This window comes from Helianthus annuus, chromosome 8, assembly GCF_002127325.2.
Source record: "Helianthus annuus cultivar XRQ/B chromosome 8, HanXRQr2.0-SUNRISE, whole genome shotgun sequence".
Taxonomy (NCBI): Eukaryota; Viridiplantae; Streptophyta; class Magnoliopsida; order Asterales; family Asteraceae; genus Helianthus; species Helianthus annuus.
Genome location: NC_035440.2, coordinates 71,704,855 through 71,776,943, shown reverse-complemented (window position 1 = coordinate 71,776,943; position 72,089 = coordinate 71,704,855). Strand labels below are relative to the sequence as shown.

At 37.9% G+C, this 72,089-nt stretch overlaps 3 protein-coding genes and 2 long non-coding RNA genes across 6 annotated transcripts; 3 read left to right on the top strand and 2 right to left on the bottom strand.

The window, feature by feature from the left end:
• Positions 1-29,573: 29,573 nt before the first annotated feature.
• On the top strand, positions 29,574-33,351 carry LOC110873034. 2 transcript variants are annotated; one of them, XM_035976795.1, is made up of 7 exons: positions 29,574-29,904; positions 29,976-30,017; positions 30,199-30,318; positions 31,067-31,299; positions 32,056-32,092; positions 32,922-32,979; positions 33,094-33,351. In XM_035976795.1, exons 1-7 carry the CDS (start codon positions 29,755-29,757, stop codon positions 33,171-33,173), a joined length of 720 nt encoding a protein of 239 aa, XP_035832688.1. In that variant the 5' UTR covers positions 29,574-29,754; the 3' UTR covers positions 33,174-33,351. The 2 variants fall into 2 exon arrangements, with proteins under 2 accessions (XP_035832688.1, XP_021977642.1); XM_022121950.2 differs by having other exon boundaries at positions 29,641-29,904; positions 30,202-30,318; positions 33,094-33,346.
• A 1,372-nt stretch (positions 33,352-34,723) lies between these two features.
• Positions 34,724-42,981, top strand: LOC110873033. Its single transcript, XM_022121948.1, has 4 exons — positions 34,724-34,990; positions 40,795-40,990; positions 41,640-41,726; positions 42,674-42,981. Exons 1-4 carry the CDS (start codon positions 34,773-34,775, stop codon positions 42,806-42,808), a joined length of 636 nt encoding a protein of 211 aa, XP_021977640.1. The 5' UTR covers positions 34,724-34,772; the 3' UTR covers positions 42,809-42,981.
• LOC118481335 lies at positions 35,236-37,619 on the bottom strand. Its single transcript, XR_004865541.1, has 2 exons — positions 35,862-37,619; positions 35,236-35,790 (listed from the first exon to the last, which is right to left on the bottom strand). It is a non-coding gene; the product is annotated as an uncharacterized LOC118481335 (long non-coding RNA).
• Positions 40,049-40,767, bottom strand: LOC118481334. The gene is made up of 2 exons (XR_004865540.1): positions 40,675-40,767; positions 40,049-40,603 (listed from the first exon to the last, which is right to left on the bottom strand). It is a non-coding gene; the product is annotated as an uncharacterized LOC118481334 (long non-coding RNA).
• A 16,156-nt stretch (positions 42,982-59,137) lies between the features above and the next one.
• Positions 59,138-66,173, top strand: LOC110873032 (amino acid transporter AVT6A). The gene is made up of 5 exons (XM_022121947.2): positions 59,138-59,739; positions 60,536-60,688; positions 61,551-61,754; positions 62,190-62,655; positions 65,779-66,173. The coding sequence occupies exons 1-5, from the start codon at positions 59,322-59,324 to the stop codon at positions 65,912-65,914; spliced, it is 1,377 nt and encodes a 458-aa protein (XP_021977639.1). The 5' UTR covers positions 59,138-59,321; the 3' UTR covers positions 65,915-66,173.
• Positions 66,174-72,089: the final 5,916 nt, after the last annotated feature.

Sequence of the window (72,089 nt, the reverse complement as noted above, 5' to 3'; positions counted from 1 at the left end):
AAATGTAACTTACAAAATATTCCGGGAAATACTCTTATAAATATATTTTTGGTAAACGTTATTTTGGATATGAAAGAGGTGAGAATATGATTTTGAACGTATTACCAAGTTATATCATATTTTTTGGGATGAGAGAAAATGTATTAGTATTTGGGAAAGTAAAAGTATTTTTTTCTCGGATTTATTAAGAAATATAGTATTTTTGGGAAAAATATATATTTTCTTGGACTGTATTGTTTTGAATAAAAATAAAGTTTATTTATATATTTCTAAGTGGGACTTAAAGATATATATCCTTTTGGATTAACACACCGGAATACGACGCCACTACATGGCTAGATAAACAAATACAAGAATACGGATAACCATGTATGAAATACCCCATCCTTGGGAAGGAAATACGAATATGAATACTTGAGAAGTATTAATACAGAAATATTGTATAAACAATTATTCCAAAAACTAAATATAATTATTATAACTTGGAATAATATCGGAAACGTAGCTCAAAAACATAAATACTAAGACAAGGCACGACCCGTTTGTCTAATAGCCGTTAGACCATTGTAGGTAGTCGTGTTTGCTAAGGAGATTTGGGTTACATGTACCGAAGACGCAATACTGTGAGTTCATGTCCCCCCCTTTTCTTTTTAACTGTTTTCAGTTTTATAACTTGGGGGGTGAAATACATGTTACAATTATACAGACATTTCTATACATGGTATGGTTAGCTTAAGGAGGGCATACTACTTAGATCATGTGAGTGGGTAGGCGGAAACTTAAGGCCATTAATCCTCGTCGTAGGACCGAGGGACATGAGTGATAGATCTATTTGGGTGTAGCGAGCCCCACTCCTGAGTCCGCTGAATGGACCATGTGGTGACTATGTCTTACAGCCGAGGCCCGGTACAAATTTGCTAGGTTTGAGTCTTCCTGCATCACTTCACACATATCAATGGCCTTGCAAACCATTGGTGATCACTTTTGTTGATTTTTCAAACTACATGTATTTCAGGGAACTAAAAGGATCTGGCAGGTGTATGCATGTGTCTACAAGCTGCGTGTTAAATAAAGGATGCCATTCGTGGTCGTAGAGTTTAAAAGATGTATCCTATTCCTGGACGGGATACATGTTTCTAAGCTCAGGGTTATTTAAAGTCTTTTGTTGAGTCCATGGGAACTCATTTGAACGTGTTATGGTTTGTAACTAATTGGCGTCTATATTTTCAAGACAAAGGTATTTTGGTATTTTCTAAACTTTATTAATGAATGAAAATCATTTGATTTTAACATATAGCATTGTTATGATTGATTGCTATGGTATTAAGAAGTCACACCAAATAACCATGCTTCCGCAAAAGTCAGGGTGTGACATTTTTGCCCTAATCTACCCATTACAGGAACATATAAGCATGGTTTAAGCATGAGGAAGCTTTAAGGGAGTCTTGAAAGCCTAAATCACTTTTTAATCACCTTGTTTAGCTTGTGAAAAAATTGTAAGCGTTCTTTAACCATATTTAAGCTTCTTATTATGTGTAGATTTAATAAGTACAAGTTGATTATCGTGAAGCTTAAGAAAAATATAATCAAAAACCCTAATCTCAAACTTAATAATCTACTAATCATAACTTATTATGTGATTATTTGTGTAGACTAGTGTAGTTAGTTGGTATAATCTTGATGATTATGTTGATTTTGTAAAGATTAGTGGTTTAAAGTCTAGATTTCTGATGATCGTGTGATTTATATCATGTAGTAATTTAGATTAGTGCTAATCTTGCCATGTGACACTTAAAAATATGATTTAACCATATGTATGCTTAAATCACACAAGATCATCAACTTCAAAGATTCTGAGCATTATATATGTGAACTTTGATTAGTGATTCTTGAAAAGTTAAACTTAGAATGATCATGAATCAAGGCTTTTAAAACACTAATGAACTTGATTTTTAACATAAAACAAGTTATGTAATTTTATTTATAAAAAGTGTGGTATAAAAAGTCTGGGGAATTTTTACATAAAGACTTGGGAATTTTTAAAAGTGAATAACAAGTATAGTCAAGTTTATGTAAATAATTAACTAAAAACATGTTTAACTTTAAAGTATGGAAAGTTTAACCAAAGTAATGCCAATAAGGAGCTTTGAAGGAATAAGTGTGATTTATGTGGTAAATTAATCTTTGGTGATATTTGGTAATTGTGGTGATTTTGGAAAATTGTTTTGATGATTTAAACACGTTTTGAAAAGGTGGGAAACGCCATAGTTTAGGGGAAACTATGGCGAAATTTTTGTAAAATCATAATCATGATTAATTAGGGGTTAAAGTGTGATTAAAATGGCTAATCACACTTAAGGATTTTAATCATGGTTAAACAAACTTTTTGGGAAAAGTTTAAGCATTAAACATTCAAGTAAGTTTCTAAATTATTTATAATGGTTTTTATATGTCAAAAATGAAACTTATAAATATATATATTTTTAGGGAAATATATATATATATTTAGAAAACCCTTCAATGTGTATATATATTATGTGTTAAGTGTATGTATTTAGACATGTAGGGTAATCTAAATGATACACAAAGGATACCAAGAAAATACTTGAAAGATACCAAGTACAAATTCACATAAAAACATATACACAATATCCTCAATCTACCAATGAATGCTAAATTTAAATGGATTAAACGGACGAGCGGACAATACGGATGACGGAACCAAATGACAAGTATATATATTCCTAATAAATAAAGTATATTTCCGTCGATAAATAAGGCACATAACAATCGGTCGAAAAAGGAATACATAACAACCGATGACGACAAAATGGGCGTATTGTCACCGCGAGAAAGTACTACGACATTTGGGCGACTCTTCGATGCGGAAATATACCTAAAGTGACTACGATGACACGTCTAAAAATAAGATATTTTTAGACGCTTAACGAATACAAATATATTACCGATAACAAAATCCGAAAAGTTGAAAAATCTATAAAAATTACTAAGTATTTTATAAGGACATGAACACATGTAAAAGTCCTATACTTAGTAAAATTTTATAAAAATGCAAGATTATTAAATAGACTCACAAAACTTATTATGGGCTAGGCCCAAATTACTTGAATACGTGGGCTAGGGCCTAATAACAAAATGCATGGGCAAGGCCCAATAACAAAATGCATGGGCAAGGCCCAATAACATTAAGACATGGGCTCGGCCTAATGACATAAAACATGGGTTAGGCCCAATGACATAAAGGACATGGGCTCGACCCAATGACATAAAACATGGGTTAGGCCTAATAACATTAAGACATGGGCTCGGCCCAATGACATAAAACATGGGTTAGGCCCAATAACATTAAGACATGGGCTCGGCTCAATGACATAAAACATGGGTTAGGCCCAATAACATAAAAGACACGGGATCGCCCAATGACATAAAGTGTGGGCTAGGCCTAAAGGCATGGGCTAGGCCCAAAGGCATGGGCTCGGCCCAATGACATGGGCTCAGCCTAGAGATGGGCATAAAAACCGGTTCCTACCCGATTCCAGTGGACCCGACCCGTACCCGGTTCCAGTTCCTACCCGGCTAATAGTAGAACCGGTTCCGGGTTCAAAAAACCCGTAGGTTCCGACCCGGTTCCACATTTTATAAATAAAATCGGTTCGTACCCGATTCCTACCCGTACCCGGTGCATACCCGGAACCCGGTTCCTACCCGGAATCGGTTCCGGGTATTACAAAAAACCCGACAACTATTTAAGATATGGATTTTAATTGGACCGATGGTTTATATGAGCAGGCCACATGGGCCAACAACTACAACTCCTAATGGAATATGATTGGGCCGTTCAAAGACTGACAATCCTAATTATTTCACATGCAATTGTTGACAATGTCCGACAAAGTAATTCAACACTCTCTATTCTCATTGGGCCGATTAATATAGTGATTCTGAACATGCACATGTATTGTTTAAAAGGGTCGAAGACTCAAATTACTCTAATTGGACCTCCAATGTTAGTGGATCTGATTAATTGTATTTCATTTATGATCACATGCAACCGTTTTTGATTCAAACGAAATGATTAATATTCAAACGAAATGAATATCTTTCAAACGGAATGATTGAAGTGTACCCGGGTTGTACCCGGAACCGGTTCCATCAGGACCCGTACCCGGTTCCATTGTACCCGAAACCGGTTACGCCGGTTCTAAATATATTGACGTGTACCCGGGTTGTACCCGGAACCGGTTCCACAGAGAACCCGGTTCCACTCACTTGTATCCATACCCGGTTCTGGGTTGGAAACGGTTCCGGGTTTTATGAATACCCGATTATACCTATCTCTAGCTCAGCCCAATGACACGCGTGCGAAGCACGAGGACATGTGAAGGGCGAAGCCCGTTCACACATAATTCAATACATATAAAATGTATGTATACACTTATGAAATCAATCTATATATAAATCAAACGAACAAACTACCAACACTCAAAAATACAAAGTTGTTCCAAAATGACAAGTGAAAACATAATAAGAATTCAAGATGAACAACTTGTACGAGGTCCTATAAGACCCAGTGTCTAATAAAGTTAGTACACATGTAGGTTACTCACGCGTACAGATGCTCACTTTACGGTATGACAATACACGGAACGCAAACTTGTGAGTTCATGTCCCTCATTTCAATGATTTCAATGTTTTGTTTTTAAAACAATCGAGAGGAAATACATGTAATAACAAATGGTATGTTAGCTATGGGTTTAGATGATAACATGATCAATGTACGTAAGTAGGATGATGACATTAGTAACCATTAATCACTTAGTGACTAAGGTGCAAAAGGTATAGATCTATCGAGCTTGAGGCACGCTCAACTCCAGGTTGGTATACCCTTAGGAGTTCTTTTGTGATCCCTATGATGTCAAAGCTGTCTCGGGTTGGTTACTTACTTAGGGCACATATGTCAGGGTGCAAGCTACACACTGATAGATCCTTAAAATCCATGAACGCTAATTACATACCATGATTTCATTACACGATAGCACTTATGAGATTTCATATGATAACAATAACTGCATGAACTCGCTCAACTTTTGTTGACTTTTAAAACTACATGTATTTCAGGAAACAAGATATGAGCCGGTGATAGACCACGGGAAACGGGAATGACATGACAACGAATGCCTTTTATGACAGTAACAATCTTTTGTTCGAAGTGTAATGAAACGCAATAACTATATTTTGGATAACAATGTAAACTTTTATTACAAATCTGTCACACCCTGGCTTTGCGGAAGCGTGGTTAATTTGGTGTGACTTCTTAATACCATAGCTTAATCATAACAAGCTATATGAATTAAAAATATGCAAGATCATCCATTAAAATAAAATAGTAAAACATTGTCTTAACGGGTAAACACCCGACAACCATAAACTCGTCTAAACATTACAACCACAAACTTAAAATAAACACAGTTCGGAGACTGTGACTTGTCCAGGAAAGAGTCACAAGTCTCGAACCCTGGATGACCTCGGGCCTAATGCAGCGGAAAACAAGCCATACCGCGCCAGATCGTTAGTTTCCTGAAATACATGTAAGTTGAAAAATCAACAATAATGTTGAGCGAGTTCATGCGAAAATGAGTAAATAAACCTTTATCTTTATCAAAAATGTAACACCCCGAAAATATTAATGTTAAAATTTAAATAAAATACTAGTAGTAAGTTAAGATAAAAAGGGCTAGGAAATAACCTAGTTAGTAGAAATCTTAACAAAATTATGACAAAGTATAATTGAAAACCCTTGTTTTATAACCCATGTATACTTGAGGGACCAAATGTGTCAACTCTGAAACTTAATTTACTAATAGTAAATTAACACACCAAACACACACCTAAGTGTGTGTTTGATCGATCCAAGCCAGGCAACAAGAAGGGGGTTTCCCTCAAACCCTAAAATTCACAAAAACTCATCAATTGAAGGTGCAAATCAAGTCCGAATTGAAATCTGAATATAGGGTTGTGATCATCTTGACTAAGAGATTGTAAGGTATGCAAAATTTCATGATTTGGTTCTACCTTAGATTTTGGATAAAATCATAAGATTGAAATCTGGTCATGCATGATGTTTGTTTTACTTGAAATGGTGTATAAGGATGAACCCTAATAAATTCTTGTTGAAATTTGGTTTAATTCTTGTAAAATTCATGATCACCATTAGAGGTGATATGTGGGTTTTGTAGAAAAGTATGAAACAATAGGATTTTGATGTTACCTAGAGTAATTCAAGTTTTATGAACAAGAATTCAGAAATTATTGATGTAAAATTTAGCAAAATTGCTTAATTTGATGTTTGCCATGGCTAAATCATGAATGTTAAACTTAGTTACAAATTGTAAGAAATTATGCACACAAGATGCTTGATAAAATGCCTAAAAGACATAAATTGACACAAGTATGGTGTTGGTAAAGTAACAAGCTTAATCATGAGCCGAATGGTTCTAATGACAATTGGCTTGTATGTTTTAGGCAACGTTAGTGAGGTGTCGGGAAGTCAAGCCGGTGCGGACGCTCGTCAAAAGGGAAAGCTCTAAGGTATGTAGTTGACGCTACTATAATGATGACGTCTTGGGTTTCTTACTTATGGGTGATAGATTGAACAATGTCGAATCGTGTTGGTTGGTTGGTTGTCTAAAATGATGGACTTCATGATGACAACCCAGATGAGTAGATAAAAGATGGGTACAAACCGGGTAACGGGAGTACTCCATCCGTAGACCATAAGTCCGGGTATGGGAAATGGGAGAAATGCTACAATCACGCAAACCGGTAATGGGAGCGTGTGTGTTGAAGCAAGGGATCCAAAATGGGTCGTACTTGTTGCGAGGAAATACCCCGCGCTGCACTTCAAGGGCTGAGAAGTGCAGGAATCGTCTTAAACGGGTCAAAACAGCAAAAGGAAGGGAATTGCAGAGTCTACCGTAAATTACGGTATTACCGTAATTTACGGTGGAGGGCAAAACTTTTATGGTGGTTTCCTCCTGGTTTACGGTGGAACCATAAACTCCCAGCGCCCACCGTAAATTACGGTGACCACCGTAATTTACGGTGGAGCCCTGTCAAAATTGTTTTGTTTTGCGTAAATAGTGTACATCGAATTCATTTTACGCCACACCTATTTATATGAAAATTTAAGGATCCTAACATTATCATTTTGTTAAAATTTCAGATTTCAAGTAAGTCAATCAAGCGGGTGGTGATCAATGCAAGACTTATGAACCGAACACTCTCAAGAAGATAATCTTCACTTTTGTTTAAAAGTTCTTTTGTGAAAACTTTGTAATGAATGAATTACACAATTGTCCTTCAAGTTTAGTGTTTGTTCTTAAACGCTTTTGGATGAAATGTTTTGAATGAATTATAAAATTTTCTTATTTAGTTGGCTTAAATATGAGGTATCTTAAGTAGAGTGTTACAAGTTGGTATTCAGAGCTAAGGTTAAAAAGGATTGTGTTCGGTTCAAAGCTTGATCAACATCCGGTAAGAATTCATTTAAAGTAAATTAGAATTGTAAAGATTAAAAAGGGGAATGATTTGTTGTGTACGGGAGGAGTATAGTGATATACTCGAACCCGGGAAGTACACTTAGTATAAATGATAAGGCAAAGTTATATACTTGGCCGAGTAATGAGTACGAAGTCTCATGTAAAGGCATGAGAGTGATTGAACAAGATTATGTATTGAATCATTTTAACATTTCAGTAAGAAGATGTCGGGAGGTGCTAGTGACAATGTTCTATCCCTCACTACCGACGAGTTGAAAGAGAAGATTGCCGAGGAAGTCGGTAGGGCTATCGAAGTTAGTCTACCAAGATTTGTGGAAAGAATGCAGAACACCTTACTTTCGACTATGGAAGAAAGAATTGGTGAACTAAGAGAAGACCTTACCAGTGATAGGGGCAAGGCTAAGGAAAAGAAAGGTTGTTCTTACAACAAGTTTATGGCGTGCAAGCCCCCGGTTTTCAATGGAGAGGTAGATCCAATTGCTTGTCAAAGGTGGATAAGCGATATTGAAGGTGTTTTCGAACGTACACATTGTGATGAAAGTGACTTCGTAGCGTATGGAACTGGCCAACTTAGAGGCCAAGCTAAGGATTGGTGGGACAACTTCAGAAACGAAAGGGGTGTTGAAATAATAAGGGCGATGACTTGGGAAGCTTTCAAAGTACCATTCCTTAAACATCACAGCCCCAAGGCGGTGATAAATAAGCTAAAGGAAGAATTCATGCAATTAAGGCAAAAGGGTGAAACCGTTGATAAGATTACGGGAATGTTCATGGATAAGCTCAAGTTTTGTGATGACTTGGTCAAAACTGAAGAACAGAAAATTTATATTATCACACCATGCTTAGGGCTGAATATAGGGAGTTCATGACTCCCTCACATTATGAAAGCCTTACCGATATAATCAATGCGGCGCGAGAACGCGAGATTGAACTGAAAAGGCAAGTTGAAAGAGGTGAAAGGAGGGCCTTGGATGAAAACCCGAGTCCCACAAAGAAGCCGAAGGTAGCTGAATCTTCGAAGAAAGGAAGTGCAAAAGGAGGATCTCCGAGTTGCAAAACATGTGGACGCACTCATAAAGGTGAATGCTATTTCAAGAACAAACCTTGCGTGGCATGTGGCAAGATAGGGCATGGGGTTGCAAATTGCCCCGACAAAGTAACGGTGTGCTATAAATGTTACCAACCGGGTCATAAAAAGTCAGAATGTCCGGAATTGGTGGGAAAGAAGGGGAGTACCGACTCTAGGGATGAGACCCCAAAGGCTAAGGCAAGGTCGTTCCAAATCACTGCTGCGGAAGCAAAAATGGAACCCGACGTGGTTACAGGTATATTTACTATAAATTCGATTCCCGCACGTGTTTTATTTGATACAGGTGCGAATAAGTCTTTTGTTTCACATAGATTTATTCAAAACCCCATGTTTACATTAACAAAATTACCTATGCCAATGGAAGTAGAAGTAGGTAATAACAAATGTTTTCTTGTTTGTGATGTATGTCGGGAATGCAAATTGAATATCGATGACGAGGAATACCCCATTGATTTAATACCCATGTCCATGGGTGAATTTCAAGTGGTCGTCGGAATGGATTGGCTATCCCGCTACCATGCTAAGGTGATATGCTTACGTAAGGAGATACACCTAACGTCTCCGAGCGGAAGGCGTGTCATCATTTATGGGGAGAAGGCTTGTAATCCCGTGATATGCTCAATTGTAGAAGCCCGCAAGTGTATACTACACGGGTGTAAGGCATATCTAACTTATGTGCGGGACGTCGAAAAAGAAATGCCCAAAATTGAAGACGTGCCTGTGGTGCGTGATTTTAAAGATGTCTTCCCCGAGGATCTCCCGGGAATACCACCAGAGCGAGAAATAGAGTTCGGGATTGAACTAACCCCGGGTGCTAAACCGGTTGCTAAGGCTCCGTATAGGTTGGCACCTTCAGAACTGCAAGAGCTAATGTCTCAGTTGCAAGATTTACTAGAGAAAGGATTCATCCGGCCTAGCGTGTCTCCTTGGGGGGCTCCCGTGCTATTTGTAAAGAAGAAAGACGGGAGCATGCGAATGTGTATTGATTACCGGGAGTTAAACAAACTCACGGTAAAGAATCGATACCCACTCCCGAGAATTGACGATTTATTCGATCAATTACAAGGCGCTAGCTGGTTTTCAAAAATCGATTTGAGATCGGGTTACCACCAATTGAGGGTGAAGGAGAGTGATGTACCGAAAACGGCGTTCCGGACACGATACGGACACTTCGAGTTTCTCGTAATGTCGTTCGGATTAACGAATGCGCCCGCGGCCTTCATGGATCTCATGAACCGGGTATGCAAGCCGATGCTCGATAGATCGGTGATTGTTTTCATAGACGACATCCTCGTTTATTCAAGAAACGAGGCGGAGCACGCTGACCATTTACGGGAAGTATTGGAAGTATTAAGGCGGGAAAGATTGTATGCTAAATTCTCAAAATGCGCCTTCTGGTTACGAGAGGTGCAATTCCTAGGGCACGTCATAAGTGCCAAAGGAATATTGGTGGATCCGTCGAAGGTGGAAGCGGTGTCAAAATGGAACCCTCCAAAGAATCCATCCGAGATTAGGAGTTTCTTGGGGTTGGCAGGTTACTATCGGAGATTCATTCAGGATTTCTCCAAGATTTCAACGCCGTTGACCAAATTGACCCGCAAGAATGAGAAGTTCGTCTGGGGAAGCGACCAAGAAAAGGCATTTCAGACATTAAAGGAAAAATTAACCTGTGCACCGGTGTTGACTTTACCGGATGGTACGGAGGATATGGTAGTTTACTCGGATGCATCGCACCTAGGCCTTGGGTGCGTACTAATGCAAAGGGGAAGGGTGATCGCCTACGCCTCTAGGCAATTAAAGCCGCATGAGACAAAGTACCCAACTCATGACCTCGAGTTGGCAGCCGTGGTCTTTGCCTTGAAAATCTGGAGGCATTACTTGTATGGTGTGAAAAGTACCATCTTCACTGACCATAAAAGTTTGAAGTACTTTTTCGACCAAAAAGAGCTAAATATGAGGCAAAGGCGCTGGTTAGAAGTGGTGAAAGACTACGACTGCGAGATCCACTACCACCCCGGGAAGGCTAATGTGGTGGCGGATGCTCTTAGCCGAAAGGACGAATGCGTTCCGATACGAATACGATCTATGCAGTTGATAGTAACTTCGGGCTTGCTCGACCGAATCCGAGGAGCCCAAATCGAAGCATTAAAGGAAGAGAATTGGAAGAAGGAACGCATAAAAGGGATGGTAAAAGACCTTACGGAAGGAAGCAATGGGATGCAATGCCGAAATGATCGGATTTGGGTCCCAAACACATGTGGTGTTAAGAGTCTTTTGCTTGACGAGGCACATAAGTCTCGCTATTCGATCCATCCCGGGGCAACTAAGATGTATAGGGACTTGAAGCAAAACTATTGGTGGCCGGGGATGAAAAGGGATGTGGCTAGATACGTGGAGAAATGTTTGACTTGCTTACAAGTCAAAGCAGAGCATCAAAAACCTTACGGCAAGTTGCAACCATTAGATATTCCGGTTTGGAAGTGGGAACAAATTACAATGGACCTGCTAACCAAGCTGCCCAGAACTAGCCGTGGTTTCGATGCCATTTGGGTAGTGGTGGATAGACTAACCAAAAGTGCCCATTTCATCCCTATCCGAGAAACTTATACGTCAGAGAAGATGTCAGAAGTGTACACTAATGAGATAATAGCACGCCACGGAGTGCCGATATCCATCGTGTCCGATAGGGATACCCGGTTCACTTCAAATTTTTGGCGCGATTTCCAAAAACAAATGGGAACCAAATTGTTTCTTAGCACCGCGTACCATCCTCAGACGGATGGTCAAAGTGAAAGAACAATACAAACGTTGGGAGATATGTTACGGGCATGCATAATTGACTTCGGGGGTAGTTGGGATATTCACCTACCGTTGGTTGAATTCTCATATAATAACAGTTACCACGCAAGCATCGGCATGGCTCCGTATGAATTGCTATACGGAAGGAAATGTCGAACTCCGGTATGTTGGGGTGAGGTAGGTCCGCGTGAACTTGAACACAAGGATGTAATCGGACTCACGAATCAAAAGATCGATATAGTCCGAGCTCACCTAAGGGCGGCCCAAGATCGACAAAAGGCGTATGCGGACAAACGAAAAAGACCGATTGAGTTCCAAGATGGTGATAAGGTTATGTTAAAGGTATCACCATGGAAAGGAATAATCCGGTTTAGAAAAAGGGGGAAATTAAGCCCAAGATTTATCGGGCCCTTTAGAATCATCGAGCGAGTCGGTAGAGTGGCTTACCGTCTCGAGTTGCCCCCTGAATTGAGTGGGATACATAGTACGTTCCATGTATCACATCTCCGGAAATGCCTAGCTGACGAAACCGCGTATATTCGTCATGACGACATCGAGATAGATAATAGTCTCAACTACGCGGTGAGACCAATTGCAATTCTAGACCGTAAGGTGAAAAGCTTAAGGAACAAGATGGTCTATCAAGTAAAGGTCAAATGGGAACACCGAAAAGGGTCGGACACCACTTGGGAGTCTGAAGAGGAAATGAAACGACTACACCCTACACTTTTCGGTACGTATAAGAACTTCCGCCATATACATAAACAGGTTTCGGGGACGAAATCCTCTTTAAGGGGGGTGGACTTGTAACACCCCGAAAATATTAATGTTAAAATTTAAATAAAATACTAGTAGTAAGTTAAGATAAAAAGGGCTAGGAAATAACCTAGTTAGTAGAAATCTTAACAAAATTATGACAAAGTATAATTGAAAACCCTTGTTTTATAACCCATGTATACTTGAGGGACCAAATGTGTCAACTCTGAAACTTAATTTACTAATAGTAAATTAACACACCAAACACACACCTAAGTGTGTGTTTGATCGATCCAAGCCAGGCAACAAGAAGGGGGTTTCCCTCAAACCCTAAAATTCACAAAAACTCATCAATTGAAGGTGCAAATCAAGTCCGAATTGAAATCTGAATATAGGGTTGTGATCATCTTGACTAAGAGATTGTAAGGTATGCAAAATTTCATGATTTGGTTCTACCTTAGATTTTGGATAAAATCATAAGATTGAAATCTGGTCATGCATGATGTTTGTTTTACTTGAAATGGTGTATAAGGATGAACCCTAATAAATTCTTGTTGAAATTTGGTTTAATTCTTGTAAAATTCATGATCACCATTAGAGGTGATATGTGGGTTTTGTAGAAAAGTATGAAACAATAGGATTTTGATGTTACCTAGAGTAATTCAAGTTTTATGAACAAGAATTCAGAAATTATTGATGTAAAATTTAGCAAAATTGCTTAATTTGATGTTTGCCATGGCTAAATCATGAATGTTAAACTTAGTTACAAATTGTAAGAAATTATGCACACAAGATGCTTGATAAAATGCCTAAAAGACATAAATTGACACAAGTATGGTGTTGGTAAAGTAACAAGCTTAATCATGAGCCGAATGGTTCTAATGACAATTGGCTTGTATGTTTTAGGCAACGTTAGTGAGGCGTCGGGAAGTCAAGCCGGTGCGGACGCTCGTCAAAAGGGAAAGCTCTAAGGTATGTAGTTGACGCTACTATAATGATGACGTCTTGGGTTTCTTACTTATGGGTGATAGATTGAACAATGTCGAATCGTGTTGGTTGGTTGGTTGTCTAAAATGATGGACTTCATGATGACAACCCAGATGAGTAGATAAAAGATGGGTACAAACCGGGTAACGGGAGTACTCCATCCGTAGACCATAAGTCCGGGTATGGGAAATGGGAGAAATGCTACAATCACGCAAACCGGTAATGGGAGCGTGTGTGTTGAAGCAAGGGATCCAAAATGGGTCGTACTTGTTGCGAGGAAATACCCCGCGCTGCACTTCAAGGGCTGAGAAGTGCAGGAATCGTCTTAAACGGGTCAAAACAGCAAAAGGAAGGGAATTGCAGAGTCTACCGTAAATTACGGTATTACCGTAATTTACGGTGGAGGGCAAAACTTTTATGGTGGTTTCCTCCTGGTTTACGGTGGAACCATAAACTCCCAGCGCCCACCGTAATTTACGGTGGAGCCCTGTCAAAATTGTTTTGTTTTGCGTAAATAGTGTACATCGAATTCATTTTACGCCACACCTATTTATATGAAAATTTAAGGATCCTAACATTATCATTTTGTTAAAATTTCAGATTTCAAGTAAGTCAATCAAGCGGGTGGTGATCAATGCAAGACTTATGAACCGAACACTCTCAAGAAGATAATCTTCACTTTTGTTTAAAAGTTCTTTTGTGAAAACTTTGTAATGAATGAATTACACAATTGTCCTTCAAGTTTAGTGTTTGTTCTTAAACGCTTTTGGATGAAATGTTTTGAATGAATTATAAAATTTTCTTATTTAGTTGGCTTAAATATGAGGTATCTTAAGTAGAGTGTTACAAAAAACCCTGGTATGTAGCAAATAAGGAAAAAGAGATCACCAATGGTTTGCAAGGCCATTGATATGTGTAAATGCAAGTAGGAAGGCTCAAACCTAGCAAATTTATGCGTCGGGAACAAAGTCATCCCAAGGTCCGTTATGCTGGACCTGGGACTGGGCTCGCTACACCCAAATAGATCTACCGCTCCTGCCCCTCGGTCCTACCCTGAGGATTAATGACCTCTAGTGTACGCCTACCCATTCACATGATCTAAAAGTAACCCTCCTTACGCTAACCATACCATGTGTAAGTAATCATAATCATTGTAACATGTATTTCACCCCCGCAGTTTATAAAACTGAAAACAGTTAAGAGAAAAGGGAGACATGAACTCACAGTGAGTGCGTCACAATATCAAGTAATCCAAATATCCAAGTGCTGCGCAACGACCTACATGTGCTAATTCTATTAGACGGATGGCCGTGCTTTAGCTTCATAGTTTATATTTTTGGGAAACGGTTAGACAACCGCTCCGTGTATATACTTGATAATTTTCTTTCCTTCCCAAGGATGGGGGATTTAAATACATGTGTGTTTATAATATTAAGTCTCACTTAATATATTTTATTTCTCATTCCCAAAATATAATTATTTTTTCTCAAAAAAATAATATATTTTCTCTTCATATAATACTTTCCAAAATAATACGTTGACAATACATGCGTTTATGAATATTTCCGAATAAAGCGTAAGTTACGTTTTGGCGATTAAGTGGTAATAGCAATTACCGTTGTAACTTATATGTTTGTCGTGAAGGCGTTGGTATTATTTTGGGTTCGACAAAGTTAGTAAATATTATTTTTACTCTAAAAATAATATTTATATATTTTCACAAAATAATCATAAACAGTGTTGTGAGAAATATATTTATCGAATAAATATTTATCACGTTTATTTTTGTGAAAACCCCACCTCCGATTATTTAATAAATAAAGTCATGGCGAAATATATTTTGTAAATATGTCAAAAGTAGTCTAACACTTGTAAATAATTCTAAGTGTTAGATTTTAGAAAAATTTCGCCAGAGTTTCCCCTGTAACTGGAGGTGGCCACGCTTTCAAGCGTATCATTTTCTTTTACAAAATCATTTCAACAATTCTTCAAATCAACCAAATCATTTTCCGATACTTCAAACTAGTTTCAACACATTAAACTCGTAGACTATTATGTAAAATCACAATATTACATGAACTTGTAGTTTTTCTAAAACTATTATGTAGATCTCGTTATATTTAGTGGATCTATGTATAAAATAGTTTAGTCTTGCAAAAACCCCGTTTTTGGAACAAATCACTCTTTACAACTTCCGACAATTTTTATAAAAATTGTTATTTTGTCGGATTTTTCGTTTCACAAGTGTTTTTATACTTGTAGTTTATAGAAATCATCTTTTATTAACATGTTATCCACTTTTATAAAACATGATTTTCTCAACACCCGGTTCTACGAATATACCACTTGTACATACGTAGATCGGCTCGTTTTAAATACTATTTCACGCGTCAAAACACTTTTACACAAGTTCATGTTTCCCGTGTGGTGGAGTTTCACCTTTTAACCCTCGCACCGCTAGAAACAAGCTTATGTTAAGATACGTGATCCTAACAAAGTCGGGTTAAACGATGATGAGAGCCACCACATCATAGATCGGGCTTTAACAATCAACATATTCAAATACTACGACATTTACACGCGACATGACCTTTTATCCAACGATTTTCATGTTTTAGTAAACTTTTTAGATTCAAGAGATGGGTTACCGATTTTTAACCGTCAAAAATCCTTTTAACCACTTTAGATACGATTAAAAACGAGTTTTAAACAATATACCTCTAGCTCGGGGCTAGGGAAGAATCTAGTCGAAAATGGCGTGGATAAAAGCAATGCGGCGAGGTCCTTCCACTTCCGTTTGCTCCAAGCTCCGTTGTAGGTGATCCCCGTCACTAGTATATGCTTGGAATGGAGAGACACGAACCGAAAAATGGATGGATGGTTGTGGCTATGTTCGGCCGAGAGAGAGAGCACAAGAGAGAGAGAGAGTGTTGTTGATTTAGTGTGTGTGTTTGTGTGTGTGAGAGTGTGAGTATATATAGAGAAAATCAAGGCTTTCGTCCATCGGTTCTCGAGACGTCTAGATATCCACAACTCCAATATAAAATTCAAAAAGGTGTACCATCTAGTTCCATCCCAATGGAACCGGCCCAAGGGGGGGTGGGGTCGCCCGGTTGGGTCTCGATCGTTCAGTTACAGTTTAGTTAAGTTAAGTGAGTTAACTTTAAGGTCTAACCCCGTTAGTTGTTTAATGCGTTAAAAAGCGGGTGTTAGGGAAATCGGGGACCCTAACTGGCTCAGAAAAATGCCAATAATATTTATGGTAATATTTTTATGCTCCGGGTATTGTCCGGTTGTTCGGTTGGATAGTAATCCGTTAAAGTGCTTAAGTAATCTTTTAAGCGTCATAAATAATATTTTTAGCGACACAATTTATTCTGCAAAGTGTCAGGAATAATTTCTCATGTTTTGGCACTTTATTAAGTAGCTAGAAGCTAGTGTGTTGATAAAAGTGCTGTGTTTCGTGCTTAAGGTACGTTATAGGCACATCCAATCTCTGTATCTTATTCCTAGAGACGTAATCATACAACCCTTGTATACCTACACACACTATGGGTGTAGTAAAATATTTCTGGCTCATACAGGCCTTTAGAGGCAGTATTTGCCTGGTGCTGGCTATATCAGCATGTTCAATAGGTTATCCGTTCAAATGCTACTGTGCTTTTGTGCATCATGTTTGTCACTAAAGTTCGGTAATTAAGTAATGTAGTGACGGAAATCAAAGTATGATGCAGACATGTACATGTATCAAAAATCAAGTAGCAGTTTATCAGGAATCTCAGTCAAGCACAGTAATTAGGCAACAATTAATAGTTAATTAGGTCGTACGGATACCTGGTTTTGAGTGAGTTGTCACAAAATCAATCCATATGGCATCGTTGTTAACTTATATTTGTTTACATCATTGGATGCAACGTCTGAATTGTCCGCTCACTTTGGCCGTCAGTCTGCGGGTGAAAAGCTGTGCTCATATTCAGCTTTGAGCCAAAAGCTTCCTGGAAGGATTGCCATATCCTCGATACGAACCTTCCGTCTCTATCAGAAATAATCGAGAGAGGTACTCCATGACGTGTAACAATCTCTCTCATGTAGATCTCAGCCAATTTGCTTGTGTTATCCTTCTCGCGGATAGGTAAGAAGTGTGCTGACTTCGTTAAGCGATCTACTATCACCCAGATAGTGTCATGGCCTCTTGGCGTCCTTGGCAACTTCGTAACAAAATCCATGGAGATTTCTTCCCACTTCCACTGGGGAATTTTTGGTTGTTGCAGAAGTCCTGAAGGCTTCTGGTATTCTGCCTTGACCTTGGCGCAAGTTAAACATTTGCTCACGTAAATAGCAACATCGCCTTTCATCCTAGGCCACCAGTAGTAATCTTTAAGATCCTGGTACATCTTATCCGCTCCAGGGTGGATAGAGTACCGCGACTTGTGAGCTTCTTCAAAAATAACCTCTCTTAAACCACCAAACAAAGGAACCCAAATCCTTTTCCCAAAGCACAATGTTCCTTCCCTGTTTGGCACCAACATCTTCTCCATCCCACGGAGATATTCTGCCTCAAGGTTTCCCTCCTTGAGAGCTTCCTTCTGTGCTGCATGAACGCGTGAGGAAAGATCGGTTTGAATAATCATTTCCATAGCCCTAACCCTTATGGGCTTGATTCTCTCTTTACGACTTAGGGCATCGGCGACCACATTCGCCTTTCCCGGATGATACTTGATCTCGCAGTCGTAATCGTTCAACAACTCGACCCATCGTCTTTGCCTCATGTTCAACTCCTTCTGGTTGAATATATGCTGGAGGCTTTTGTGATCTGTAAAGATCGTACACTTTGTACCGTAAAGGTAGTGTCTCCAGATCTTCAAAGCAAAGACCACTGCGCCTAGCTCTAAATCATGAGTGGTATAGTTCTTTTCATGCACCTTCAGTTGGCGTGATGCGTAGGCGATAACCTTTTGACGTTGCATCAACACACAACCCAATCCTTGACGCGATGCGTCGCAGTATACCACAAAATCGTCGGTACCTTCCGGTAGAGCTAAGATTGGCGCGTTGCAAAGCTTATCCTTCAATATCTGAAATGCCTCATCCTGCTTGATTCCCCAATCAAACTTTTTATCCTTCTGCGTGAGGAGTGTCAACGGTTGAGCGATCTTAGAAAAGTTCTCGATGAACCTTCGATAATAGCCAGCCAAACCCAAGAATTGCCGAATCTCAGTTGGCGTCTTTGGCGTTTCCCAGTCTTTGATCGCCTCGATCTTGGTCGGGTCCACATGGATTCCACTTCCATTCACCACGTGCCCAAGGAATTGCACCTCACGTAGCCAAAACTCACACTTAGAGAACTTGGCGTACAACTGTTCCTTCTTTAGCAGCTCCAAAATGGCTCTAAGATGTTGCTCGTGCTCAGCCTTCGTCTTCGAATAAATCAGGATGTCATCGATGAATACGATCACGAACTTATCCAAGTACGGCTTACAAACTCGGTTCATCAAATCCATGAACACTGCAGGTGCGTTTGTCAAACCAAACGGCATAACGAGAAACTCGTAGTGTCCATATCGAGTTCTGAAGGCTGTCTTTGGAATACTCTCCCCTTGTATCCGTAGCTGATGGTATCCGGATCGAAGATCGATCTTGGAGTAAAAGCTTGAACCTTGAAGTTGGTCGAACAGATCATCGATCCTTGGCAGGGGATACCTATTCTTGATCGTCAGCTTGTTCAATTCTCTGTAGTCGATACACATACGGAAACTACCGTCCTTCTTTTTTTACGAACAAAACTGGAGCTCCCCAAGGCGAGAAGCTTGGTCGGATAAAACCCTTGTCTAACAACTCTTGAAGTTGTGTCGACAGTTCTTGCATCTCAGACGGAGCGAGTCTGTAAGGTGCCTTAGCCACAGGCGCAGCGCCTGGAACTAAGTCGATGCGAAACTCCACTTGCCTTTGAGGCGGCAAGCCAGGCAAGTCTTCTGGAAAGACTTCTGGGTAATCCCTCACGACAGGGATGTCTTCGATCTTTGGCTCAGCAGCCTTCTTATCCACAATGTGTGCTAGAAAAGCAACACATCCTTTCCTCAAACACTTCCTTGCTTTCAGGCAGCTAATCATCCTTAACGGCGTCTCACGCTTCTCCCCATGAACAACAATGGTCTCACCATCATCGGTCGGGATTCGAATAATCTTCTCATGACAAACTATCTCTGCCTTGTTACTCGATAACCAATCCATCCCTACTACCACGTCGAAGCTTCCCAACTGGACTGGTAGTAGATCGAGAGCAAACTCACGCTCTCCTAGCTCGATTACACAACCTCGAATCACCTCGTTAGCTTCCACTAACTTCCCATTCGCTAATTCAATTGAATACGGAATATCTAACTTACTAGCGGCTAAACCAAGCATGTTTCTAAATTCTAGCGATACGAAGCTATAATCGGCACCAGTATCAAACAAAACGGATGCATAGCGTTGGTTTACAGGGAACGTACCAGTGACAACGTTGGGATCCTGGCGTGCTTCCCTGGCCTCCATGTTAAACACTCTTCCGCGTGCCTGGGTTAATTCTGGGCAATTCCTCTTGAAATGCCCTTGATCTCCACAATTGAAACATCCGGGCCTCTGCCCGTTCCCACCATTGTTTCCAACTTGGTGGTTTCCCTGGTTTCGGTTCACTGTGCCTGCTTGGTTAGCATGATTAACACGGTTTCCATCACCTCCCCGATTTCCTTGTGGGCGGTTCCCATTACCCCCACGGTTATTCCCATTTCCTCCTTGACCTCCCCGGCCAGCAGTGGTCCAACAAGTCTCCTTCAGGTGGCCAACCTTTCCACATGCTTCACAAACTTTCAACCCACAACGACCAGAGTGATGTCGTTGGCATAAATTGCACTTGGGCTGCGCACCCATGTATCCCTTGCTTTTCTTTCTACCACCAGCTGAATCATGAGCTGGCGCATTCGATTCTCCCTTCTTGACCACCGCCCCGGTGCTTTGCTTGAAACTCGAAAATTTTCGCTTATTACCACCAGATGGCTCCACATGAGTCTCCTTTTTCTTGGGTTCAATCTCATCGAACTTGTTCAACCGAATCGCCTCTTCGGTGAGAGCCACACTTAGATCAATGGCTTCTGTGATGGTTGCAGGTTTGGAAGAAGTCACCATGCTGATTATCTGAGGAGCCAATCCCCAGATGAAGCGTTCAATCCTTTTGAACTCCGGTGTAACCATATAGGGTACCACGTGCGACAAATCGTGGAACCTCTGAACATATTCAGCTATCTTCGAACCTTCCATCTTTAGGTGCCAGAATTCGGTCTCTAACCTCTGAATTTCAGCACGAGAACAGTACTTCTTGCGCATAAGCTCTTTCAACTCTGTCCAGGTTAGTGCGTAAGCTGCGGCTTCGCCAAGGGTCTGGACCTGTAGATTCCACCAGGATAGGGCTCCATCCGCAAATAGCCCTGAGATGTAAGTGACTTGCTGATCCACAGCGCACTTGCTCATGCGAAGTACGGACTCTGTCTTCTCTGCCCAGCGGATGAAAGCAACAGCACCACCTGTGCCGTCGAAGTTTATGGGCTTACAGTCCAAAAATTGTTTGTAGGTGCACCCTGCACATACATTACATCATAGGAACGGCATTAGCATCTGCTAAAGGAATCCATTCAGGTCACGGTATGTTCTTAATGACTAGGGTTACCATGAGTAGGATTTTGGTTGCCGTTAATGTTCGAGCTACTTCCGCTTGGTCCTCCTTGCGAGGCAGCATATTGAGCAATGGCGGCAGCAATAACTTGCTGTAGTTCTTCAGGAGTAGTGGGCATCGGCTGAGGTTGACGTCTGGGTGCCATTTTCTAAAGATGCGTACGTCGATTAGGCCATAATAATCATATATATAGTAATAGTAATAGCATATAACATCTCATGTCATCAATATCACACACAACATCCCATGTCCCAACATCCCATGTTACAAATATCATATACATACAACATCCCATGTCCCAACATCCCATGTTGCAAATATCATACATACAACATCCCATGTCCCAAAACATAAATAAGCAATCATGCGAAACAGATATGGTGAGAATACGGCGATTGTTATATATCGAGACCATAAAGTGTAGCAAGTGTGTCAGCATGTCACTGTATCATACAATCACAAATCAAATAGGGCTACATCACCCCTGTCAAAAACAATATCACCTCAGTGTCACATACATCCAGTACATCAACAAATATCAACAAAAATCAGTATCGTCAGATGGTCTCCAAAAGGCTGTGCAGTCACAATCGCGGTCGTCTCACCATCGCCTACCACTATGGTACCAATGAGCCCTATGCGGATGGGGGTGGAGGAGGGGGAAAGTGAGTGTAGAGTAAGCGGCGTAAGTGAAGCCAATCCTCCTCCATCGCCTGCTGAGTGCGAATAACAGATGCAATCTGCTGCTCCATAGTCGTAAGTCGGGCAGCAAAGTCAGGAGGTAATGATCGAAAAGGCTGAAAAGATGAAGATGTCTGACCAAGATATGGACCAAAAGATAGCTGAGCTCTCTCGAGCTCCTGGAGTCGCTGTGTGTGGGAATCGTGCTGATGGACAAAGGACATCAAGACGTCCTCAATGGTATATCCCATATGGAATGGATGATATGGATCAGTGGGTGGCATCGGTGAGGAAGATGACCAAAGCAGTGGCGTGCTGGTGGGATCGAATGGTGCTACATGAACAGAAGATGGAACAGGTGTCACCTGAGGCATGAAGGGCATAGGCATCGGGATGTGCCCAAAAGGGTGGGCTGAAGAGCCCTCTCCAGGCCCTGCTGGAGGTACAAACGGTGGGATCTGAAACGAAAAATCAGTATGATGTGCCTCAGTGTGATGTGGTGGAAGCGGTGGAACATCCTCGTCAGCCGGTATCCAACCGTGCTGAGCCTCCTCATCAGGTGGATCCATATGCTCTGCAAGTAAAACGTGCTCAGGCTCAATGGGTACAGGATCAAAAGGAGCAATGACAGGATCAACATGATCAACATGATGGTCAACAGGGACGTCAGCAATCAAAGGTGGGTCAACAAAAGGATCAACAGCATGATCATCAGCTAACAAAGGGACGTCATCAACAGGAAGATCGCCAACTGGCGGGTCAGCCAAAACAGGATCGACAGGAACATCAGCATGCACCAAGCCATGCTCATGTACAGGATCGAAAGCAGTTGCCTGCTCTGGGGCTATGGCAGGCTCCGGGTCGTCAAACGCCATATCAAAATCAAAGTCTGGATCAATGGGACCGATAGGGTCAGCAGGATCAACAGGGTCCTCTACAAGCTGGTCCATATGAACATACTCAATATCACGGTCAGGATCAAATCCTGGAGGGAAAACAGGATCGGAATCCTCAATATCATCGTGCTCAAAAGCGAAACTCGGAATAGGGGCGGCAGAAGATGCCTGGTCAGGGTCCGAGTCATGAACAAAATGCTGAATGCTCACCTCGTGAGACGGAGCAGAAGCCACAGACTCAAAAGAGTCCGGGACTGGTGAGTGGACGGGCGAGTCTCCAGCTGGGGCATCAGCAATCATCAAGAGACCGCCAGCGGGTAAAGGGGCTGCATCAGGAACCTCGTCCTCAAAAGGCTCGTCCTCGTAGAGATCAATGTCGCCGTCAGCCTCGGCGTCTAGTAATAGCTCGTGTGCTGGATAAGAAGCAAGAGGAATCGGAGCTGGAATCACAACAAGGGGAAGATACTCAGCAGGATCGCCATCAATAGGCTCATAGGCACCCTCGGGTAAAGCGAAGGGCAAGGAGTCATCAGTATGCTCATCAATGCCGTCGGGTAGAGCGAACGGCTGGAAGTCGTCATCATCTGTGCTCGTATAATCTGAGGTATGCACCTCATGCTCCGATGACACAATGTCATCCGACACCATGGGTAGAGGTCCAGTAGTATCTGAGTCTCCGGTATCTGATGTATCCATGTGTCTGTAACACAATCACAAGTATGCACAAATAATCAGTAAATCAGGTAATCACATAAGCTACCAAATAATAATCACATAATTCTCCTAGTCCCACTAGCCTCCCAGCCTCCCAGACTGTCCTTCCTAGTCCCACTAGCCAATTTTCCCAGCCTCCCAGACTGACTCCCTAGTCCCACTAGCCAATTTTCCCAGCCTCCCAGACTGACTCCCTAGTCCCACTAGCAAACTTTCCCAGCCTCCCAGACTGACTCCCTAGTCCCACTAGCCAACTACCTCGATCCATTAGATCGAGCCTCGGCCTCCCAGACCGAGCCTCAGCCTCCCAGACTGAGCCTAAAAATAATAAAATATGCTCAACATTTGTTTATAAAAAGGTTTTGGATCTGGACTTAAGTGGTATGCAGAAAAATGTTTTCGTGAGAGCCCTAATGATCATAGTCTAGACTCGAGAAGGAATCCTAGTTCGCTATGATCAGAGCTCTGATACCAAGCTGTCACACCCTGGCTTTGCGGAAGCGTGGTTAATTTGGTGTGACTTCTTAATACCATAGCTTAATCATAACAAGCTATATGAATTAAAAATATGCAAGATCATCCATTAAAATAAAATAGTAAAACATTGTCTTAACGGGTAAACACCCGACAACCATAAACTCGTCTAAACATTACAACCACAAACTTAAAATAAACACAGTTCGGAGACTGTGACTTGTCCAGGAAAGAGTCACAAGTCTCGAACCCTGGATGACCTCGGGCCTAATGCAGCGGAAAACAAGCCATACCGCGCCAGATCGTTAGTTTCCTGAAATACATGTAAGTTGAAAAATCAACAATAATGTTGAGCGAGTTCATGCGAAAATGAGTAAATAAACCTTTATCTTTATCAAAAACCCTGGTATGTAGCAAATAAGGAAAAAGAGATCACCAATGGTTTGCAAGGCCATTGATATGTGTAAATGCAAGTAGGAAGGCTCAAACCTAGCAAATTTATGCGTCGGGAACAAAGTCATCCCAAGGTCCGTTATGCTGGACCTGGGACTGGGCTCGCTACACCCAAATAGATCTACCGCTCCTGCCCCTCGGTCCTACCCTGAGGATTAATGACCTCAAGTGTACGCCTACCCATTCACATGATCTAAAAGTAACCCTCCTTACGCTAACCATACCATGTGTAAGTAATCATAATCATTGTAACATGTATTTCACCCCCGCAGTTTATAAAACTGAAAACAGTTAAGAGAAAAGGGGGACATGAACTCACTGTGAGTGCGTCACAATATCAAGTAATCCAAATATCCAAGTGCTGCGCAACGACCTACATGTGCTAATTCTATTAGACGGATGGCCGTGCTTTAGCTTCATAGTTTATATTTTTGGGAAACGGTTAGACAACCACTCCGTGTATATACTTGATAATTTTCTTTCCTTCCCAAGGATGGGGGATTTAAATACATGTGTGTTTATAATATTAAGTCTCACTTAATATATTTTATTTCTCATTCCCAAAATATAATTATTTTTTCTCAAAAAAATAATATATTTTCTCTTCATATAATACTTTCCAAAATAATACGTTGACAATACATGCGTTTATGAATATTTCCGAATAAAGCGTAAGTTACGTTTTGGCGATTAAGTGGTAATAGCAATTACCGTTGTAACTTATATGTTTGTCGTGAAGGCGTTGGTATTATTTTGGGTTCGAAAAAGTTAGTAAATATTATTTTTACTCTAAAAATAATATTTATATATTTTCACAAAATAATCATAAACAGTGTTGTGAGAAATATATTTATCGAATAAATATTTATCACGTTTATTTTTGTGAAAACCCCACCTCCGATTATTTAATAAATAAAGTCATGGCGAAATATGTTTTGTAAATATGTCAAAAGTAGTCTAACACTTGTAAATAATTCTAAGTGTTAGATTTTAGAAAAATTTCGCCAGAGTTTCCCCTGTAACTGGAGGTGGCCACGCTTTCAAGCGTATCATTTTCTTTTACAAAATCATTTCAACAATTCTTCAAATCAACCAAATCATTTTCCGATACTTCAAACTAGTTTCAACACATTAAACTCGTAGACTATTATGTAAAATCACAATATTACATGAACTTGTAGTTTTTCTAAAACTATTATGTAGATCTCGTTATATTTAGTGGATCTATGTATAAAATAGTTTAGTCTTGCAAAAACCCCGTTTTTGGAACAAATCACTCTTTACAACTTCCGACAATTTTTATAAAAATTGTTATTTTGTCGGATTTTTCGTTTCACAAGTGTTTTTATACTTGTAGTTTATAGAAATCATCTTTTATTAACATGTTATCCACTTTTATAAAACATGATTTTCTCAACACCCGGTTCTACGAATATACCACTTGTACATACGTAGATCGGCTCGTTTTAAATACTATTTCACGCGTCAAAACACTTTTACACAAGTTCATGTTTCCCGTGTGGTGGAGTTTCACCTTTTAACCCTCGCACCGCTAGAAACAAGCTTATGTTAAGATACGTGATCCTAACAAAGTCGGGTTAAACGATGATGAGAGCCACCACATCATAGATCGGGCTTTAACAATCAACATATTCAAATACTACGACATTTACACGCGACATGACCTTTTATCCAACGATTTTCATGTTTTAGTAAACTTTTTAGATTCAAGAGATGGGTTACCGATTTTTAACCGTCAAAAATCCTTTTAACCACTTTAGATACGATTAAAAACGAGTTTTAAACAATATACCTCTAGCTCGGGGCTAGGGAAGAATCTAGTCGAAAATGGCGTGGATAAAAGCAATGCGGCGAGGTCCTTCCACTTCCGTTTGCTCCAAGCTCCGTTGTAGGTGATCCCCGTCACTAGTATATGCTTGGAATGGAGAGACACGAACCGAAAAATGGATGGATGGTTGTGGCTATGTTCGGCCGAGAGAGAGAGCACAAGAGAGAGAGAGAGAGTGTTGTTGATTTAGTGTGTGTGTTTGTGTGTGTGAGAGTGTGAGTATATATAGAGAAAATCAAGGCTTTCTTCCATCGGTTCTCGAGACGTCTAGATATCCACAACTCCAATATAAAATTCAAAAAGGTGTACCATCTAGTTCCATCCCAATGGAACCGGCCCAAGGGGGGTGGGGTCGCCCGGTTGGGTCTCGATCGTTCAGTTACAGTTTAGTTAAGTTAAGTGAGTTAACTTTAAGGTCTAACCCCGTTAGTTGTTTAATGCGTTAAAAAGCGGGTGTTAGGGAAATCAGGGACCCTAACTGGCTCAGAAAAATGCCAATAATATTTATGGTAATATTTTTATGCTCCGGGTATTGTCCGGTTGTTCGGTTGGATAGTAATCCGTTAAAGTGCTTAAGTAATCTTTTAAGCGTCATAAATAATATTTTTAGCGACACAATTTATTCTGCAAAGTGTCAGGAATAATTTCTCATGTTTTGGCACTTTATTAAGTAGCTAGAAGCTAGTGTGTTGATAAAAGTGCTGTGTTTCGTGCTTAAGGTACGTTTTAGGCACATCCAATCTCTGTATCTTATTCCTAGAGACGTAATCATACAACCCTTGTATACCTACACACACTATGGGTGTAGTAAAATATTTCTGGCTCATACAGGCCTTTAGAGGCAGTATTTGCCTGGTGCTGGCTATATCAGCATGTTCAATAGGTTATCCGTTCAAATGCTACTGTGCTTTTGTGCATCATGTTTGTCACTAAAGTTCGGTAATTAAGTAATGTAGTGACGGAAATCAAAGTATGATGCAGACATGTACATGTATCAAAAATCAAGTAGCAGTTTATCAGGAATCTCAGTCAAGCACAGTAATTAGGCAACAATTAATAGTTAATTAGGTCGTACGGATACCTGGTTTTGAGTGAGTTGTCACAAAATCAATCCATATGGCATCGTTGTTAACTTATATTTGTTTACATCATTGGATGCAATGATTACATTTCTTACGTCACACGTAACACGCTTCCGCAACTAGCAGGGTGTTACATACATTGGTTATATCCATTAAGATTTCTCTATCTCTTAATGATTCTTTTGTCATTACTCCCTCTTTCATTATAAACACTAGTGGGGTGCTCGCGCAATGCGATGGGACACACAATGGTTTGTTGGGTTTTATGTAACACCCCAAAAAATGCATAATAGATTAGTTTGGTGTTAAATGTTTAAATTGATTAATTAAGTTTAATAAATATGATGAAAGTTTATAAACTTTAAAAAATATGCAAAAATGACAACAAAAGTAATTATGAGGGATGAATATGTAAAAATGTGATAATTAAAAAATGAAAAATAAACCCACTGCTGGTGGGTGTGTGTGTGTCGTGAGAAGGGGGCAGGGGAAAGAACAAAACCCTTCTCCTTCAATTGATCACAAGAATTCAGCAAATTAGAGATGGTTTTGGACAAAAATTGAATGCATGAGCTTAATTACTCTTTAACCTAAGTGTTTTGAACAAAAGGTAAGTTAAATTTTGTGTTTTGATGTTTCCTGATGAAGTGGGTTTAATCAATCCGTGAAATTTTATAAAATCGAACTTGTGTATGAGTTAGATTCACCATATAGAAGATGACATATGCTTGGAAAATTGGTTGTATTGAAGATTTGAGTTGAAATCCATTTGTTCTAGTAGTATGATGATCTTGTAATTGTATAATTTGAGTGATTTTGATAGATAAATGCATATGTACCAAAATATTGTTAGATAATCATATTGTAGGATGAATGAATTATGTGAAGTTAGTTGATTGAATGAGTTGTGTGGTTTACTAGTAGATTTGTGCATAGGACAATTGTACATGATGCATAAAATGTGGTACGCACATTAAGTGTTTGATGAAATGCCCCAATGATAATCTAAGTAGTTTTGAATGGATTGTGAAATAATGTCTTGCATAAGGAAAATACGAAACTTGATATATTGTGAATCGTAATATGAAATACGAATGATACGTGAATATAAGTGTTATGTAAACGAATGACATAATCTAAATAAGGATGGATTATGCGTAGGATTGAAAGAAGAAGGAGCAAGTCCCGGATTACAACAAAAGGCTCAAGAACGAGGTAAGTTCGTTTACTTACACTTTTAGTAATGTCATTAGTTGTAAATTTTGCATCGTAAATATATGAAGTTGTTAGTTGCATATACTTTGGATACTAGCCGATTATCAATTAAAGGACTTGTTTGTAATGGCTGGTGGCGGCGAAGGCAGTGGTGGGTGGCAATGGTGGTGGGTGGGTGGCGGCGGCAATGGTGGCCGTCAGGTGGCGGTGGAGGCGGTGGCGGGTTGCGGGTGGCGGCAACTGATGGGTGGTGGCGACCGTGGTGGGTTGTGGTCTTGTTAATGAAGGGTGCAAGAGAAGATGGGATAAAAAGAAAAAAAACATGAGGATGATGAAATGCGTTATTCTATTCCATTGACTAATTAAACACCCTTTTCTTCATTCCTTTGTATTAGTCTATTCCATTACGACTGTTATTTCTCCATACCAAACACTACCATATAGTATTTTAGATGTATGAGGACAAAAAGTTATCACAAGATTACATGTATTGGTTCAGTCATATTCTAACACCAATCATTTCTAATCCATTGCTTTATAAGATGTTAGAAATCCCCTCTTTGTGGTTAATTTCTTGGCGATAGAGTAGTAGGTCAAGTTATTCTACAAAGGCTTCTAATTGTAAGAAGTGTAAGAAGGATTTATAGAGTGACAAGTGTCCAATAACCTAAAACTAAACCCACTACATCACCACCAAAAACCTAAACACCCACCCCCACCCCACCCCACCACCACCCAAAAACCTAACCCCCCCCCCCCCAACCAAAAAACCTAAACCCCCCACCCGGCAAAAAAAAAAACAAAAAAAAACTATACCTCACCAAAAAAACCCCCAAAAAACCTAAACCCCCCACCCCCCAAAAACTTAAAAAAAAACCTAACCCCCCCCCCCCCTCAAAAAAAACCTAAAAAAACCTAACCCCCCCCACACCCCCCAAAAACCTAAAAAAAATCTAAAAAAAACTAAACACCCACCCCCACCCCCACCCAAAAACCTAAACCCCCACCCCCTCGGCAAAAAAAAAATTTTTTTTTTTTTTTTTTTTTTTAGGGTGGGTGATGTGGGGGGGGGGGTGGGGGTGGTTTTAGGTTTTTGGTGGTGGTGGATGTTTAAGGTTTTTTTTTTTTTTTTTTGTAGTGGTTTTTTTTTTTGTGTAGTGGGATTTTTTAGGTTATTGGACATTTGTCACTCTATAAATCCTTCTTCCACTTAGGATCCTTTGTATTTGATCCTAATCGATAGAGTAGTAACACATGTTTATGGTTAAAAGAAGAAAAATCACCAAAATTGCCCCCATCTGGCCATCCGAGCACAAATCGACCACGTACACAAATCAACATTCTCCAAATAAAGTCGGAGACAACTTTCAACACAACCACTCTCTCAATAAAGTCGGCGATCATCGAACAAACAACCTTCACATGCAACAACTATGATTTTCTTTTCTCAAAACTTCTTCAAACTCTCTAATGTCTTCTGAACAAACCAACATCAATGGCACCGACCCTAAACCTACAAAAACGACGCCGTATTCAACTCCCAATCAAAATCAACAACACATGAAACTTTGGGGCATCCTCATATTCGGAGTTATCGGAGCCACCGCCACCACTTTCGCCGTATGTTTTTATTTTATTTTATATTTTTGTTAAATATTTGAAATTGAAATATTATTTGAACGATTTGATAGATTGGGCAGCTGAGAAGGTCGGTTGATTGGTTTCATTCTCAGGTATGTGATTGTTTTAGATTTTGATTGAAGTTGAGAATGATCTTTGTTATATGGGTATGAAAAAAATTGCATCTTTTTGTGAACCCAGATGGGGATTTTTGGATTTGTGTGAATGGTGATAAGGGGTTGTGTGTTTAAATTGGTTAATGTTTTGTTGTGGAAGTTTACGTTTACCGTGTCACAGGCAGCGTTTAAAGGCGGTTCGGGTGGCGGGTATTCGAGAACAGGAGTTAAAGATGAAGCTAGGAGAAGGTATGCTCGACGGCTGCGGGAGGAGTTAGAAGAAGAGATGGAGAGAGTGGTGTGTATGTGTATCTTTTTGTATATGTTTTACGTCGATTCCATATAAAGTAATTCATACTGGTAATGTGACCAGGGCAGTGACACCCTTAACTTTTATTTATGTCGTTTTATGACATTGTGATTGGGATAAAAAGCAGTCAATTGTTCATTAAGGGCTGAAAGTTAAGAGTGACATTGCTTACATTGCTGGTATGAATAATTATCGGCCAGTGGGTAATACCTTGGATTATTAAAATCCAATTTGCTTGCGTATAATTTAAACATTTTACGCCCCGCTTGCGGTATGCGCATATAATGTATATATGTGTGGGCCATTGGGGGGCAAAAGTGAAAGTGCACTAATTTTAACGTTATTTTACTAATTGAAAATAACGTTAAAAGCTGAGGATGGTTAATCATGCATCATGTGGTGGCGTTGATAGCTGAAAGGCAAAAGAGTACATGCACTAATCGGTCTTTGTCCCGATTGCCGAGTGTTATGTGCCTTATGTCCAAGGCTTGATGCAAAACTACTATCGAGCTGGGGGTCTCATTGAAAGCAGCCTCTCTATTCCTACGGGTAGAGGTAAGGCTGTCTACATCTTACCCTCCTTAGATCCTACCCTTGCTTTGCTATTGGTGGGATTTACCGAGTATGATGATGATGATGATGATGATGATGATGATGATGATGATGCACCTAGAATGTTAAAAGAAGTTATTTATTATGGTTTTGAGTTCTTGATGCTGGTTTTGTGTTTATAAAGGAGCGTATAAGGCGAATGCAAAGTGTGTTCAATAGGGAGAAGATGAAGCACAGAAGGGGATATGAGAGGTGGAGGGATGATAGTTATTGGGAATACCATCAACATTTTCAACGTGACGATTGGTATTGGAAAACCGATTCAAGTTATGGGAATTGGAGTAATTACAAGGGAACTACTCATACCCCTGCAAATTATTCTCTGTCTCATCACTATGCCGTTTTGGGTCTCGCCAGGTAGGTACATCTTCCCTATGGAAACATTAATACATACGTTGTTGGTGTTGCTTGATTAATGTTGTTTTGATTAGATACTAGAATAATACTTTATCTAGTCACAGATAAAAGAGTCTTCTGCTGAGTATAATCTTCTAAGATCAATGACATAAATCTTCTTTTAATGCCTCCTTCATAAAACAGAGTTAGGCAAAATATTACCCTGTTTTATTGAGATAAAAGTTATGCTATGTAGTCGAAAAACTACAATTGAATTTCACATTAAGTAAAAGCATAACTTCGTGAAAATAACGTTAAAAGCGGCGGATGGTTAATCAATGCATCATGTGGTGACGTTGATAGCTGAAAGACACGGGGTACATGCACAAATCAGTCTCTGTCCTGATTGTTTGAGTGTTATGTGTCTTAGGTCCAAGGCTTGATACAAAACTACAATCGAGCCGGGGGTCTCACTGGAAGCAGCCTCTCTATGCCTACGGCGTAGAGGTAAGACTGTCTACATCTACCCTCCTTGGACCCTACCATAGCTTTGCTATTGGTGGGATTTACTGAGTATGATGATGATGATGATTAAGTAAAAGCATAAAACTTTGAAAATTCATAATTTAAGTAATTCTAAAGAACGAAAAGTCTGAATTATGTTATTTATGTTAGTTATCTAATTATGTGAATACTTTAGTTTAGATTATAGTCTCTTTTTTCTTTCAAAAACCAAGCTCATTTATATATTTCTACATCTTTTTTTCTTGCCAATAGGTCGAGGACAACGCCATACACGGATGATGAAATTAAGGTAAGCAAAATTGTTTGATGTTTGCAGTAGTGATCCATTTATGTTAATCCATTTATGTTATATGATATTTTCTTTACATCATTTTCTTCTCTCATGAATGATATTTTTCTAAGTTCTCTTATGTTCACAATTTTCATAAATCTATTAGAAGAAATTGATTATTTACTCAACAATTTGTATTACATAAAGCTAATTTATCTAGAAATATGTATATGCATGCATATAAACTAGTTTATAAAACTTTGCTAACTATAAATTATTTATTTTAGAGTTAAATGCCAATTTAGTCCCTATGATTTGGACTATTTTGCCAGTTTAGTCCAAATGTTTCATTTTTCACCTGTAGGTCCAAAAAGGTTTCACCGTTGCCATTTTAGTCCACTAGGTTAACTTCATCCAATTTTTTTGTTAGCGAGAAGGGCGATTCGGTCATTTTATATGGCCGAAGTGCTCTTCTAGTTAACAGAATTGCATATAAAATGACTGAATTGTCTTTCTCGTTAACAGAAAAAAAGGATGAAGTTAACCCAGTGGACTAAAATGGCAATGGTGAAACCTTTTTGGACCCACAGGTGAAAAATGGAACCTTTGAACTAAATGGCAAAATGGCCCAAACCACATGGACTAAAATGACATTTTAACTCTTTATTTTATTATAGTAAATTAATAAAACTAGATAAATGGGATGATTGTTATGCTAATATATTATGTATAAGGCCTGAAATTATAATTAATTTTGAGGCCCTGAAATAGGTTGAGCCGCTACTCAAGCTATTAATGTGTTACATACTGAATAGTGTTGGTTGTTGGTTGGTTGTACACGATGCAGACTGCATTTCGGAGCAAGGCAAAGCAATATCACCCTGATCAAAATCAGGAAAACAAAGGTGCCAACTACTTACTTACTTCCATGCAAACACTACTCATGAACACAAAATAGGATGATGTTTGGTTGATTAAGGAATTGATATTAATATAAGGATGTTTGGTGTTGTTTGCAGAGGTTGCTGAAGCAAGGTTCAAGGAAATTATGACTTCTTATGAGGCCATTAAATCTGAAAGAAAGAATAATATCATTTAGACAGTTTATAGATTAGTGTAATTATTATTTTTATAATTTGTATATGTATTTGTTTTGTGTTGTGTTGTTAAACTAGTGATGAATATGGTATAGATTATAGAGGTGCAAAAGGGTACAAAACTAATTATTTGATTGTTCTAGGGTTAGCAGAAATAAAACCGTTATTCAGAACCCAAAATTTGGTTATTTTGAGATTTTAAAACATGTAAAAATATTCAACAAATGTCGTTCACCGCTTGATGTTTACAAACGATGTATCCGCTTATTCATTTCTGATTTTGGCCGTATGATTCTACTTTTTTTAGTACGATTACGATTTTTTCACGTTGAAGCACGGCCGTTAGGCTTATCAACCTATGCAAAGGCTGGGGTCACCCATAATAAGTGCCTTTATTTTTTTTTTCTTTTTATATATTAGACTAGGTTTTAACTCATTTAAACAACGTTTCTCGGCCTAAACTTAGGATTTTACTCCAGGAGTCCACACTGTCTGTGCACTTCATTCCAGAAACAAGAAGCAGCGCCGCAACACACCAACCCTTGTTACTTGCGGTGTCTTCTAAGTAACCAATGTGAAACTGATTGCGGATGGGATGAAATTAGGGCTGACATTAGGAAAAATCATCTCTATGATATTCAATGTCTCAAATCTCAATTGCTGATTTTTTATACAAATTCAATAGAGCTCCGACTTTATAGTTCGCTTAGGGCCTTCAAAAACATTGGAATTGCCCTGAGCACGACATAAAGTTTCATGTTTTCTAATGAATAATGGGCAACTGTAAGGGGTGGTGATATGGCCCATGTGCTGGGTATGGCTAATCGCATATCCATACATGGTTGCAAAATCCTGTCACATAGCCGGTCCATTACTCGTTGGGTATTTATTGGTTGGAATTTTCATGTGTATATATAGGTTTAGGTGCGAGGCTAGCTTGGAAAAGATTATGATATCGAAGAAGGAAAGTATGTGCACAGTCACACCAAAGATTATGATGCAGAGATCATTGGCGAGCATTTTTTAGGGTGTCCGGTGTGGGTGCGGCAAAGGGTGTGTATGTGAGAGAGAGAGGGTAGTGTGGGTGGGGTCCATTCCAATCTCAACCAATCACACATTTTTTCCTTTTTTTTAAATAATTTACCACTTCATCAAGTGTCTAAACCATTGACAACACTTTTGAGCATAGTTTACCCCTTTGACATGACACACTCTCATTGATTGATTTTTTAGTTTGCCACTCTCAAATGTTTAACCACTCCTACCACCCTTAACTAAATTAAAAAAACAGCTAGCTACCTGTGTTGGTAAATATTTTTGAAATCAGCGGCTTTGCTAAGGGCATGTTTGGCTAAGCTTTTTGAAAACAGCTTATTGACTTATTGGCTTTTTGAAAAGTCAGGGTGAAGTGACTTTTTGGAAAAGTCACTTTTCCCCCTCACATACACCCTCATTGCCAAACACCATTTTAAAGCTTATGAGTTTTAAAAAAGCCAATAAGTCAATAAATTGTTTCAAAAAACTTAGCCAAACATGCGCTAAATAAGTTACCCCCAAATATTCTTCATTTGAAACTCCCTCCCCTCCCTTGAAACCCAGAGATGGAGTTGAAGGTCTCCGACGTGAATCAATGGAAGGTAGCTTTATCAGCGTACGATAGCAGAATCCAGTCCCTCAACAAACCAGATCTCGCATCTCTAGATCACTTCTATACCAAACAACTACCATCCATCATCCACAAACGAAACCCTAACCCCTATATCACCACCCCAGAGCTCTCAAACCTCATGAAATGGAAGCTCACTCGCGGAAAATGGAGGTTTCTTACTTACTTACTTAACTTCATTCATTGTATTGTATTGTGTGCTTTGATTTTGTGTTTGAACTTGTTGATTGATTGTATGTCAAAAAACTAAAGGATTTCAAACGGTTTGTCCAAACCAAAGCGATATTATCCAAAATATTCAACAATACACGAGTCGTTTATACAGAACAAACAAAATACGCTACTGGATGAACCACAATGAGAAGAACATCATACAAAACAACACATAACAGAAAAGAAGCGACAAAACTGTGACAAAACTTTTATTATCTTTACCCAAACCAAAAAAACACCCCCCAAACCCTAGATCTTACTTATGTAAGATCTAATACAAAAAATACAGAAATACAAGCGATGATCATCCTCTGATGATCATCATACTCAGAAATTGAATCTCTCTTGACATATGAGAGATGAAACAACAAATGAACAAACAACAACTGGATAACCATCCACCGATGATTATCAAAACTAGAAGACAATCTCTCACAATATACAACCGAGAGACTACTCACAACCTTCAACAATACCAAATAAATAACCCTAAAATTCTCACAAGATGCAGAAAGAACCATATTGAGAATCAGTAATGAGAATTAGGGGAACCACCATTGATGATCAATAACCGAACAAGATTCATAAAGAATCTCCATCAAACCATCACTGCGACAGACCAACTTGCCTTGAACGAACAGAGTGTGTAATACGTATGTAGGCTAGTAATTGAGAGATAGAGTGATGAAAGAAATTTGGGGGTTAAATCTCCATAAATGAACTGACCAGAAGCTTCTTATCTGTGCAAACATATGAAGTTACACTTTGGTCCTCCAATTATCATTAATAAACCGACTCCAAAGAAACTTACATCCAGGTCCCTCAATTTGTTGCACCTGTTATTACAACTAGGCCAACAACTTGTAACAATATAACTAATAATTTGTGCAACATATGAATGATATTTTTTAACATTCTTTTAACATTCCCCCTTCATTCATATGTGCTCACCAATCAAATTACACTAAAATCCACAAGGATGATCACAGCCCTCCATAATTTTCATATAGCCCCCTCGGAATGCCAGTTGTTGTAACAACTTGCACCAAACATGACATGAGTCCAAAGTGACAAACATAACTAACAACTGTATAGTATATGAATTAATCTTATACTTTCAACATGCCCCCATAATTCATATACTATGCATGTTAACCATTTCCAACTTATTACACATAACAACTACAGACAATTTTTTTCAACAAATTCCAATTCTATTTCAAGTGTTTAGTCCCCACATGAAACTCATATAGCACTTTTACAAGATTCAAAGAAACTCATATAGCACTTTTACTAGATTTTAATAGCCAAACTACGGCTAACACAACATCATAGAGAAACAAATCAAAGAATTGGACTTCTATAACCAATGTCTTAACACAGACATACTAAGAATTCAGACAAACTACAAGACGAGATAAAAGATTCTTTGACGAAAAAACACAAATACCAACAAACCAAAGAACCCTCTATAACAGAGAGTCAACAAAACAGATAAACTGTTATGACTAAGAACACCAGACAACAACGATGATAGCCTACACATATTTTGGCATAATAAACAACCAGAAACACATCTCTTACACAAGAGAAAAGTACAAGGCTAACATCACATACATTCAAGAACCATGACTATAAGACACAGCCAAACAAATCCTGACAAAAACACAAAATTACACAATTTGTAACCAGAACAAATATATCTCACACGAGACACATAACTCAGAACAAAGACTGAGAACAACGAATCACACGATTCTAAGAACTCAGAACCAAGACCGAAAGACAATACTTGCGAAGAACTCAAAGACTAATTTGAATAAAACAAAAAAGCTTTTTTTCTACAACTTCACAACAAATACTAAATCACATAAGCATATGATTGCATAACACTATCAGACACACATCTGACAAACATAAAGTCACACGACTTTCACAACTAAGACAGGACTTGCAAACATGAGCATCAAATAGCAATAACCAACTCTGATTGAAAAAATGTCACTTGACTCTTCAATCAAAATAAACATCTCACACACGAGAGAACATACAAAGCTGTCAAACATATTCAAATATAATCTTGACAATACTATGGGTTAAAATACGTAAACCACACGGTTCAACTAACCATACTTCAAGATTACAAACAATATGGTATATAGACCAGAAAAACAACATGTTTAAGACAAAAACAAACTACATGATCCAAGACAAAGAAACCTGATAGAATTGACAATCACACAATTCTACGTGTAAGAAAACATAATGACAACGTAAAAACTTCTGAAGGTATACACAGTTTCAACCAGTACACTTTTCCCTCATAGAAAATACACACAGTTGTCAATATCTTGAAAAAAAAACAGTTCAGTTTGCAAACCACACAGTTCAACAACGAAAACCAAACTTATAGTTAAAAAAACATTCGACTAAAGAACACAAGATCCTACATTTATGCGGACATATAGGATGAGGACCTAGCAAACAGTGAAAAAACAGAACTTGCTAAATTTCAAATCCAAACAAAGTTTTTATTGAAAACTTTTGATGAGTTTGAAAACCCGTTATACAGAAGACAATATATATGTGAAGCAAATAAGAAAAAAACCTTTCTTCACCAAAAAACGAGTTGTCATCACATGACAACTTATCATCAAAGAACACTTAGATTTTCTTGAACTCTACTAAAAAACAACATGGTTCCATTTTGCCATTCAAATCAAATACTTATAAACTCAAATAATCTCAATGTAATCAACACCAATGATCCGAGTCAAAGAAAAAACAGACATACAAGCCAATAAAAAGATTCCAAATAAAAACTAGTCTATACAGTGAAAGACATAAAACTCATATAAACTAAAAAAAAACTATTCACAATAAAAATATACAGCACTGTCATCTGTCTAGAACAAATCAAGAACGATAAGACATCCACATTTATCAAACAAATGAAATTGCACACCTTAACTATCCAATTTATAACCTTCTTTTTCACAATACAAATAACACTTCTAACAAAGACTAAACACTGAACAATTGAGCACTAATAAGAACCTTAGCAATTTCATGTTAAAGCATTAACAAAATATATCCTAATCTTCTTGTAAACAGTGACAAAATTTATAAACGCTTAAATGAATCATATGTATGATTCACAAAATTACCTTTTTGACTATTTTTTTTTATTAATGAAACACCATTTTCGGATAAAATAACAGATTTAATTTCAGCTACAACCTTCCATGCATTGAAGTCTCAAAAAATTTTCCAAAATCACATTCAATAATTACAATTATGACCATAAAAGAACAGGAGATCTAAGAAGTTTAATAAAAAAAACAGCATTTTAGAGGGCAACTACGAAAAGAACAATATATTTTTTAGCATTAAAACATCAAACAAATGTTGTTAAAGCTCACAGATGGCAAGAAGAAAATTTTTTATTTCAATCATGTCAGTATACTGATAACTAACTAAAGAAGTATCACTCTAAGGAAATGACATTTGAAAAAAAAATAAACTAACACCACTGAACCAGAATTGAAAAATGAGACATATGGTTTACCTATGTGACGAGTCAATTACAAAGAACAACATGTCTGAGAGAACTCTTCCACATATAAAAACAACCAATCTCATGAATATGACAAAATCTAATACTAGAGTATGGGCATGAACACCATGATTATAAACAAACTAATCAAATTAACAATAAGACTCAAATGAACAAGACCAAAAAAAAAAATCTATAACAGAAAACAAGACACTTCACAACGATGAATTTCAAACCCAGGCAAACCATCAAGTACAACAAGCAAGCTCTAAAGAAGCGCATCATAGATCACATCAAAACACAAAAAACAAGTAATAAATGCACACACATAATGCACACAAAAAACAGTGTACCCTAACATAGAGTTAATGAACATAAGATCTCTACTAACGCTTTTATGGATCTATACAAAAACAATTTAGCATGTAAAACCAAGACAAAAAAAATAATAATAAATAAACACTATATAAGCAGTAGAACACAAGTTAACAGACAGACAACAAACCCAAGGCGAAACTGAGTCAGGGACCAGATTCCAGGTTCGTCACTCTATGGTGCCTGGACAAGCCTTTACTCAGGAGCCACGACTACTCATATAAGACCTAAAAACACAAAAAATGACAAGAAGTATAGACAACAAATACAACACCCCTGCAAGAACACTGAACAGAAACAACCAGAAATGCACAGAACAGGACAATGCAACAGGTATCAAGTAGACTCGATCAAGTGCCGGCCCGACTAGTCCGGTAAACAGGGAATGCCTAGACTCAGAACAAAATGATGCAGAAACAGAAAATAACAAAGATAAAAGATTGGAATGAACTTACAGTGGGTGCAAAGCTTCCAAAGAAAATGGATCAGAACTGTAGTTTTCGAGAACTACAAGAACTGATCAATACACACACACAAAACCATCTGGTTAGTTTGCTCTGAACCTTCTAGAGTTCAGAGACCAATACAGGTCTTGAGAAACAGCAGATGGTAGGACTCCTCCTTGACCTCCAACAAACCCTAACTAGGATTTGTGTTTCACCAAAAAAAAACCAAATAGATCTCACCAGATCCGAACCTGCACACTCCAAGAAGAAGATCAAAACAGTCCATGCAAAGAAAATCAAAAAAAGGAAAAAAAAAAAACACTACACAACGAAACCCAAAAGACAGACTCGAGAGCAATAGCTCAACCTAGGGTTTCAAAATACAAACCCTAATTATACTAACAGGACATGACTACAGCGGAAGAACAACAGAATCGGAGCCTTATGGCTCTGATACCATGTCAAAAAACTAAAGGATTTCAAACGGTTTGTCCAAACCAAAGCGATATTATCCAAAATATTCAACAATACACGAGTCGTTTATACAGAACAAACAAAATACGCTACTGGATGAACCACAATGAGAAGAACATCATACAAAACAACACATAACAGAAAAGAAGCGACAAAACTGTGACAAAACTTTTATTATCTTTACCCAAACCAAAAAAACACCCCCCAAACCCTAGATCTTACTTATGTAAGATCTAATACAAAAAATACAGAAATACAAGCGATGATCATCCTCTGATGATCATCATACTCAGAAATTGAATCTCTCTTGACATATGAGAGATGAAACAACAAATGAACAAACAACAACTGGATAACCATCCACCGATGATTATCAAAACTAGAAGACAATCTCTCACAATATACAACCGAGAGACTACTCACAACCTTCAACAATACCAAATAAATAACCCTAAAATTCTCACAAGATGCAGAAAGAACCATATTGAGAATCAGTAATGAGAATTAGGGGAACCACCATTGATGATCAATAACCGAACAAGATTCATAAAGAATCTCCATCAAACCATCACTGCGACAGACCAACTTGCCTTGAACGAACAGAGTGTGTAATACGTATGTAGGCTAGTAATTGAGAGATAGAGTGATGAAAGAAATTTGGGGGTTAAATCTCCATAAATGAACTGACCAGAAGCTTCTTATCTGTGCAAACATATGAAGTTACACTTTGGTCCTCCAATTATCATTAATAAACCGACTCCAAAGAAACTTACATCCAGGTCCCTCAATTTGTTGCACCTGTTATTACAACTAGGCCAACAACTTGTAACAATATAACTAATAATTTGTGCAACATATGAATGATATTTTTTAACATTCTTTTAACATTGTAGACCTAGGTTGCTGGATTTTGTATCGTCTATAGACGAAGAGACTGTGAAAGCGGCTTCTGAGAAGGCGTTTAAAGCGTTACCGGAGGTTTCTAAAGCGGTTTCGGAGCTGACGGTGTTGAAAGGCGTTGGTCCGGCAACTGCGTCTGCTGTTTTGGCTGCTTATGCTCCGGATGTTGCTCCTTTTATGTCTGATGAGGTACGGATTATCACTTACAACCTTGGTTTTAAAATGCGTGCATCACATGATGCAATGATGGGACTGCATCATGTGTTGAGGTTCCGTGATGCGCGCATCAGATGATGTGGTCTAATGTGGCGCCTTATGCAGTTGACTAGTATTTGAACAAATCTTACTAAAGATGAAGAGAACAAATCTTAATGTGATAAAATATCGGATATCGGTCAAGGACCGATATTTGAAATATAGGTTATCTTGGTGAGATATCGGTGGGATATCGGTAATTTTATTTTAATATAATGCAGAATTTATATATATAACAATTTAACACCAATAATTCAGTGATATATCGGTTATATCGGTCAAGTATCGGTGATATATCGGTCAATATCGCCGATAATATCGGTACCGATATTTTGACCGATATTTTACTAAGGGACCGATATGACCGATATATCACCGATATTAACTGCATAGTTTTAAGGTTCACAAGTTAAAATATTAGCTCTATATTTTTTTTTAGTATTATTGAATAAAGAACACCTCACACACGTGATGCGTGCGCTTCACGCATTGCGCATCACACATCGGATATGCATTTTAAAACCAAGGTTACAACTTTCATGAAATGAACAGAGGCAACATGATTACTGTTCTTTGTTTAAAGGCAATGGTGGCAGCTCTTGGCAACTCTAAAGACTATACTTTGAAACAATACCTCTTGTTTGTTGACAAGCTTCAGGATAAAGCAAAGGTTAGTTTTCGATTTATCTGAATCTTTGCCTTGTTCCTGTCATGGATGATTAATTGCATAGCATAGTTTCATTCCAAGCATTTAAATCTTGCTCTCTACAAGGCGAGGCCCAATTTCCTATTTTCCTAGCAAGGCGAGGCAATTGTGCTTTAATTCTTTGGGTGATGGTTCATGCGCATATTCCAGCGAGATTCTTAGATTCTGTAGAGTTTCCGGCCAAATTCTCTAAATTCTGGCAAGATTCCAGCTACATTTATACTTTTATCTAATGAAAACTATTTTTCTACACTAATATACTAGCATTTTATAACTTTTGGTAATAAATAGACGATATTAAATGTTATATACTAGCTTTAGTTTTATTTTATTTGAAGAATAGTATTAATTTTCTATTATATAAAAATATTTTTAAGTTTTTCTTGCTGTGTGCTTTTTTTTTTTTCTCAGGCCCGCGTTTTTTTTGCGCCTAGGCCCCATGCGAGACCTATGCGCCTTGAGTGCGCTAACGCCTTTAATAACTATGGGAAATAGTAGACTGAAGTTATTAAGGGGGTATTTGGATTTGCATTTTGAGAGTCATTGTGTGATATTGTATAATCTAAATATGATAGTTTTATGGAACCGCGATGATGAGGAAATGCTGTTTGGATGTGCTTTTGTTGTTTGAATTTGTAATAATCATTCTCAAATTTGGTTACAATATTCTAGATTTTATTGTAACTCGTATTACTTGACCCCTAAACAGTTGGCTAATAGAAGCAGACTCATCGGAACATAAAAAACTGAAAATCAAAACACCCTTTCAGCTGTTCATATCTCGTTAATCTTCTTTAAAGAAAATATGACGGTGTAGGAGTGTATATGAAATTGCCACCGTAATATTATTCATAATCACATTTGGCAATATCACTTTTTTACTGTGTTTCTTGCGTCATTCTCTTGTATAGGAATTAAGTGCCGAAGGGGATGTGTTCACACCCTCAGATGTAGAAAGAGCTTTATGGAGTTCTGCCATTGGAGCCAAAGTTGAAGAATCATCAAACACTGATACTAAATCCAGCAAAAAGAAGAGGAAGCGGTGATTATGATTATGGAAATCTAGCAACTAGTATTGTAAGGTTATTGGTAGTTTAACCTTTGATTTAATGTACTAGTTAGATCGAACATTGTATATGTTTTGATCATCGGAAGGATGATTTCATGTTCTCGTTTGTATGAGAAACGATATTTTTGTGTGGTTTATGTTCTGATTTTTTTTTTTTTAACCACTTGGGGTGTCCCAGTGGCCACCACACCCTGCATACACCGTGGGGACTCAGGTTCGACTCCGGTCGTCTGCGTAATAAAAAGCGCACCTGATGTACACTCGGTTGGGGGACTCACCGCCAGGCAGCTATGTGGTGTGCTAGCCTGGGAAGGGAGAACCCTTCCGCGGTCAGGGGTACCGTGCAATTACCCTTTTTTTTTTTTGTTCTGATTTTTGACGATTCGAAGTTCAAATTATGAGCCAAACCTTTAGTTCAAAGTTCAAATTATGAGCCAAACCTTTAGTGTCACACCCCAACCGATGGCGGAATCATCGGGGCGCGGCACTGAGCGAAACAGATTGTTCAGAAGTTTCCACAACAACTATCATACAATTCAGTTATATAACACGTCCCATACCGTGTCCCAAATAATAACAAGTTATCATAGAAATCAACTAAACAATATGGGAACTGTTCCGACAACTCAAATTCTTAATTATTACAGACCGAAAGTAAATATTGTTTTAAGACTTCTAGACGGCTATCCGTAAATCTCACTGACTACAGGTGCCAGTACAAGATCTACAGATAATTATGGCCCTGGAGCAGGTACGTGGACACTGTCCTAAGGTCACGGACTCCTAGAAGCTTATTATTGCCTCGCTTCCCTAGCACGCTAGTAGCTTAAACACCTGTCACATACGTTAAAATAAAAGTCAATACATATAATGTAAAGGTGGGTACACAAGTTTGATATAGCATATAGAGTTCGAATAGTTTACGCATAACCAAGCACGTACACAAGGGAAAACGATGCATGTAAATTATCAACATGGGACCATCGATACCAACGACTTCGAGTTGACTGTCCGAGACAGTTCGCAATACATGATTACCACCGTAATCCATGCAAGTAATTGTCCTTAGCAACCCCCGTGGGAACGGGTGCTGAGTCCAAACTATAGTACTACGTTGCTAAAGCAGGTAGATAGCACTCCACGTGTAAACATAATAAACAGCAATCATTTAGGCAAGTAATACATGCAAATAGGTTAGCGTTCAAATAGTTTGTGTTGTTTGTGAATTTGATAGATTACGTATGTAACACCCAAAAGTGCTGAAAGCAAAAAGGGATCGAGTATACTCACAGTGGTTGATGTGGATTGAAGGGAGCACTGAGAATAGGTTAGCCTGAATAGTTCGATAACACAACGATGAGTAACGCGGAAAAAGGTAAACAATGTACTTGGATCGAGTAGGCCATTCGATCGGACAGCAGTTCGATCGAGTGGGCTGTTCGATTGGTTTGAAAGTCCGTTCGAACATCCATTCGATCGGCTGGCTGGCTCGATCGGCTGGTTCCTTCAAGTGGATTGTTTCTTCCTTTGATGAGAAGGATGTGTTTGTGTATGATGGCTTGTACTACCTTTCAAGTTGGCCGATCGAACAGCTGTTCGATCGGTTAGCCCAACCGATCGGTTAGCATTGCAGACTTGGCAAGATGTCACTCGATCGGTTAGCATGCTCGATCGGGTGACATTCCATTGTTTCAAAAGTCTAAGTGTTTTAAAGTATAGTATCTCATGATTCGAGCAGTAATGATTACAATCGAGTGGCGTAGTCGATCGAACAGTACCTCGTCAATACTACACTTTAGTGGGTTGGTGGGTCTAAGTGCTAGTCGATCGATTAGCCTAGCCGATCGGCTGGCATAGTCGTTCGGTTGGGCTGTTCGATCGAACAGCCTAGCCGTTCGGCCAGCTTCTCGATTCGGTTAACCTATCACTTAACACTTGGTTATTCCCGTTAATTGTTGATGTTTTAGAGATATTTTGACTACGAGTTGAACCACAAAGCTGAAGTCCCTACTTAGTCTACTGACTCGAGCAGGAATCACCCAAACTTGGTCAGAGACGGTTTGGAACCTAAGTTTAACGTTTAACCCGAAATCGGTATATCTCTTGGTAGAACCCGAATCTTGAACCATGTGTTTGTTTAGATTGATTTGTAAATCGGTTCAAGTCTCGTTTTCACCTTTTTGAGTGTAAAAGAGTTGAAAGATAGATGAAGACCCATCTTCCAATTCTTTTCCACCGTGAAATGTTAAGATCTTTGGAAGATTTTAGGTTATTTATGTGGAAATCGGTTAGATCTAGCTTGTTCATGGTTGAATGAAGTCAAGAACATGAAGTTCTTGATGAACACCAAGAACACCATGATGACATCACTCAAGAACACCTAGATCTTGGTGATTTCATGGATGAAATTCAGATTTTGAAAGATAGAAAGATGGAGAATCGATTAATGAACAAAAACGTACAAGGATTAGAGCGAAATACTTACCGGTTTGAGAGAAATCTGAGATTTAGTGAGAAGAAGAGGCTGGTCGGTCAGAGCTTTTCCAAAAGTGGAAAGTTTGACAAAGACAGCCCTATTTATAGGCTTCCAAAAGAGGAAAGGGTCAGCTGATCGAACAGCATCCCTGATCGAGCAGCTGTCCGATCGAACAGCCTGTTCGATCGGCTAGCCTGTTCGATCAGGTTGCCCTGTTCGATCGGCTAGCCTGTTCGATCAGGTTGCCCTGTTCGAACGGCTTGCCTAGTTTTGAATGTTTCGCGACGATTTTTGATATTTCGAGTTCGATGAACGATGATTTGAGGATGATAGAATTCCTAATCAAATTACTTTTAGTTCCAACTACTATATCTAACATACAAGCATCCTTACACCACGATTTGGATTCGATTTCGATTGAGTTTGATTCACCTTTGAGTCTTGATTGATTTGATTGATTCACCACACACTTTAACATAAAAGTAAACATGCACAAGTAACACATAAGGTACACACACACGTATAAAAGCATTAAAATCCCCACACTTGAGTTTGATGATTGATCTGATTAGCTTGATTATTGATTGACTAGCTTTATTGCATTGTTACTTCCTATCATTCACAGTCGGTCGTTGATTCACAGTTCGATTATCGTCCGATTAGTTTGATTATACAACACTTACTCCAAATAATACGAAAATCAAAATGAAACTAAAATGAAATTAATCTTTATTAATCTTTAATTCCAATAACAGTCAACACTTGACTTTGACTTTGACTTTGGAAAACACGGGGTGTTACAGTCTCCCCTCCTTTAGGGAATTTCGTCCCGAAATTAGGCCGAGAACCGTACATCGCCGTGTGATTTTACCTATTTGATGCTTCAGATCTATCTGAACAACTGCGGGTACTTGGCCTTCATGTCACTTTCGAGTTCCCAAGTGAACTCCGCGCCTCGTTTGCCTTCCCATCGTACTTTTACAATAGGAATGCGAGAGCGTCTGAGTTGCTTGGTCTGTCGGTCCATGATTTCGACAGGCTTTTCCACGAAGTGTAGCGTCTCATTGACCTGAAGATCGTCGAGTGGTATTATTGCGTCGAGGTCGGCTACGCATTTTCGAAGGTTTGAAATATGGAAAGTCGGGTGGACATTGCTGAGTTCCTCCGGTAATTCGAGTTTGTAGGCAACTTTACCGATCCTTTCCAGAATCTTAAAAGGTCCAACAAATCGAGGCGCAAGTTTCCCTCTTTTGCCGAATCGGACCACCCCCTTCCAAGGTGATACCTTTAGGAGCACGTAGTCGCCAACTGCAAATTCGCGGGGCCTGCGTCGTTTATCGGCGTACATCTTTTGTCTGTCCCGGGCCTTTACCAAATTTTCCCTTATCTGGTGGATCTTGTCAGTCGTTTCTTGCAGAATCTCGGGCCCAGTCAATTGTGAATGACCGACCTCGTGCCATACAATAGGCGAGCGACATCTCCTACCATACAAGGCTTCGAAAGGTGCCATTTCGATGCTGGAGTGATAGCTATTATTGTACGAAAATTCGACCAACGGTAGGTGTTTGCTCCAACTACCACCAAAATCAATAGCACACGCACGGAGCATGTCTTCAATAGTACGAATCGTTCTTTCAGTCTGCCCGTCGGTTTGTGGGTGGAATGCGGTACTCAAATTCAGCGTCGTACCAAGAGCTGCTTGAAAAGTTTCCCACATTCTCGATGTAAACCAAGCATCGCGATCTGAAATGATGTCTCGAGGCGTACCATGATTCTTAATGATCTCGTCGGTGTAGATTTGGGCTAGCTTGGCCACCTTGTAGTCTTCTCGTATTGGCAAAAAGTGGGCTGATTTGGTTAGACGGTCGACTATAACCCAAATACTGTCGTGACCTGATGGCGTGGTCGGAAGCTTAGTTATGAAATCCATAGCTATACTTTCCCACTTCCATACGGGTATCGGCGGTTGTTCGAGTAAGCCTGAAGGTCTTTGGTGTTCAGCCTTGACTCTTGCACAAGTTAAACAGCTACCAACATATAGAGCAATATCCCTTTTCATCCCAGGCCACCAGTACTTGTAGCGAAGGTCCTGGTACATCTTGTCCGCACCGGGATGGATGGAATATCGGGATTTGTGGGCTTCGTTCATGATGATCTTTCGCAAATCTGTCCTCCTCGGAACCCAGATTCGGTCCAGATAATAGAATATCCCGTTGGCTTTGCTCACGAGCTGAGTTCCATCGTGATAGATTCGTTCTTTCTTCAACGTACGCTCGTTAAAGCAAGCGTGTTGTGCTTCGCGGATGAGAGCTTCGAGGTTATACTGAGCCTGGATGTTTCGAACACCTATCACGTAATTCTTTCTGCTGAGGGCGTCTGCAACTACATTCGCCTTGCCTGGGTGATAACGGATCTCACAGTCGTAATCGTTGAGAAGTTCTACCCATCGGCGTTGACGCATATTGAGTTCTCTCTGGTTAAAGATATGTTGTAGGCTCTTGTGATCGGTGAAGATCGTGCACTTTGTACCATACAGGTAGTGTCGCCAAATCTTTAAGGCAAAGACAACTGCGCCTAGCTCGAGGTCATGGGTCGTATAGTTCTTCTCGTGGATTTTGAGCTGTCGAGATGCGTAAGCTATAACCTTGTCTCGTTGCATGAGAACACAGCCAAGTCCAAGGTTTGAAGCATCACAATAGACAACGAAGTCATCGCTTCCGTCCGGCAGTGTAAGAACTGGTGCATGGCACAGCATGTGTGTGAGGGTTTGAAAAGCAGTCTCCTGCGCGGTTCCCCACACAAAAGGCTTGTCTTTATGAGTAAGGGAGGTAAGCGGTACAGCAATCTTTGAGAATCCTTCGATGAATCGCCGGTAGTATCCAGCTAATCCGAGAAAAGAGCGAACTTCTGACGGATTCCTTGGTGTAACCCATCCCTTGACTGCCTCAATCTTTGCAGGATCAACGTGTATACCCCGACTATTCACAATATGACCCAGAAATTGAACCTCCTCCAACCAGAACTCACACTTGGAGAATTTGGCGTAGAGTTGGTTTCCCTGAAGCAACTCGAGAACCAATCGCAAATGCTGCGCATGTTCGGCCCTCGATCTGGAATAGATCAGGACATCGTCGATAAATACAATGACGAAACGGTCTAAGAACGGTTTGCACACGCGATTCATCAGATCCATAAAGACCGCGGGTGCATTGGTCAGACCAAAAGGCATGACAACAAATTCGTAGTGGCCGTATCGGGTTCGAAAAGCGGTTTTGGGTATGTCTTCCTCTTGAATCCGCAACTGATGGTAGCCTGAACGTAGATCAATCTTGGAGAAACACTGAGCACCTTGTAGTTGGTCAAACAGATCATCGATTCTTGGTAAGGGGTATCGGTTCTTGATGGTCAGCTTGTTCAATTCCCGGTAATCGATGCACATTCGGAACGACCCGTCCTTCTTTTTAACGAAAAGGACTGGCGCGCCCCATGGAGAAGTGCTCGGGCGAATGAAGCCTTTTTCAAGTAACTCTTGGAGTTGGTTTGAGAGTTCTCGCATCTCAGACGGAGCGAGTCGATACGGAGCTTTAGCCACTGGGTTAGCTCCTGGAATAAGGTCGATTCGAAAGTCGATATCACGACTAGGAGGTAATCCAGGAAGATCATCAGGGAACACCTGAGGAAATTCTCGGACAACTGGAACATCTTTGACTTCAACTTTCTTTTTCTTGTCCGTCTCTGCTACAACAATGTTGGCCAAGAAGGCTCGATATTCCTTGCGGAGATATTTGCGAGCTTGGAGACAGGACATGAGCTTGAGATCTTTCGCAGTAGTTTCACCGTAAACACATAGAATATCACCATTAGCTAACACAAATCGAATCATCTTATCGGCACACACAACTTCAGCATGGTTTTCACGAAGAAAGTCCATGCCTACTATGACATCGAAACTTCCGAGCTGCATTGGAATGAGATTAATCGGGAATATATGATTGTTGAGCTCGAGAGTACAATCACGGAGCACAGAATTGACAGCAATGGTTCTTCCGGTAGCGACTTCTACTTCGAAGGGTGTCGAAAGATAAGAGCGCTTACGTCTAAGAAGCTTCTCAAATTCAAATGACACAAAGCAGTTATCGGCTCCAGTATCAAACAAACATGATGCATATATACCATTCACAAGGAACGTACCATTGACCACGTTGTTGTCAGCTTGAGCCTGGCGTGCGTTGATGTTGAAGGTTCTGGCGTGAGCGGCTTGTTGTTGAGGCTGTTGTTGTTGTTGCTGGGGTTGTTGAGCTTCTTGTTTCACCACTCTGTTCGGGCACCGGTTTGCGAAGTGGTTAGGGTCACCACATGCAAAGCAGGTCCGAACATTGTTTGTTGGGGCCTGTGCAGCTTGAGGAGCTTGAGGAGCAGGGAGTAGAGCTTGGTTGACAGCGGCTTGAGCTTGCGTTTGGCGGGGACCATAGCGGCAACTCGCAGTGAAATGTCCGTAAACGTTGCAGTGGGCACAGAATCGGCAGGCCACACCCACCGGGTGATGATAAGAACATGTAGCACAGAGTGGGTGGGGGCCGGTGTACGCACGCTTCGCTGGCGGCGCATTGATCACTGGCGCAGTGCGCTGTGGTTGTTGCTGTTGTGGCGGTACTGACTGAAGAGGAGTAGCATTGGTTGCGGCGGCGCAATTCTTGTTCTTCCTTCTTCTTCTCGAGGACTTGGAGGCTTGAGCAGTAGGGTTGTCGGTTGATGCGGCAGTAACTTGATGCAACGACTTGGTTGGCTTATCCCAGACACCAGCCTTAACTCGCTTGTCGTTAATCTCGGCAGCGAGTAGGTAGGTTTCCTCGATTGTTGCGGGTTTGGCGGCGTGAACAAAATCTGCAACACAATCCGGAAGAGCACGGATGTATTTCTTGATGGTCATGTCAGAAGTCTTGACCTGGTCAGGACAGATAATGCTCAGTTGCTTGAAACGAGCAGTGAGACCAGCATTGTCTCCCTCCTTTTGCTTGATACTCCAGAACTCATCCTCCAACTTTTGGCGTTCGTGGGGAGGACAGAATTCGTCCATCATGATCGCTTTCAATTCCTTCCACGTCAGCTCGTATGCAGCGTCGTTCCCGCGCTTGTTCCTTTCTGCGGTCCACCAGTCCAAAGCTCGCGACTGGAAGACACCGGTAGCATTGAGAGTACGGAGGTGATCTGGGCATCCGCTTTGACGAAGGGTGACTTCTACCGAGTCAAACCAATGAAACAGAGCCGTAGGGCCATCTTCACCGGTAAACTCTTTTGGCCCACATGCCTTGAATTGTTTGAAGCTAAAAGTAGCTTTGTTGGAGTCTTTGGGCGTGAGGGTTCGGGATTCCTCAGATGACTTGCTTGCGTTCTCGAACACATCACTGACGGCTTTCGCCACGGTCTTAGAGATGATAGCAGCCAGACGTCGATCTCTTTTCTCCTGGCGGGTAAGACGCGAGTGTGATCTAGGTTGTCCAGATGACGACATGGTCTGCAATAGACATCGTCACAGGCTCAACACAACGAATTCGAGTCTCACGTTCTTAGATCTCTAAAGCTTAGAATCACGTCGCATCTCTCGTCACGTAACACATATAATCACATAAGCACATAATCATAGAGGCACATAAGCACAGAAGCAATTTGGGCACATAAGCACAGAAGCAATTAGGGCACATAAGCAATTAAGCAGATAGAGCACTTAATTTCCTAAACACGTACGAAATTTTATCACAGAGGTTGTCAGAAAACAGAAACCTATAACCACAAGTCGAGTGTCGTTCGTTTTGCATATCGGATAACATCACATTGTATCGTCTCGCTTAGTCGTATAGCGTAGCATAGCACACTGGTTTCGTTTAGATCACATCAACAGGGATTTGAATCGAAATAGGATAGCAACAAAGGTCACGCAGATTGATAACAATTGGAGTAACCAACAAATCTTAAAACACGTAAACAGGTAAATCACATAAAATCAACGAAGCAACACTTAAATCGGAAAATGGATTGTCTGCGGCTACTAGACTTTGACTAACCATGGCAATTTAACTATTCACAGTTGACTTGTCGTCACTTTCGACTCTAGGGGACATGTTTCTGCCTCGATTTTTGGGCATTATGCATGCGCATTCTAGGCCATACTCGTGAGTTCAGGTCATTGGAGTCCGTCAATTGCCTTGGCGAGATAAAATAAAGTCGGAATAACTGCCAAGGTTAGGGTTTCACCCCTAGCTCAGCAATTTCTTCCTTGTTTTAAGAAAATTTAGAGGAAAGTTTTCATCAAATTACGGGTTTCAGCCCTAATTTGGTATAATTCTCCCCCGTTTGTTGATAGAATATCGCACAAAATAATTGGCAAAAATTTGTAATTTAGGCAGGAATTTGCGGGTTTCACTCCTAATCCCGTCCAAATTACAAAATTTGGCTCGGAGTTCGGATGTAATGATAGAATAGAAGGAAACAACATAAAATAAGCACATAAACTTGGTCTCTTGGTTCCTAACTATAGTCTAGGTCTCTAAGACAGCGATCCGGACTAGATCGTGTCTAACCTAATTCCCTATAGTTATGGCTCTGATACCAATCTGTCACACCCCAACCGATGGCGGAATCATCGGGGCGCGGCACTGAGCGAAACAGATTGTTCAGAAGTTTCCACAACAACTATCATACAATTCAGTTATATAACACGTCCCATACCGTGTCCCAAATAATAACAAGTTATCATAGAAATCAACTAAACAATATGGGAACTGTTCCGACAACTCAAATTCTTAATTATTACAGACCGAAAGTAAATATTGTTTTAAGACTTCTAGACGGCTATCCGTAAATCTCACTGACTACAGGTGCCAGTACAAGATCTACAGATAATTATGGCCCTGGAGCAGGTACGTGGACACTGTCCTAAGGTCACGGACTCCTAGAAGCTTATTATTGCCTCGCTTCCCTAGCACGCTAGTAGCTTAAACACCTGTCACATACGTTAAAATAAAAGTCAATACATATAATGTAAAGGTGGGTACACAAGTTTGATATAGCATATAGAGTTCGAATAGTTTACGCATAACCAAGCACGTACACAAGGGAAAACGATGCATGTAAATTATCAACATGGGACCATCGATACCAACGACTTCGAGTTGACTGTCCGAGACAGTTCGCAATACATGATTACCACCGTAATCCATGCAAGTAATTGTCCTTAGCAACCCCCGTGGGAACGGGTGCTGAGTCCAAACTATAGTACTACGTTGCTAAAGCAGGTAGATAGCACTCCACGTGTAAACATAATAAACAGCAATCATTTAGGCAAGTAATACATGCAAATAGGTTAGCGTTCAAATAGTTTGTGTTGTTTGTGAATTTGATAGATTACGTATGTAACACCCAAAAGTGCTGAAAGCAAAAAGGGATCGAGTATACTCACAGTGGTTGATGTGGATTGAAGGGAGCACTGAGAATAGGTTAGCCTGAATAGTTCGATAACACAACGATGAGTAACGCGGAAAAAGGTAAACAATGTACTTGGATCGAGTAGGCCATTCGATCGGACAGCAGTTCGATCGAGTGGGCTGTTCGATTGGTTTGAAAGTCCGTTCGAACATCCATTCGATCGGCTGGCTGGCTCGATCGGCTGGTTCCTTCAAGTGGATTGTTTCTTCCTTTGATGAGAAGGATGTGTTTGTGTATGATGGCTTGTACTACCTTTCAAGTTGGCCGATCGAACAGCTGTTCGATCGGTTAGCCCAACCGATCGGTTAGCATTGCAGACTTGGCAAGATGTCACTCGATCGGTTAGCATGCTCGATCGGGTGACATTCCATTGTTTCAAAAGTCTAAGTGTTTTAAAGTATAGTATCTCATGATTCGAGCAGTAATGATTACAATCGAGTGGCGTAGTCGATCGAACAGTACCTCGTCAATACTACACTTTAGTGGGTTGGTGGGTCTAAGTGCTAGTCGATCGATTAGCCTAGCCGATCGGCTGGCATAGTCGTTCGGTTGGGCTGTTCGATCGAACAGCCTAGCCGTTCGGCCAGCTTCTCGATTCGGTTAACCTATCACTTAACACTTGGTTATTCCCGTTAATTGTTGATGTTTTAGAGATATTTTGACTACGAGTTGAACCACAAAGCTGAAGTCCCTACTTAGTCTACTGACTCGAGCAGGAATCACCCAAACTTGGTCAGAGACGGTTTGGAACCTAAGTTTAACGTTTAACCCGAAATCGGTATATCTCTTGGTAGAACCCGAATCTTGAACCATGTGTTTGTTTAGATTGATTTGTAAATCGGTTCAAGTCTCGTTTTCACCTTTTTGAGTGTAAAAGAGTTGAAAGATAGATGAAGACCCATCTTCCAATTCTTTTCCACCGTGAAATGTTAAGATCTTTGGAAGATTTTAGGTTATTTATGTGGAAATCGGTTAGATCTAGCTTGTTCATGGTTGAATGAAGTCAAGAACATGAAGTTCTTGATGAACACCAAGAACACCATGATGACATCACTCAAGAACACCTAGATCTTGGTGATTTCATGGATGAAATTCAGATTTTGAAAGATAGAAAGATGGAGAATCGATTAATGAACAAAAACGTACAAGGATTAGAGCGAAATACTTACCGGTTTGAGAGAAATCTGAGATTTAGTGAGAAGAAGAGGCTGGTCGGTCAGAGCTTTTCCAAAAGTGGAAAGTTTGACAAAGACAGCCCTATTTATAGGCTTCCAAAAGAGGAAAGGGTCAGCTGATCGAACAGCATCCCTGATCGAGCAGCTGTCCGATCGAACAGCCTGTTCGATCGGCTAGCCTGTTCGATCAGGTTGCCCTGTTCGATCGGCTAGCCTGTTCGATCAGGTTGCCCTGTTCGAACGGCTTGCCTAGTTTTGAATGTTTCGCGACGATTTTTGATATTTCGAGTTCGATGAACGATGATTTGAGGATGATAGAATTCCTAATCAAATTACTTTTAGTTCCAACTACTATATCTAACATACAAGCATCCTTACACCACGATTTGGATTCGATTTCGATTGAGTTTGATTCACCTTTGAGTCTTGATTGATTTGATTGATTCACCACACACTTTAACATAAAAGTAAACATGCACAAGTAACACATAAGGTACACACACACGTATAAAAGCATTAAAATCCCCACACTTGAGTTTGATGATTGATCTGATTAGCTTGATTATTGATTGACTAGCTTTATTGCATTGTTACTTCCTATCATTCACAGTCGGTCGTTGATTCACAGTTCGATTATCGTCCGATTAGTTTGATTATACAACACTTACTCCAAATAATACGAAAATCAAAATGAAACTGAAATGAAAGTAATCTTTATTAATCTTTAATTCCAATAACAGTCAACACTTGACTTTGACTTTGACTTTGGAAAACACGGGGTGTTACAGTCTCCCCTCCTTTAGGGAATTTCGTCCCGAAATTAGGCCGAGAACCGTACATCGCCGTGTGATTTTACCTATTTGATGCTTCAGATCTATCTGAACAACTGCGGGTACTTGGCCTTCATGTCACTTTCGAGTTCCCAAGTGAACTCCGCGCCTCGTTTGCCTTCCCATCGTACTTTTACAATAGGAATGCGAGAGCGTCTGAGTTGCTTGGTCTGTCGGTCCATGATTTCGACAGGCTTTTCCACGAAGTGTAGCGTCTCATTGACCTGAAGATCGTCGAGTGGTATTATTGCGTCGAGGTCGGCTACGCATTTTCGAAGGTTTGAAATATGGAAAGTCGGGTGGACATTGCTGAGTTCCTCCGGTAATTCGAGTTTGTAGGCAACTTTACCGATCCTTTCCAGAATCTTAAAAGGTCCAACAAATCGAGGCGCAAGTTTCCCTCTTTTGCCGAATCGGACCACCCCCTTCCAAGGTGATACCTTTAGGAGCACGTAGTCGCCAACTGCAAATTCGCGGGGCCTGCGTCGTTTATCGGCGTACATCTTTTGTCTGTCCCGGGCCTTTACCAAATTTTCCCTTATCTGGTGGATCTTGTCAGTCGTTTCTTGCAGAATCTCGGGCCCAGTCAATTGTGAATGACCGACCTCGTGCCATACAATAGGCGAGCGACATCTCCTACCATACAAACGAACATCAAACTAAATTTATATAATCATCAAAAACATGTCAAACCTTGTTACAAACATAATTAAAACGTCGACGCCCTACGGGTTTTCTTTTTTCAAAATCTATCCAAAACATCATCTAAAATTAAAATTCTTAAGCAATTCTTTCTCTATATAACATAAGTTTATCGCTCCATAACAGAATGTTTCAAATTTAATTTTAATTTTCAACTATTCAAGCCCTAGAAATCATAACGTAAGTTCCCTAAAAATATATAAACAACATAATCTAAAAATATATAAACAACATAATCACCCTAAAAATCATCTAAACAACCATAAACAACGTCAAAACACACAAAATTTCAAACCTATTTAACAACTTTATTACCCTTTTTCTCCTATAATATCAACCAAAGTCATCAAAATAACAAAGAAACTTACCCGTGTTCGGATTCCGGTTAGATTTGGTGTCAAACGACGGTGGTATGGTTGCTGATTACGGTGGTCGCCGGTTGCTGGACTGTTGTCGTTGGGTGATGTTGTTCGTTGGCAGTGCAGGGACGCAAGAGAGAGAGAGAGCGGGAGAGAATTTATAAAGGTTTTCGGCTTTAATTATTTTATTATACTTTGAAATATTGTTGGGTTTGGTTAATGGGCTAAAACTTAGTGGGCTAACTAGTTAGGAATTATAAGTGGGTAAAGATATGGGTATTTGGGTTTAGTTAGTTAGGTATTAAAAGTTATATAATTTAGGTAGTATTTTTTTAAATAGAAGTTTAGTAAAAAAAATTAAAATATAAATTGATAACACTTTTTACGTAAGGGGTGCGGACGAAAAATTTCAAGAGTGCGGTCGAAAAATTCCAAGGGGTGCGGACGAAAAATTCCAAGGGGTGCGGACGAGATTTTCGACGGAAATTAACACTAATTTTTTTTTCCCCGGGGGTGCGCCCGCCCACCTTCAGATGGGCTTGGGTCCGCCCCTGGTCATTTGTCCAAAGACCCGGTACACGGGTCTCAACAAAAAAGAGATGGGTTTTGGAGAAAAAGTTCTTGAGCATTTCAGAGGTCTATTTGGTCACAACCATGCGAACTATTCACCAACTAAATTCAAAATGGACCTCTTTGAATATGCAAACTGATCGGATTTTTGATTCAATATTTATTTTTAGTTTAACTTTCAGATTTTTATTTTAAGTTTATAATTTTACTAATTTTTATTATTTATAACTTTATAGGATCGCTTATGAATTAGCGAAGCCACCGATCTTGATGTAATCAAGAAAGCGTTAGATGACTATCAAAAAAGGTGGAACAACTGTTTTACCCACATGGATTCATGGCAGATTGTAAGGACCCATGATAGATGGAAAACTGTTTTACCCACATGGATTCTTGAAGATATTCTTTCTTATTAGTTAATCTTTGAAAAGTTATTTCAGCATCATATTCTCTAATAAAACAAGCATCATATTCTCTAATAAAACATTTTAATACTCTTTTAAAATTCTTGCAGTCCACAACAGTTGCACCAACCTCTTCAAGACCACAATATTCTGTCCTTATGATGTGAAATGATTTAACAGGACCTAAATTTAACGTTTACAACTGATAAATTTCTTAATGAAGGAACAAATTGCATCTCTTCTTGAGAAATCAAAGTATGTTTATGTTCTTCTTCAAACTTGTATATACTATATGATTTACCATCATCCGAAGATAATGAAATATGCGCTTGGCAACTTGATCGGATGGAAGGCCTTTTCCTACATTTTTTGGGTTTTTTTTCCATCATTAACAACTTGTAGAGTATCAATCTTCCTAAATGGATTATGACCCTCCTTTTAACATGTAAAATAGTTATATGTGATGATACAATTCTCTTCAACTTGAAAACCTTTCCTTACACAAAACCCTCCCCTTTTGGCATATGTTTGATAAAAATCATATGTAGCATCCAAAGATGAGAAAATCAGGCCAACAACTAATGTTATTGAAGAAGATACACTAGGTTTGAAAGTCTTTTCTTCAACAGAGGAAGACAAATGCTGAAAGCCAACAATTATATCTTTTGCATCAACACCTGAATACAATAGAAAAAAAACATAATTACTCTATAAATTAAAACATATGTATAATTACTCTATAAATTAAAATTACTCTAAAGATATAAAAATAACGGTACATAAATTATTCAACAAAAATTACACTACCGATGTAAAATTATTCTACTTATTTGAAATGATGCATCCTCGTAAAATTACTCTAGTTATACTAAATAGTCAATATACGCATGGTATTAAAATAAAACTAGCCATGATAACTCTATTTATATAAAAATAACCATATAAAAAGTATTTATAAAATTACTCCACTGATGTAAAATTACTCTATTTATTTGAGTAAAGGTATCCCCATAAAATTACTCTAGTCATAATTACTCTACTAAAATCTAAAATCTTAAAATAACTCTAGCGATAATTACTATACTGGTATAAAAATAATGCTACATAAATTATTTTATAAAATTACTCTACTGATGTAAGATTACTTTACGTATATGAACGTAGGTGTCCTCATAAAAATCACTCAACTTTTACTAAACAATCAATATATGCATGATGTTAACCATCCAAAATTACTCTACAAAAAATTACTTACTAATGTAAAAAACTAGTCTAATTATATACCAATTCGTACTATAAAAACAAACAAATCAAAGCGTAAAGATCAAAAGCTACAAACCTTGCAAACTAGAGTTCATCTGTTCAGCCATTGATGATAAAACAACGATGCAATCAATCGATTTTGGGATAAAATTGAATCGCCTACTAAACCATCATCATCATCATCATCATCATCATCATACTCAGTAAATCCCACAAATAGCAAAGCAAAGGTAGGGTCTGAGGAGGAGGGTAAGATGTAGACAGTCTTACCTCTACCCCGTAGGTATAGAGAGCCTGCTTCCAGTGAGACCCCCGGCTCGATAGTAGTTTTGCATCAAGCCTTGGACATAAGGCACATAACACTCAGCAATCAGGACAAACACCGATTAGTTCATGTACCATTTTGTCTTTCAGCTATCAACGCCACCACATGATGCGTGATTAACCGTCCTCAGCTTTTAACGTTATTTTCACGAAATTAGTAAAATAACATTAAAATTAGTGCACTTTCACTTTTGCCCCCCGATGGCCCACACATATATACATTATATGTGCATACCGCAACCGCAAGCGGGGCGTAGACACTAGGGTACATGAAATCAAACTACTAAACCCTTACCATAAAATCAAACTACGAAATCTGATTAAAATATGGAGGAATCAGGGTCATCGATTGCGAAGAAAGAACGTAAGATTGACATGAAGAAATTTCAGTTAGAGAAAATTACAAATTGCCACCTCTTGTTCTCAACATATCACGCACTACACGTTTTATACGTTATAGACTATAACTTAGGGATGAGCATTTGGTACCGGGTACCGGTACCGAACCGTACCGGGTATATTCGGTACCGGTACCTACTTTCTTCGTTTTTCGGTACCGGTACTGGTACCAAACTTCGGTACCAGTACTCACTTTTCCCCTTTTTTGGTACCGGTACTTTCAGTACCGGTACCAGTTCAGTACCGAACAGGTACCGTGCTCATCCCTACAATAACTTATAGTTATTTGTATTTCATCCTTTTTCTTTTTCTGATAAAAGATAACCAAAGTCTATCAAAATTAAACGTTGATTAGAGAACTAGCAAGTGGTCTCACCCTATAGATAACAACAAATCAAACACCACTTAACAAACATTCACACCCATCTGCTTACGTCACTTTCCGATCACTCACATCACTTCCATCTCATCATTTCCACCCTCTCTCCACCACAAACTTCCACCAAATGCCGACCGGCGACCACAACCGCCGGCGGATCCTCAACTCAACTCCACTCCTCCCCCACCACCGTCACACCACCACCACCACCAACTCCACCTTTCCACCGGAATCCACATTCACCGGCTCCTCGTTCTCCGGCGCTGTCTTCAACCTCTCAACCACCATTGTCGGTGCCGGAATCATGGCTCTTCCGGCCACTCTGAAGCAGTTAGGCATGATTCCAGGCCTAATTGTTATTCTACTGGTCGGAATCTTGACTGAAACTTCCGTTGATATGATAATTAGGTTTAGTAGGGCTTCTAAGTCCAGTTCGTACGCCGGACTTGTTGGAGATGCGTTCGGTGGTGCCGGACGGTCGCTGTTGCAGATCGGAATTGTTGTTAATAACGTTGGATTGCTCGTTGTTTACATGATTATCATTGGTACTTACTTACACATGATTAGATCCTGCATTTTATTTATTGTGAGTTTGTTTGCTGAATTGATCTATGAAATAAGGGATGGGATCGATAGTATTGAATCTGAACAAAACTGGGTACCGAATATATATTAGTATGGTACAGCACGGGTATGGAACTATTGAAATTCTGTACTTATTGGTACTAGTACCATGTTTTACCGAAAAGGTAGGGTACCAATACCGAAATCAATAAAACATGGTACTGATACATGTACCGGATAACCAAAATCGGTACGGGTACAGATCAAGTTGGCAAAATGATCAATCAGCAACTTCGGTCGCGGATAGATTTTGTTATTATTTTTATTATAATTTTTTTAGTGATTTTATTGAGATTTTTATCACATTGTTTGTTGCATCCATTTGTGTTTTTGTAGTTTTTTTTTCAAGATCTATTTAACCTGGAAACCTTTTGTAGTATTAAATGATCAATCACTAATGTCATATTAATTAATTAGGTTATTGATTTTTGAGATTTATGATATGGTAAGAAAACCGTTGACTTAGGGATGTAATTAACCATAGTTATAACCTATACGTGGTGTGTGATGTTTAAGTATATGCGGTTTTACATGTAGAACTTAGAGATGTAAATAGATTTAGACACAATAAATGATCCATTAGGGGGATCATGGAACTGTTTAAACTGTTGACTGCTTCTTTTTAGGCAGTGACTATTATAGTATTATATAATATAATGAATTCTGTATGGAAAGCTGAGCGATCGTGAGTATTAAGCGTTGCGAGTTTTGGTGCAGGTGATGTGCTATCAGGAACATGGTCAGAGGGGGAACACCATTTGGGGTTGATGCAAGAATGGTTCGGTCATCAATGGTGGACCTCACGTTCCGTCTTGCTGCTTTTAACCTCCCTCCTCGTTTTCTCTCCTCTAATATCCTTCAAACGTGTAGGTGAGTTTTTCCTACTCTTTTACTCACATGATAAACACATGCTTAATTTTTATGTTTTACTGCAATAAAAGATAGCCATAAGATAATTGGCAAATTGGAAATAAATAACCCCACCTAACTCAATTTGGGCGATAATAATCCTAAGTCAGTTATTGGCCGATAATAATCCGAACTGGTCAATTTCTTTTATAAAATAGTCCGCCGTTAAAATAGCTTAACGGAGATAAGTTTTTTTTCTGAATTACAAACCGATGTTTTAGGGCTTTTGATCAGAACGAAGATACGAGTCGATTGATGTAAAACTTACCTCGAAATACTGCCCCAACCCATGAAACCGGTGGTTCAATTCCCGTGTTTAAACTTCCAATTAACAAAAATCAAGCCATTTCGAGCACAATTTCGAGGTAAGTTTTACATCAAGCGACTCGTATCCTCGTTCTGATCAAAAGCCCTCAAACATCGGTTTGTAATTCGGAAAAAAACTTAACTCCGTTAAGCTATTTTAACGGCGGACTATTTTACAAAAAAAAATTGACCAGTTCGGATTATTATCGGCCAATAACTGACTTGGGATTATTATCGGCCAAATTGAGTTAGGTGGGATTATTTATTTATTTCCAATTCGCCTAGATAATTTGGTCTGTTAGATCGTGTGCAGACTTCTGCTTGCTTTCTTGAATATTCATAGGTAGTGTTGTATTAGTATACTATTCTACAAAGTTACCCCTTAGTATAATATGAAAAAAGAATCCCTTCTCGCGTTTCTTAAAAGCATGTTACTGATACTTTGTCAACACCCAAAAGTCTTCATGTTTAAATATGTCGTTATCTGACTTTTCTCTTGTTTCACAAACACTGCCAGATTCATTAAGATTCACATCAGCCTTGTCGGTGGGTTTAGCAGTTGTATTCGTGGTAATCACAGCTGGAGTAACCATAGTTAAAATAATCAACGGAACTATTACAACACCGCGTATGCATCCCAATCTTGTTGATCAGACATCCTTCTTAAAGCTTTTCACAACTGTTCCCGTACTAGTTACCGCGTATATCTGCCACCACAATGGTAATTTCTTTTAGAGTAAATTGCCAAAATCGTCCCTGTGGTTTGGGCATGTTTGCAAGTTTCATCTAAAACAACTTTTTTGTACCATATTGCCCTTCACTTTTGGGCTAATTTGCCATTTTCATCCAAACGTCTTAACTTTTTGCCAAAATCGTCCCTGAGGTTTGAGATTTTTTGCCATTTCCATCCAAATATCTCCTAGAAAAAATAATCCAAATTAGACGTTTGGATGAAAATGGCAAAAAAATCCCAAAAGTGAAGGGCAATATGGTACCAAAAAGTTGTTTTGGATGAAACAGGCAAACATGCCCAAACCTCAGGGACAATTTTGACAATTTACTCTTTCTTTTATGTAGTAATTTATTCATCTAAAAGATCATTAAATAAGCAAACTTTTATCTAACTTGGTGCTTTTTGTTAAATTATTTGTCGCAGTTCACCCCATAGACAATGAGTTAAAAGATCCCTCCCAGATGAAATCCATAGTTAAAACATCAATCATATTATGCTCATCCGTCTATATAGCAACGGGCTTTTTCGGATACCTTCTGTTCGGTGATCATACACAAGATGATGTACTTGCCAATTTTGACGGTGATCTTGGAATACCATATAGCTCGCTGATTAATGATGTTGTGAGAATAAGTTACTGTCTGCATTTAATGCTCGTTTTTCCAATTATTTTTTTCTCTTTGCGGCTTAATCTTGATGGCCTTCTTTTTCCTTACGCTATCCCTATTGCTTTTGACAATCGAAGATTCTTCCTGGTGACGGCTTTACTTATGAGTTTTGTATTTCTTGGAGCAAACTTTGTTCCTAGTATCTGGGACGCTTTTCAGTTTACCGGTGCCACTGCTACTGTCTCTGTCGGTTTCATTTTTCCGGCTGCTGTTGCGCTAAGGTGAGTCGGTTATTAAACTTTTTCTGTCCCATATAAATTGCAATATATTGGTATTAGAATGTCTAGTGAAAAGGGTATCATCCCTTTTTGGTGAGTATACATAACGTTATCACATGTAGGAATAAATCCGAACTCACTAATTTAATTAAGCTAATGGTTATGAAGTCAATATTGTGCATAGTTTTAAATAATAAGATAGCCCTATCAATCACTTGCACAAACATGATATACTTCACGCAAATAGGATCAAAAAAAAAAAAAAAAACATAAATGTGAGAATCAAGTTATCAATAACATTATGGTGAGAATCATAGTTCTGAGTGCCATTTATTAGGAATTTAAGTTCTTGACTAAATTGTGACGATCATAGTCTTCCATACCACATAAGTGAGAATCTAATTTCTTAGTGCCAAATTGTGAAGATCTTAGTCTTTGATACCAAATAAGTCTTAGTACCGAATTGTGAAGAGTATAAGCTTCAATACCAAATAAATGAGGATCTTAGTTCTCAATACCAAATAGGTGAAAAGGTTCCCATTATTGTTTAGTGAGAATTAAGTTTTCTAAGGCTAACATGCTACTAATTAGCACATAACATCTAACACTTATAACTTAGAAGTTAAAGTGCTTAAACACCTTATAGGCAGGCACATATGGCCACACCACAAAGTGGTCGTGTTGCCTATAATTGAGGAATGGCGATGCAATTTACCTATTTTAAAAAATAGGCATTTTTAGTGTATACTTCGTTTAGGAAATCTATATGCAAGGTAATGTGAGCACCTTAGACTATATGGAGTGAGAGGGGGGGGGGCATGAAAGAGTGGCGTTATTCGACATGTGGTTGCCATGTCAGCACGCGTCAGAAAAGTGGCGTGGTGCAAAAAAAGGAGTGGGAGCGGCGTGGTTCGTGGCGTTTTTATAAAAAAAATAATAAACTGCAACCAATTAAAACACACCAAAATCCACCCACCAATCAAGAGCCTCCACCTCACAACCCAAATGCCCCCCATGCCAGTGGAAAACTCTCCGCCCTCATCACCACGCCATGTCCACACAACCACAAGGGTGTTGGCCCAGGCTTCTAATCATAGTTGTCAACAGCAGCTATAGCGACCGCTATAGTGCGCTATGTAGCGAAGCGACGAAGTGTCTTGTTAAATATACATGTAAAATAGCATATATACCAAGGTATTTTGATATAATATACATATACAAATTTTCAAAATTCTTTTTCTAGTGTATCGCTATATAAAATAGCGGTCGCTATTCGCTATGTAGCATATAAGTCCCTTGTCGCTATTCGCTATTAGCAGCTAAGCTTCCAATTATGAACATACAAAACCAAACACAAACGATTTGGAGACTTAACATGTGTCATACTCTTTTATTATTAAACTCAACTCGACAAATAAAACTAAATACATAACCCTCTATTTATACTAAACATGAACTAATCCTAAACCTACTCAAACTCTATTTAAATAATTAAAAAAACTAACTAAATAAACCTATCTAATAAACAAATAATTCAAACTAATTTAATAAATAAACCAAACTACTTTTATCTCCAACTAACTTGAATTATCCTTAACCCATATTAACTTTATGGATATCCACCAAATCAGAGTTATCTCTTCAAAGGGGTGGTGTTCCCAGCATGGAAAGGCCACCACGCCACTTTTCCACGCCCACACCGTGTGGTCTTAACCACAGTGGTTTCCATATCATCTGTCCTTGCCTAAGTTTGCTTGAACACTATTGTTCATTTAGAATTTCATATGTATAATCAGTTCAGCTCTAACAATTAAATTCACCTATCACCATCCATTTGGTGGTTTTTGAGCTTCAGTTACTCAATTGTACAAATTCTCAACCCAAAAAAAAAATCATCAAAAGTAGTTTATTTCAACCGCTGATTCTTCTGACCCACTGCTGTGAAACCCTCCTGAACTGACAGGCTTTTCTAAACCTCTCCGTACATTGTTCTTTCTAAGTCTGTAAACCCTCTTATGCACTTGAGACTTACAGAACCAGACTCTCTCTTTCTTCAGAACTGGATAAACTCCTTCTGACCACACACTATGGCGGTTTCCTGCTTCTTCTAACCCACTGTGGAGCTGGAGCTGTGACCGAAGCATCTTTCACCTAATGTTGCGAGTCTCTTCTGATCTATCTTAACATCGCCACACCTTTTTTGACCCTTCTTTCTGAATCTTCAACCCTGCTCCTTTGAATCTACATGTGAGATTCACAGAAGCCCATCTTATCAATTTTTAATCTTCATTCTTCTGCATTGATAACCCACCCAATTAACCGAACCTCAAACTCAGCCTGGCTCTAATACCACCTGTTGACTATAGACAAGATGAAACAGAAACACAGCAGCACACCTCGCTGCCGGCAGCCTCTGTACTGCCATTGATTTGACAACAGCATCTCATTGCTGCTTTGTTTATGTTTCATCTTGTTTATATAGTCAGCCGTGATACCTAACAAAACACGTAAACCTACTATGTTTTTACTTTTATGCAACCCAAACATTATCACTAAATCCATTTCCTTATATTTACTTTGCTTCATTGACATAGATGGTTCCTTTATGGCCCGTGTAGATGGTACCATAGTTGTTAAAAGTCATCGCCTCTTGCGCCTAGGCCCATTTTCCAGGCAAGGCGATGCAACTGCGCTTTAATTCTCCAGGTGATGGTTCAGGCGCACATTCCAGCAAGATTTCTAGATTCTGGAGAGTTTCCGGCCAAATTCTCTAAGGAAAACTAGTTTTCTACACTAATACATTGATATTTACAACTTTTGATACCAAATAGATGATACTAAATGTTATATAATAACTTTTGTTGAATTTCACCAAGAACACTAACATGCATTATCATCACTAAGCAAAGTTTATCATAAATTAAACTAACCAACATGTTATAATCAATTCTAGCAGTGTTTCTAACATGATGGATACTTTATCCAACACACTACTTGGGAATTTCTTTTCTTTTTTAGTAAAAAATTATTCACAACAAGTATTAAATAAAAGTTCTTTTTTTCCAGAATAAATGAAGGTGAATTAAGTTTTAGTTGGATGGAAACTGAGTGTTGTTGGTGTTGCAGGGACACTCATGGAATTGCGACGAAAAAGGATAGACGCGTGTCGTGGGTGATGATAATATTGGCAGTATCATCAAGCACCATGGCAATTTTCAGTGACATTTATAGTTTCTTCATCACCAACAAACTCACTCACTGAGACTTGACTTGATTATTAATAGCATCCAGTTTACAATTGTAGATAAGTTATAAGTATAACTTCAACCTCAGAAATCAAAATGGCATCTGGGTTTGCTTGTTTTACTTCTCTTCTTCTGTTAAAGTAAAGTACAATTTATTCCATTTCAAGATGTAATTTTTATATATAGATATTTAAATACATAGGGTGAGGGTGAGTTTCATTACAAAAAACTTGATTATTATGAAAACAAGCCTAAATTGTTTATTTTTTTGATCAATGATTCATATTTGTAATTGATTTTTACTTCTTATGTATCATAAATTCATATGTTTATGTAAATAAAAAACCATCAAACTAATTTCTTCGTATGTTTTTAGATCGTTAACACAAACCTACACATGTGTAGCTAATATAACCGACTTACAAATAAATAATTATATATTTAGATTAAATTACGATTTTAGCACATGTGGTTATATCACTTTTACCTTTTTAGCCTAAAAAAGAATTTTTGAACATCTGAGTCTCTAACGTCTTTTTTTCTAACCCTTTTGGCCCCTAACACTAACCACATCCATTAAATGTTAGGGGGCAAAAGGGTTAGTAAAAAGACGTTGGAGGCTCAAATGTTAAATTTTTTTTTTTTGCTAGAAGGGTAAAAGTGATATAACCACATGGGCCAAAATTGTAATTTATTCTTTTTTAAATAAATTAGTTAATTAATAATAAACTAGTGGAATTCGAGTTTGAAAACTAGTTTGGGCCCAGCTTAACTCCTTTAAGCCGAGTTGATTGATTTTAAAGTTGGGTGTCGGCGATGAAAAAACCTAGAAGCTCTATGTGTTATATAGTAATCTATACTCTTTTTATGTATATATACATGTCCCATACACCAAGTATACCGATGCACTAAAGATGTTCAAAATCAAAGATAAAAGATAAATTCTCTATTCACAACTACCCCTTAGAAAAAGGTAATTTGAAACCTGAAAAATAGTGGAAAAAAAGGGAAGGGGGAAATAATAAATTATAAAATTGTGGGGTTTGTTTAAAAATTGGGGATTAGGTGTAAAGTGTAGGATGTAACGGGAAGAAGTCAATAGCCCAATACTTTTTGTTCTGAAAAAAATCCCAATATATAATATTATTTTTAATTAACATTTATATATATTATATATATATATATATATATATATATATATATATTTTTTATTTATTTCATTAGTGTCCGTTGATAAGACAAGGGATACGCTCACACTCACACGTCGTTATTCAAAGATTCATAGACCCAAACAAAATCCAAATGTCACCGACAAAAATACAATTTTTAGATTTATGTTTTATATATATGTATTTACTAGGTTATAACCCCGTGTATTACACGGGGTTGAATAAATAAATTTTATATACTAAATAATAAAATAATATATTTTTAAAAACTTCATTTATTGTACGGGTTGAATAAATATAATTTTATATATTAAATTATAAAAAGTTATATCTATAAGAACCATATTGTACTGGTTGAATAAATGTATCTCTAAAACCACGTATATTACACGGGTTGAATAAATGTAATACTGTTTACCAAATAATAAAATAATACATCTTTGAAAAACTTCATTTATAACACGGGTTTAATAAATGTAATTTTATATACAAAATAATAAAAAATTACATCTTTAAAAATATGCGCATTACACGGTTTGAATAAATGCAATTTTCTGTACTAAATAATAAAACATATATATCCTTAAAAAACCCCGTGTTTGGTTTTCATGATAAAAATATATTATTCTATTGTTGCAAAATTTGTTAACGAAGTCTCAATAAATTTAACCCTTTATTTAAAACTCCGTAAATGTATAAATGATAAATAATATTAGTTAATTTTATTTTAAGTTTCGTAAAATCTATTTGATACCAAACTAAACAAAACATTCAAATATAATTAATTCAAGTAAAAAAAATTATAAATGAGAATGAGATTAAACTAAATAATAATTATCCATAAGATATTAAACTAATAATATTTAGTAGGAGGATTATTTATAATATAAGATATTAAACTAAATAATATTTAGTAGGAGTGTACTAAAATGACAACGTTTAAAACTATTTGGACTAAAATGACAACGTTTCAAACATTTAGACTAAACTGGTAAAATGACCAAACCACATTTACTAAAATCACATTTAACTCTATCATTTAATTACATTGGGCTTTTGAAAATTCGATTCATGGCCCAATTGAAAACTTAATAAAACATTTAATATTTTTTGAAATGCTTTTCTTTGGGCTTTGAAGACTACTCGCTGAAAGTTGAAAACACTCGACATCAATTGATCAGCTTAAAAATTATATAAAATTGTCAAATAAGTCTTTTTATTTATTTATTTATCTATTAGTTTCTATGATTAAGCATTAATTTTTTTTTTAAATTCTTAAGTTTCGGTATTGTTTTATTTTTTTATTACGAAATTTATATTAGACTTTAGATTTACAATCAAGATAAAATTCAAATATAATATTTAAATCTTTTTAATTTTAAATTTAAAATTTATCTATAAATTATTAATGCCCTCGTTGAATGACATGTGTCTCAAATCGGATTTCTTTTATTATATAGTATAGATTTAAAAAAATCCATTTATTCATATATTCTAGCATTTGGTTAGTTCGTTTTTTACAATTTTTCTTAACCTGATACATTTTTATTTATCAATCATAACAACAAAAAAGAAACATCTCGTTTGTTTTTAAGAAGTTATTTTATTTCATCCATAAGAATAATTATTATAGATAAATTTTGATGGGAGTAAGCACGTTAAGTAAATATATATTAGTAACCCAAGTTTTGAATATTGATGAAGTTTAATCAGGTTGCTTCGAACTACATTATCCAAATATAATATTTAAATCTTTTTAATTTTAAATTTAAAATTTATCTATAAATTATTAATGCCCTCATTGAATGACATGTGTCCCAAATCAGGTTTCTTTTATTATATAGTAAGTACTAGGTTAGAACCCCGTGTATTACACGGGTTGAATAAATATAATTTTATATACTAAGTAACAAAATAGTTACATCTTTTAAAAACCCATGTATTGTACGATTTGAATAAACACATTTCTTACACGAATAATGTAATCTGTTAAAACATTTAGTCATCAAGACGTGTTTTCTAACAAAAAGAACTTTGAGGTACTATTTACTTATTGTAAAATCTCACTTTATTTTTTATTAGTTTAGAGAGTTGTGTATACATGGTTTATAATATTTTACTTTGTTTTTTATTTATTATTAGGTTAAAAACTTACGTATTACCTGATGTTGGATAATCAGCAGAAAAAAAAGAAAAGAAATATTTTAGTAAAAAATATTAAATATACAAGAGATAAGCTGGATATTATGATTTATTCCATCCGTCCCATTAAAAGTGTCATATTTTGAATTTTCAAAGTCTTTATTTATAAACTTTGACCTTAAATAAATTTGTTTGTGTCAGATAATACTTGATGAAAGTTATATGATTTGAGTGCGTTTTACAAGTGTTTTTATCGGGTTAATTTTCATCAAGTTTTATATAACACAAAAAATATATAATTAAGGTCAAAGTTTACAAATAAAGACTTTGAAAATTCAAAACATGACACTTTTAATGGGACGAAGGTAGTAATATTATTATTTCATTAGAGTGTAAAACGGGATAATGAGATTCTTTATTAGAAATAGGACTAGGTTAGAACCCCATGTATTACACGGGTTGAATAAAGGGTAATTTTTTATACTGAACATTAAAATTAAAATAATATATATTTAAAAACCTTTTTTATTATGCTGGTTGAATAAATGTAATTTTATACATTAAATAATAGTTATATTTTTAAAAACCCTGTGTATTACACGAGAAGAATGAAACCTGTAATTTACCCTTATTTGGAATTATCTTCTAAATTTGCAGTGTATTCTATTTTTATCGTTATTCAGTTATTTTCTTTATTGTGAAGTTAGTTTTAGTTTTCTAAAACTCTAACTTACCCATCCAAATTTCAATTTACCCTAAAAAAACATTTGAATTATTTTTTTTATTCTCTGTCGTCTATGTGACTTGAATACAAGACGTCCTCTCTCAAACCAAGGTGTTTTAAAAGTTCTGTCTTTGACAATATATAATATAGTACCTAATGTAATAGTTTAGAACTAATATATTGTATTAAATTTCTCAAATTGTTTTCTGTCTTATATTTTTGCTTTCATTCTTCGCCATAAACAACCATATTTTTTAAATACAAAACCACAAAATGTGAAGTATCAAAATTCTTAAGCCAAAATCGATATATTTAGAATATTAAGCCGATCTATTAATTTAGACTATTAAAATCGATCTGTTTAGACCATCTTACAAAGTATATAAAATTATTGTTTAATTAAAATACAATTTCTATCTAATTTATAAAAACATTAAATATATTAAATTAACAATTTAGGTTTGAGGATAATATTTTATTAAAATATAATAAAATTTAATATTAATTTATTATTTATTATTTATTTAGTTAATATAAGATAAGTATAGATTTGAAGATACCTTCGATGAGTGACATGTGTTCAAAAGTTGGTTTCTTTTATTATAGTAGATAGATTCTAAATATACCATGTATAAAAAATATATATGTTATACATGTATTGAATAAATCCTTTTAACGAAACAGTTGATTAAAATAAATATCTTTATTTTAATATGTGATTATCAGTTATCCTTGTCCTTATCATCAAAATATAAAAACAATTAAAACTACCAATTAAATAAAATCTTTATCTTTATAAATATTTAAAACGCTAATATATTTTTTGCTTCAATAATTAAAATATTATTATCAGTTATCTTTGTCTTTATCATTAGAATCTCTTCTACAAATTTTAAATATAATATTATCAATAAATGATTTTCCATAATAAATATTTAGAAAAATAATTAAGACTGCCTCATAGAACGCCATGTGTCCCAAACATGGTTTCTTTTATTATATGTATAGATAGATGTGTGATGATTCAAACATTAATATTTCTACGTAATAATTCAATTATGATTTTCCAGTTGATTGAACTTATTGAAATAAAAATGACAAAAATGTTATGTATATGGTGTTTTTTGTTCCCACTCTCATTTTATCTCTTTGCCTCTAAACCTTTTATGTAATGTAATCTATACTATATAATAAAAGAAACCAATTATGGGACACTTGTCATTCATTGAGACTATCTATATTTTTGTTTTCTTATTAAATTAAATAATTTATAATTTTGAGGATAAATGTTGATCATCAATCCTCAACTAAAAGATAATATTAAATCAAATCTAATCATTATTATATAACAGTAAAATTATTGATTATATTAAATTAAAAAATATGTATTATTATTATTTTGAATTTACCCATTTATTCAACATTAAGAAGACTTAATATTCATGTTCAATTAGAAATTAAAGTTTACCGATAATATCATATTATTTTTATTTATTTCAATATTTAGAAGACTTGGAAACTTTTTTCGGATGTATATTATTTCAATATTTAGAAGACTTGGAAACTTTTTTCGGATATATATGTGATGAAAGAATTTATAATATTTTCTATTAATATTAATAAGTTACATATCTATATTATATATAGATCCTAACTCATATTATATATATATATATATATATATATATATATATATATATATATATATATATATATATATATAATAAAGTAAACTAATTTGAGACAAATGACGGTTTATGGGGCGATCTCAATTGTCTTTTCCTGCCTAAATAAATAGTTATTATGACTATTTTTCAAAAGAAGAACTTATTTCTTGCAGTTTATACCCCTGACAATGCTTATACCAACGCTATCGAGATGCCTAAATTTAAAAAGTTGTTATTGGGTTGTCATAGATCTAATATATGATACCTAAAACAACAAATTCTAACAAGATATCATCATCAAATTTTTCGAAATCTGTTACGTATGAACTACAAAATAGAACACGGGGCAACACCATTTACCAGTAAAACAATATTTATAAATTTATGAGTTCGTTGTATATTATCTTAATATATTTATATTCTTATTGAGTCCGTGCCTTAATTTTAATAAATTTTATGTATCTCAGTTATTGAATTTATGTGTAAACTC

Coding starts and splice junctions, on each gene's coding strand:
- LOC110873033 (XM_022121948.1), top strand. CDS start 34,773: ATGGAGTTGAAGGTCTCCGACGTGAATCAATGGAAGGTAGCTTTATCA. Junction 40,991..41,639: donor CTCCTTTTATGTCTGATGAG/GTACGGATTATC, acceptor CTTTGTTTAAAG/GCAATGGTGGCAGCTCTTGG. Junction 41,727..42,673: donor AGCTTCAGGATAAAGCAAAG/GTTAGTTTTCGA, acceptor TCTCTTGTATAG/GAATTAAGTGCCGAAGGGGA.
- LOC110873032 (XM_022121947.2), top strand. CDS start 59,322: ATGCCGACCGGCGACCACAACCGCCGGCGGATCCTCAACTCAACTCCA. Junction 59,740..60,535: donor TGTTTACATGATTATCATTG/GTACTTACTTAC, acceptor GTTTTGGTGCAG/GTGATGTGCTATCAGGAACA. Junction 60,689..61,550: donor AATATCCTTCAAACGTGTAG/GTGAGTTTTTCC, acceptor AAACACTGCCAG/ATTCATTAAGATTCACATCA.
- LOC110873034 (XM_035976795.1), top strand. CDS start 29,755: ATGTCTTCTGAACAAACCAACATCAATGGCACCGACCCTAAACCTACA. Junction 29,905..29,975: donor CCACCGCCACCACTTTCGCC/GTATGTTTTTAT, acceptor ACGATTTGATAG/ATTGGGCAGCTGAGAAGGTC. Junction 30,018..30,198: donor TTGATTGGTTTCATTCTCAG/GTATGTGATTGT, acceptor TTTACCGTGTCA/CAGGCAGCGTTTAAAGGCGG.